Consider the following 72,089-nt stretch of genomic DNA (forward strand, 5'->3'; position numbering starts at 1 on the left):
AAGAGCTGTCTAATTATAATACTGTATAATATAATTGAGGTTGACATATAGGTGACAACAGTGATCTATTCTACCTTTACTTCTCCTATATGGTCTATGACTAATCTGTGTACCACGAGATACAGTATTGTCCTGCACAGACACAGCTGACTTGCCCTGACTAGTATCATCTTGCACAGATACAGTAGACTTGCTCTGAATACTATGGACCTGTACTGACACAACAGAATCACACTGACTGTCTGATACTGATGTGCAGACTTTTGTTTTTTGCTGCCTTGGTGTGTCCCTGACTCTATCTTTCATTGGGTCATTCAAAAGCTGAAAAGGAGGGAAAATACCTTAAAATTAACTTGCAAATTATCTGGCTAATTCAAGAGTTTCTATTTTTAACACCTAGAATACCTACTGAATATAGATCATCAATCATATAAGCTATGAAGTAAACATGTATGTAACTCTCATCAAAGATGTGTAAAATAATTTGGGCATGAGCACCTTCCTGCATTAAAGGTACAAAGTCGCTCATTTTTTTTTTACATTTTTGGTAATTTTAATTTCTTACAGAAAGTTATGTTGCCTTTAACGCATATTCCAGAGTTGGACTGGGGCCAATCTGTTTAAAATCAGATACGGTAATGTCTATACTTAGGCGGTATTCAGCAGAATACCGCCAAAGTATATACGTCGCCGTACTCTATATCTGATTTTCATCAGATTGGGCTCACTGCCTGGGCCAATATTGTGTACGTCTCATAACTTATGATAGCAATCAACTTATTTAAAAAAAAAACAAAACTAAAGGCAGAAGTGAAATAGATTGTTGTGTATTTTGTAGCCGCAATAATTGTAGCCTGCTTTTCCCTCAACAACAATGTTATGTGTATGGGACCACCTTTCTAGCTACACATGTACACTGACAACATCGGCGAGGAAAGCTGTGGGCTGCAGAACTGCAGCATCCTGTGATATGGACCATTTTGACGGTGTGACCGCGGGAGTCAAACATTAGGGAAGGAACCAAACCACAATTAAAACGGCCCCTACATTTGCTGGAGCTGCACAGTAAGTGAGGCTACCCACAATGCTCCATGATCTGTACACACGGAGATCGCTTGCTGAACTGAAGCAAATTTCATCTGTACACAGAACAGCTCGGTCCATATTTCAAAATTCTTGCTACATAGTTCTGATAATCATAATCTTCTGATTTCTCACTGTGAATAATGAGATCAACCCCTTTTCCTTGACGATGCTGTGTGTGTGGTCGGAAAAGTGTTTACAAAGATTGTGAAACACGCAAGCAACAGAAATTGTATCTAAAATGTCGGTAACTGGTGTTTGTGTCATGTCTACAATGTACTGGATGTCCTGTCTGTGCACAATGTACCAGTGGGCCTAATGGGTTTTGGGCGACACGTGCACAAACTGCAAATGGGGCATGTTGTAAAATAACTCTGAGTGCTATAATTGTTCCCATCAAAATTTAAATGCAACATTTTGAAAATTTTATGAACTTTTATGAAATCTTTTTGATATTTTTTTTTACAAATGAACATCGCATTTCTTTGACTGAATTTTTTTATCAAAATTTTGACCAAAAATTTGAAAAAAAAATTTCAGTGGTGACAAAAATTGACTTTGGCGCTCTGAGGGTTATAAAACAACTTATCCAACGGGCGACGGAACTCTATTTTTCACTTGCCCACACAAAAATTCCACTTGTATCGGGCGTCCGGTGATAGGAATTTTCGAGCCATGCATTTTAGAATTTAGATGTCAGGCATTGTTATTTCTAAAAGGGAGCAGAGGGGAATTGTAGCTTCGGAGAAATTCAGATCTGCATCGTGGACTGACGTACTGGCGTCCACAGGCACGTAAACCTTCGCTGCGCAAGCCAATGCCAGTACCTGTCTTCCAGGTTCAGCCAGCTTCACGTAGCCGTGCCTCCGGATCCGTGTCGCTGTCACTCAAAAAAAGCGAATTTATTCGACTACTGTGCCGAGACATGACTTTTAATTGTACAAGACCAGGATACTTTCATTCTCTCTCAGTCATACGCTCGAAAGTATAAGCATTACTCGACACACAGTCTCTATCAGTAACATACGTAGCGAACTTACAGTGCCTGCGACTCAGACCAACGATAGGGTGACCGGACAATTTTTAAAACTGACATCTTTTGTCAAAATCTTGATGACACCTGTTGAGAGTGTTGGTATAAAGTCCAAATTCTTTCCCTGAGAATATTGTGATGAGGAATAATGAGACAGTGTGACCAAAAATCAGACCCAATATGGTTAAAATGGCTCAAAAATGACTAACTGTACAATAATGAGTCCGATGAAAGGTGCATTTATCGTTTCCAAATTATTTCTGTGAGAATATTGTATAGGTTGATATGTCCACTGAAAGAAAATGGCAGATTGTCCTCACGCTGAACTTTGTGTTTCCAGTATCATGGATACAGGCCATTGTTTCCGGTCAATGACAGGTGCGCACGGGTGAAAAAGCACGTTGTTCGAATACAGCACTATTGCGAACCTTACTTCCTGCTTTGGGAAAACCGTAAGCGCTAATTTGCTCTGCATAGCTGGGTCTTTTTAGAACACAGAACAAGTAGAAACATATCTAAGGTACAATTTGCCCACATGGCCATTCCTTCCCTTCTTGGAAAACGATGCCAAAAGTCATAGACGTTTCATAGTAAAAAATTCGTCAGCAGTTTCTCGGAAGAAAAAAGACGTTTTGGAGAAATTTTTGCACTCATTTTCACCTCCTAGTCTTCACAACATTCACTGTGAAATACAACTATTTCCGTTCACGCGATCTCTCAGAGCGGCCGTTCGCGTGCGAGTAGACAACTTCCAAGATGGCGTCCCTTCCGACGTTTGTTGACAAAGTGTGTTAGTAAACTTCAAGATTTTGTTGCCATTAACTTGTTCATAGACATAAATATGCACAACTGTTGCACAATTAAGATGAATTTGTACAACTTATCACTAACTGAGCCTTAGATTTCAAAATTCACTCTCAAAAAACTCGTGTCAGCCCCATTGTAGGGAATAGGAGGGTCTCTCGTCCGGTCACCCTACCAACGACTATAAACATAAACCACCGTCCCCCGGGCACCGTCCCTCCACCCACCGGTCTGGAAACTAAACTACGCCATAAAAGATGACAGAGTGTTATACCAGAAGTATGGGTTGTGTGGTATAGTCGGTAGAACAAGTGCAAACAAAGTCTAGCAAGTATATATAATAAATTCAATTACCCTGAATAGTGTCAATTTTTTGACAGCTGACCGCGGCCTTTTCGATGGTTGACATCCAACAACATCATCATCATCGGTACTTCGACTTGGAGTGTCGTTTAGTGACACATCGTCAGAGTCACGTCGTCTGCCTGTCGGAGATTCCCCTGAGGAAAAAGTACTTTCTGTCACCGCAGATTCGCTGGTTTGACCACATCTGATGGATGGAACAGCACCTCTTTTCAAGTCCGCTTGTCTCTTGAAGCCCATTTTTTGCTCACGTGTGAACACGTGAGCATATGTCGCAGCGATGTCTGTCTGTCTGTCTGTCTGTGTGTCTGTGTGTCTGTCTGTCTGTCTGTCTGTCTGTCTGTTGGTCCATTTTCTCAAAAACGGCTGAACGTATTTCAGTCAAATTTGGTAGACATCTTCAGAATTCAAATGGCTAGAACTGAAAAGGTTTTGGTGGGCGTGGCTTGGATATTAATGAAGTTATGAAAGTTTTAATTTTTCTGTTACGCCGCGTATGACAAGTGAAAACAATCGACTGTTTGAGGGCGCTGTGAAATGTGCTTGTCCAGGTTGGCTACAGCTGGATAGCACTGGTTTCAACCACGGTCCCTCCGTGTTTCAACCTCGTATTGAACATTAAAAATATGATATTTTATTACTCATTCAACTCACTATTCAAGATAAAATATCGTTTAGCAAATTAGCTTTATCCTTGGTAATTGATTGTTTCCCTCGCTGCTCGATCGCCAGAAATGAGTACATACGTTCTTAGCCCTGCGTACGATGCTGTGTGTTCCGCTACAGCTAATAGCCCCGCTCACCACAGCCCTGCAAAGACCCGTACGTAGAGTTGGTGACTTCAAATCCATTTTTGGACTTGACGTAAAAAGCCAAATAACTGCCGAAATTCAGCGTTCTTGGGCCCAAGTCGTATCCCTGCCTACCTCAGCTACTCGATCGCTTCCAAAAATGCCAGTCTTTTATTCTTTTTTCGTAAATAACCGTCGATGTCGGCAACTCTCTCGCTAGCCCTGCGTACGTACGCAGTGTACGCTGTGCATTCCCTGTGTGCGTTCCTAACACACAGCGTACACTGCGTACGTACGCAGGGCTAGCGAGAGAGTTGCCGACATCGACGGTTATTTACGAAAAAAGAATAAAAGACTGGCATTTTGGAAGCGATCGAGTAGCTGAGGTAGGCAGGGATACGACTTGGGCCCAAGAACGCTGAATTTCGGCAGTAATTTGGCTTTTTACGTCAAGTCAAAAAATGGATTTGAAGTCACCAACTCTACGTACGGGTCTTTGCAGGGCTGTGGTGAGCGGGGCTATTAGCTGCAGCGGAACACACAGCATCGTACGCAGGGCTAATACGTTCTCTACCTAGCCTCATGGCATGGAAGTGCTGATGAATAATAACTTTGGGTCAAAGGTATTGAAGTGTCCAATCAGGTTCGTGCACAGAGTCCAAGGCCATGACCTACTTCATGTACTTCTGCACTGTTTTGATTTTGCTTCGCCAAGAAACGTATTCGTCATTGTCCATAGAAGTATGTTTGCTCTCCTTTGAGGTTGTTTGTGAAACAAATTCCGGGATAGGCCTTGGAATGCATACGATCGGCATCGCGGCAGTGCATGTAGCTAGCCCTACGAGTATGGCGAGAGTGTCCGGCTTTGGCTATGCCGCCTCCCACCTCCGGTAGGCGGCGTAGCCCCCGGCGTAGCCAAAGCCGGACACTGTCGCCATACTCGTAGGGCTATGCATGTAGCGTACCATGCTTGTGTAACTGCCGAGCTCAACGTGCATTCACGGTTGATACTCGTGTACAATCATGATGTGTTCAATTCTGATGAAGATTCATAAGTCTTACTTTTGCAGTCTTTTTTCCGTACGATAATCCCGACAATACGTGTTACTGTTAGACGAGGTGGCCATTTTATGATAAGTTTCAATACTGCACAGCTACATAGCGTCACTATCGTGTGATCGAGGTACAGCGTTGTTGATCGAGGTACAGCGTTGTTGAACGGGATACAGAAACTCTGCAGAGGGCGAAACGATCGTGGACATGAACAGTCAATGTACTTCAGCACGTAGTCCGCAGATAGCGGATCGAGAAAATAAACGTGTCCCAGTAAATAACGGAATATTTATGTACATTAACTCGATATTAATCAAATTTCCAGCTCATCGCAAAAAAATGTATTGCAAAGATTAATTTGTCACTGACAAATACTGCACTGTATGGAAAAAACAGTCTGTAGAATTCTTGACCGCGGACATCCGGGAACTGGCGGATTTTTACGTCATTTTGCGTCACACTGCCGAGAGAACAAAATATTGAAGTGTGGATTTTTAAACATTTACAGCAGTATTGAAAGTTTCAACATCATGTCAATGATAAACACTAAGTTCTGTACTTTGTCACATAATTTCTGCATTGTTCATTGTCCTGTGAAGTCAAATCCCATTTCACCTCACTCGCGTGCGTGAGGTGAAAGTGACGTCACTCCGCGGTCAAGAATAGTTCAACTTCAAGTGGTATTACCCGAGACAAACACTTGTGTTGTCAATTTTGATTTCATTTCATAAACTTCATACTTCATCGAGTATCGTGTATTTCAGCCTTTGTGAAGCCATTTTATTGATATTTTCAATTTTTGTCTTGGCTTTGTTGTGGAACATGTTGAATCGTCTCCGTGGATATGTAGGCAAAAGTGTGACGGGGTCGAAGTGACTTGGGTACCTGGGGCCGACCAAAACCAGTGTGAATTACTGGGGTCAAAGCGGACAGCGGCCGGGATGACGTGTTCCCCAAGCGAGCTACCTTCAGAAGTCTGTTTCATCGCAAAAAACGTCAACTTTTAAAACCCGTCATTTATTTACTGATGTTATTCTCAGCATCACAAACATATACGCCTCTGCTATGTATCACAGCAAATAGTTATATTTGAGCGCCCCGTAAATGGGATCCTCGTTTTTTTGCGAACCCGGAAGTGTGTCTTGCTCAATGCATTTCCTACCCATAGCGAGGGAAACTGCCCGCGTTCCCATGCTCCCATGCACCCTTTTTCAATGCCAGTGCAACGCCATCTGTGCAAAATTTGTGGTGGTATGCTCCCGTGTGATGGAAAACCTCTCTTATTCTAACAATGACGTAGTTGACTTTGGACTTCGATTTCGTAAATGTGATGTCCATGCAGTGAGTTTGGGTTGGCGCGCTTATAATGCAATCTTCGCCCGCCTGCGGTCCGATATCCCGCATTTATTAGCGATATTTATCTGTTTTGACTTGACCAAAGTTGGCAAAACTTGCTATGTACATTAAAGATACTATGATACAAGATTATTGAAAGTCATTTGACATTTTTTTCAGCCAATTCCCAATATGCATATTTAATGAACCTTCCAAATTAGGGATATATACTGGCATTTACTTGATAAAATTTGGCGAAACATGCTGTGTACATTGATCATTATACCAGGTTATAACAGTATTGAAAGTCATTTTGCATTTTCATGTCAGCTAATTCATAATTTGCATAAATAGCTAACAAGCTTTCACGGTTTGGCATATAGAGCTTGAAGGACTTGACCAAAGGTAATTACACATGCTATATTGTGATACAATGACAGTACTCAAAGAAATTAATTATTTTTATTTCAGCTAATTACATATTTGAATACTTAATGACCTTTAGAATTGATCTGTGGTGAAATTCATTGTGTTGATCATAACACTTTAAATGTAGCAAAGCATGTAGCAAAGGTTCAAACTTGCACATAAATGCAATATTATGAAACACGTGAGCATTTTCAGTTCATATCTGGTCCATTGCTGATATCCCTCGAAATCGTCTGGCGCGACAAAATGGGCTCCGCAAACCGTACTATGCTCCGTGGCGTGTAGCCAATTTTTTCTGGTGAGCCGTACAAACCGTTCCCACTTTCCTTTCAAAGCTTTGTTTTTGGGGAACTTATGGGCACTAAACCCATTCCGGTTTGTGTTTTTGCAGCCCCCGACTACACACTTTTTAACCATGACGGACAACGTTGAAAACACACAACTTCTAGATACGGCCGTGCTATCGACACTGCACACTGCACTGATTGCCTCACGTGACGTCATGCCACGTGACCATTTCGCGGCCAATATGAATTCAGATTTTTTCCGAGGACCTGTATTTCGAGTGTTTTATGTATGGAATATAATATTATAGGAATGGATACACAAAATAATTTTTAATGATTTGGGTATTATGGAGTTTTTACTAAAAAACAGTATTAAGTTCAAATTAAACAAAATCAGGTAATATATGGACTTTAATTATTTCAGAACGGACTCGGTTTCTGAAACAGTTGATGTAAAGGTCAAGCTTAGAGTTTTGACCTTCTGGTGGTGTCTAAATTGAGGCTTTAGATTTACATGATGGGTTTTGTGGTAGCGTGGTTGTATGGCCTGATGATGATTCATTTGAATTCGGTTTATGGAAATATTCCTTAAGCCGGAGATGTCTTAAGAAGCTCTCGATGTCACGCAAAGTTCTGTTTTATCAAGTTGTTTGGTAGGGCAAAATTTAAGACCATGAGATAGCACAGATCTGTCTACTGATGATAATGAGAGCTTGACAGGTTCACAATATTGTCGAGTTGATGGCTACCAGGTTGATTGCGATGGTTATGTCCGGCAGTTTGAAGAAGGCTAGAGAATTTTTTATCCTTGGTCACCTTTAACTTGTATAGATGTTGGTGGTATGCATTATTTGTTGAACGTTTAATAGTTTCCAATTCGTTGACCGATATTGAAGGATGATTATTTAGGCGGTCAGTGAGGTCTGCAACTTGGCTGTTTAACTTCCCTTGTTTACTGTACAAAACACTGATCAGGTGGTTACGGATTTTCTCTGAAAATTTTCTACACAGTTTCTCTGAATAGGCTGTGTTATAAGTGTTCTTTAACGGGTTTTTGACAACCAGGCCTTTAGGTATGACGTTGTATTTACGGCATTTTGACAGGAACATGATGTCTGACTGTACCTGTGCAAGGTGCTTCTTTAGGTTGACAAAAGTCCACCTCATTCGGCTTACTACGGTGCTTGACATCTTGATAAAGTTTCAATAGAGCCGTGTTGATCTTGACTAAATCTTGTGAATATTGTTGAGGGTAGCACACTGTAGATCAACTTTTTTAGTATGACATAAGCTTTCGGAGACAACAGTCTACTTTATCAGATGTAGGCCTACTAGTGGAATGGACAAAGAAGCAAAAGGCCAAATGCATCGTGGGTAATGGACAATGCCTAAAGGAGGTGTCAATGTGAAACAAAGAGTTTGAGCAAAGGTGTAAAAACACTGTTGAATGAGGACAATGGTTGGAACAACTTGGGCAAAATACAGCCAAAATAGCTCTGAGTATACGCATACATATACACTATATATACACATATACACTATACTGTGCATAAACATATGCAAAGTAAGGAGGCTAATTCAGGCTGTGATATAGCAGGTTTTGGCGGGAAAGCAAGAAGTGTCTTTGACTTTTATTGGTCAGAGATGACCCACACGTCAAAAAGAATTAAAACTATGTGAAGACACAGGATCTTGGAAGGAACTGAAGAGATTACAATCTGTTTTCATTATAAAGGAATTAAGAAGTAGCTCTCTTTGTATAACGTTTCTCAACACTGACTGCACCATTGCACTCGTCAATTTATCTAAATTTTCAACGAAAGATAAGAGACACCCCCAATAACACTTTCCCACTTAGCCTCCCGCGTGTTTTGCTCCTTTTAATTAAAATTCTAACCTGTCACATATCCCAGTGAAATCCCTGTCATTATACCCATCCAAATTAAAATTACTATATGGTTTAATACTGATTATAGCGTGTGATTTTATATCTGTACAATCATTCTGTTGTCACTTTGTATTGTTTGTTTCACCTTTTCCAACCATAATGAGATAACCGATGTTAATCTAGCAGGATACATCAGGATTTGAAAGGTCTTTACTTGTTACTATGGCTATACTACTTTCAATTTTACAAATACATGTATTACTATTTACTTTTCTATGTGGTGGGGGTCAGTCAAAATTTTTGAGTTGGATAGGGGGTTACTTAAATCCGTCCTGGTAGGCAGGGGGTTACTCGAAACTTTGTGAGTTTCCAACGAAATTCCTCCGACAACTAGACCATATTAATGACGGCTCCCACAGTGCAATACCCTTGAACTGAATGCAAACAATTTTTTTTTTAACCATAATTATCAATGACGTTCCAGAGTGGCATAAGATAAATCTTATTCGCTCAGCCGATTTATGTATATTATCATACCAGCGAAGGTCGCGGACGCCTATCTGTATAGTTCCGACTACAGTGAAATATAATTCGTATTTTAACATGTTAGATGCGAGTTCATATCAGTTACATCTCAAAATAGAAGAATGGCAATTTTTACACGGCAATATTCTAGCGCATAGAAATACATGATACTTGCGGGTAAAAATAAAAAAGCTATAGCACATCAATATTAAGTCATGAAAACAGGAACAAAAACACTTAATAATTCAAGTTGATTTGTTAATAATTACATTTATTGTTCTGCTGTACAGAGTAAAATCCTAAAGTTATCAAAATATTTGAAGCAGCCATGCTGTTAGTAACGACTTATTTGGCTTGGCTATGCTCTAAATCTTAAAATCGAGGTAAACCTTAGCCTTATCCAACCTACACGGATACTACCATGACCTCTGTGACAGTGGTCGAAGAGGACCTCAGTTACGACATAAATTCTGACCTGCACTAGTGTATTTATTGAACACTGCATCTGTATGTCTATTTACTACCCGAAGTGAAGTCATCTTTCTTCTTCAACCTACATCATACATATAAATATCAACACATCGATGTCATTAGTGTTCCTTATTTAAACTGCACTTCCAGGGGTCATGAGGCCGCCCAAAACAGTCTTCGACATTCTGTTGAAAATACCCAACAAGACAAGCGAGTTGTGTTTTCAGGTCTTGGAGCAACCTATGTTATTATGTTTTGAGAAAAGGTCATTGAAAATAGAGCTTAGTGCTTTTGTAGTAAGCGAATGTCAATGGCTTTTGAAGTTCAGTCTCAGTGACGAGTGTGAACTGTGACTTAAATGTTGCTAATCAGTTTAAGGTCCAGTATGATACCACACATCCAGGGGATGAAAGTCACAGTTCATACTCATTGTTATGGAGTGACTTCGAAACCCACTGCTACATAACCTTTATACACCTTGTTCCGTTACTGTGTAGGGGTAGCCGGGTGAGAGTCCCGATGTTGAGACTGGGTAACATAGAACATAATTACGTCAAAGTTGTACATGTTAAAGAGACCACATTTTAAGCTTTTACAGAGGTAATGGATTATATGAGGATAAGAGTGATTTAAGCCTGGCATCGGCTGCACGTGAAGCTCATCTGTAATTTATGGCGCACGAAGACAATGCTCGAGATAGAATAATATTCATATTGGTATGAAAGTCCTACTTGATATTTGTGAGTGCGGAATGTTTTTGACATTTTGTCAGATTCTTTATTGTGTTTAATGAAATTTACGCAACTGCATTGATTATTTTGGACTTGTATACGTTTGATATTTCCATTTTTGTGTTCTGCAGACCCACTCTTGTACAGCATGTTTTCGTTCTTCAAAATATTCGGATTCATGTCTTATACATGATATTTATTGCTGAATTTATTGCTGAATTATGTCATGGTTTCAATCATTATTCAAATGACTAGAAAAAATGTCAAATATTCAATATGAAATAAATGAAACATTCCTTTTTCATTGTCAGTGACTGTATTGACAGCATTCGTTATTGACAACAAAAAAGTAAATTTCAGTACTTGTAATGGTAAATACAACCCTACTCTGGAAAAGAAATAAAAAAAAACACTACATACATTATTTGCTTTAAGGTTCCAAGACAAGAAATTTGACCTTTTTAATCTAACAATTCTCTAACAGTTAGTAAGATCAGAACGCCCGTGAAGTATACATTTTCTGAAAGCCTAGATACATGTATACGTGAACATTTGGTAACCACAGTGCCACCACTGTTTACATAACTGACACGTAAAAGGTAATTTGCATAACCTTTCAAAATCGGTTTTCCCTATGTTTTGTCCCAATACTTCAAAAAATCTGACTCAAACTTGCTGGAATGCAAGCTGTCAAAACACTCTTCCAAAGTGTGTCTCAGATTTTTTATATCTGCTTAGTTTTTTTGAGCACAATTTTAAAGAAATCAACTACGGTTAAATTTACTGCTCTGGAAGTTTTTCTGGCATAAAAACTGTTTAAGAAGGTTTTATAAAAATTCTGAGACACACTTTTGAAGACCCTTAGAACAGCTTGCACTCACAAAAATTTCACACATATCTCAAAGCATTGAAAAAACATAGGGAAAACCAATTTTTGAAAGGTTATGCAAATTACCTGTCACGTGATAGGTATGTAAATAATGGTGACACTACGGTAACAAAAATGTTTCCTATATCTAGGCTTTCTGAAAATTTATAATTTACGGGGCTTCTGAGCTAATTAAACACTAGAGCATTGTTAGTTTTACTGGTCATTTCTTGTCTTGGAACCTTAATAAGCAAGGATACCGTGAGTTATCAACTGCTTTTGTTCGAAGTTTATCGTAACAGCGTGTGGCCTAATGATACATCATATATATCATTGTGCACTGCGCGAAGAGTGAATCTACGACAAGAACGGAAACATTGTGGTTAGTCATTCCTCAGATCTCGCTTCCGCCTAAAAGATCAGCGACAGTAAATGGTGAACCTGTGATTTATTAGATGATATTTATTAGATTTACATATGCACTGTTTGATTTGATAAATCGTGGAAAGGGCCTATACTGCCGGTAACAGAATGACCATAAGAGCAACGTGGCGTTTTGAAAGACGCTGTGATCTTTCGACCTTCCGTAATAATTACTATAATACTACGATGCATGTCCATTGCGTTTAAATTGGTCGAGCTGTACCACGTGACTGCCTTCAAATGCACTGTAATGGTTTCTTTTCATGCTAATGAATTGAATAATATCGTAAACATAGTAACTTTATGGCTAAAACGGGCTCGGCAAGCCTCGCCGTTATTTTTTGATTTCCTCTCGCCCTTGCCATAAATATAGAAATAACGGGCGACGCGCTGACCCTTAACGTTTATTTATGGGCAAGTGCGAGAAGAAAGCCAAAAAATTCAAGGGCGAGGCTTGCCGAGCCCATTTATTTGGCCTTCCTCGAGCCAGCGCCCATAAATAAACGTTAATGGTCAGAGCGGAGACTGTTATTTCCATGATAATGTCAACGAATTGGAGAAACCGTCAAAATTGCGAAAAATGTTCTGAGCAAACGACAACTGGGCCCGAGATCTGAGCAATACGCTACACACTGTCGCGCGCGCTGTAAAATATTAGCAAATCCGAACATATTTTCAGAAAAAAGTGTATCTCAACTTGGTCCACAAGTGCTTCATTATATTATGTGATTGATTATGATTTACGTTTGAGCTGTAAAGTTACGATACTTTGAGTTGTCAATCTTATTATTCATATTCACGGGCATGTAAACAGACCATTACTGTGTATTTGTGGTCAGTCACGCAGTTCAACTCGATCAATCAAAATGCGACAGGAGGGGGATGGTAACATAATAAAGTATTAATGGTCAGCGCGTCGTCCGTTATATCTATAACTTGGAAAAGATGTTATATGCAGTCAGCAGTTGTTATGATGTTAGCTGGCATTACATTTACGTATGCGCTCCTTTTCTGCTGTTTCTTACTGAGCGGCCGGTAACTATGTCACCTTATGCCACTCAACCAAACAAACAAACGCGAACAGGAAGCAAGCTGGGTAGCGAGTGTTATACGCGCCCTATGCCTCAAAGGGCCACTTAACTTCATTACGATCTGAACGTTAGTAAATCTCATAGTAGACCCTGGACGGGATCTGTTTATTTCCGTTAAAACCCTTTACTCCCAGTGGTTAGATAAACTACTAACTGAAAATATGCACAATGAATTAAAGTTTTGTTGTAATTTGCCGACCTGTTACTCTTTAAAAGAATTTAAATTTAATCCTTGTAATTGTACTTTTGTCTAGTTCAATAAACAATTCAAGTAAGGAAATATTTCGCATCTTCTAAAGATGTTTTGGAAAAGAAAGGATGTTTCGGCTGCCTCTTTCATCATATACGCTCCTTTCTTGGCATAGATATTTACATATAACATGATGAGAAATTGCTCGGTCAATACTTAAGCCATACTGGCAATGAACAATATATGTCCACTTTAAGGCAATGTTGTTAATTCTGCATTCAACTGGTAAAGCCTGAGTACAGGTTCCTGATATCAATAGTGTAACAAGATATCCGACGGACGACAATGATTTGTGCCGTCAAATAGACTAATGCCGGTCGGTCAGAGACAAGTAATGTATGTCTATCTCTACCCAAACTTCCGGACAGTTATAGTGTTTCCTGTATAGTATTGAAATAGCAGTTGATTTTTAGTCTGGTTTTACATAATGTCCCTTCCCAACTACGGCTACCGTAATGATTTATTTGCATTATGAGGCAACTTGTTAAGACATGTTTAAAAAGCGCGCTTCGGGAGTTCCAGGTGAAGAGCTTTCTCGTGTAAGTGTTCAAAGCACTCAGTCGATAAGAAGGAAATTGTTACACACGAGTAATAATTTAGCCTATCTTATATGGCAAAATTGTGACAATCTCTTACTAAATTTTTGATCGAAACACTGAAATGTAAAAGTTACTCGGCGACCATGGAACGCCATGGAAAACTCACGTGTGTTTCACTGTACGGAAAAAAGGATATTTAGTTGAAGAAATTAACAAACAATACTCCCGATTTGCGTGCTGCTTTGGCGAGACCGAACGAGATTTCGATTGTTTAGCGAACACCTTCCTATGTCAAATCAGTTTATTCATAGATATACCCATACGAAGTATTCTGATACCATTACGAATCTTTGAATCTGACTCTGATACTGTCTTAGTGTCTGACCCTAATTTTTAAATGACGAAGAACATCTGTTTATGTTGTGGTACAGCGATCGCTAAAGCAGGTATCCAATGTGTTTTTGTTATTTCTGTTCACCCAAAGTCGCATTCTGTACTTTTAGCATGGAATTATGTAATATAATTAGTTTTGAAATATTCAAGATAGGTCTTTCCGATCATCTTTTGTTACATAAAGTAACGTGGTGAGTGTGAGCCGTTGTTGGACGGGGTCAGGGTGTTTCGTGCCTCACTTTCTATGATTTGTAGCCTTAGTAACTTGCAGTAATAGCGCCTAAGAATATGCCAACGGAACGCGTTTCAGAATATTTCCAAATCAAAACCTTGTGAGTTAAATTGTTTTGTTTTTCATTCAGCTTAAGCTTGTGTTCATGTTTGAATGAGAAAACAGTTGAAATATGATAAGAAATTACATACGTCTTTCACAACTTAATTCAGAGACGATCTTATTATTTTTTACTTGCTATATTTGTGAGAATAACCCACCGAGTATTTAGTGTGTTTGAATGAAAAAAGACTAGCCTCCATTCAAAGCAACTAACCATGGAGGTAAAAAAGATTACCTCCATGAATGTTACTGATAAAGATAAAATTGATCAGTATAGAAATAATGAAGAATGTGTGAGTTTGCGTTGGCCATTAATAGGTTATACTAAGATATCTTGTAAACTTTGTTTAAATATATTCTGCCTGTGCTCCTAAGCCTAGTTTGTATAGATTACTCCTAAAAAAGTTCAGACATTATTATTTTGAAAAATTTAAAATCAGTCCCCAGTACCCTCAAGGTATAAGTAAAAATTATACTACAAATGATAATAATAAAGAAACGAAAAAAATAAACACTAGTCTAGAATGATTCAACTGATGGTATTGTTTCCAGGCGCAAAAACTAAAGTTAATCCACAATTACACTAGAGTTCAAGGTGATTATACAATGGTGGTTGTCTGTAAGCACAGTCATGTAAAAAGACAAACCACGCTAGCTATCTTGGATTTTTTTTGTTAGTAAAACTGACAATAATTCCTAAAAGTACGTCCATACCGAAGAACGGTCTTCGAGCAGTAAAACTCAGTAAAGCATTTCAATGCATTATGGATGAAGACGCTATCAATGAAATTCCACACGTGTCATCACACTCAACAACACACTGTAGACATAATCACAATCACATGACATACAATCGTAACCAGGATTACACACATGTGTTTTATGCAAGATCAAGCAGAAATCAATCTGTTTTTGTACAAGTTGTAAATCTTAGGTAGAATTTACATTTTTCCAGAGACAAGATGTACCTCACTGAAAAAAAATACTCCATTTCCTTCCATAACTATTCACCATTGCCAGACTGAATTTAGTTTAATGAGTACCTAGTATTTGCTGAGCTTGCAAATTAAAACATCTTACAAATACACATTCAGCTTTATTTTGATGTATTATATGTCCAATGCCCTTCAAAAATCATACAGTCAAATGAGAATTTCCAATAAATTCAGTAGATTTATTTCTTCCCTGCATGTCAATAATGACTGGCAAGTTATATATACATGGAAATAAGGATTTGTTAAATTGACATAGTGGATCTTTAAAGGCTTTATCATTCTATAACTGAGTTTTTCACTGTCTAAAATAATCTGTTACTTGTAACAGTACCAGGTTTGGTTCTAATTATGCTTTCTCATTGTATACACAAGGACCTACTGTTGTTTTCTTCTCAAAGCTAACATTAAAAAAAAAAGAAAAATGAAACCTGTCAGAATTTTGTCGGGGTCACAAGAAAATACTTGTTTATGAATAATATTCTTGAATAGAGATCGGATTAAATTACAAAGTAGTTCATGGCATGTGAAATATATACTTTAATTATTAAAATGTTGACAAGCAATGAAAAATTACAAACTATATCATATGTATGTGAAAGGAAGGTAAAATCTTTACATGCATGTATGTCAAAGATATCCTTTAGTAATAGCATTTACAAAATCATTTACTATGGAGGCCACTGCAAACATGACATTGCAGAGTACTTTATACATTTTGAGACTTTGGAACAGAATAGCATGGGGAGTGTGGCTTATGATGTTCAGTGAATTCAAACGAATGCCTTACATAAAACTACAGCAGGATTTCATTTTACCTGTTTTCTATTGTATACGGCAATGTGTACTATTAATAGGCATGCTTGTTGAGATTGTGATGTACTAGTTTATGTAATATTGCAAACTGAACATACATAATCTCTCACAAACTGAGCTATTTTCAGTGGTCTTCTTTACATTCTGCATCACAACTTACATGAAATATCTAGATAGGAGACCTCTATTTTTTCAGAGAAGGTCATCTGAATGTGCCCCTAATTAAGGAAAGGCAAATCACTCCTTACAAAAGTGCAATGTGCTTTTAGAGTTTAACTGTATTTTTATTCCCTTAGTGATTTAAGGTATGGACCATCAGATTTTGTATTGACTTCATCAGAAGAAAGATAAAGTGACCTTTCTACAGAGAAATATATATTATGGCTCCATATTGCCACTGAAATTTAAATTTTGTATTTGCCTGTTATGACTTGTGGAGTGTTCTACTTTTTCATGGTAAAAAACCAAACAAAAACCAAATATAACGTTTTGATGTTTTATTTTTTCAAGTCATGTAAACTATGACGTGACATACATTTGTCATTTAATACTATCCATTGTGCAAAGGTCATGTAGCATCACTGATATATAACAATATACACACATATACTTATTCTGCACGTGTCAAGTACGTTAGGTATACACGTACATATACTAATAATATGCATAAGTACAGTGTACACTTGGTGTGCAAAGTATACTCTTGATCTTCATAAATATACTCTACGCATATGAACGTATTATAATGTTCCGTATACAAAGATATACGTTACGAATACAATTAACATTGTGTTCGATATACGTCAAAATACGTAAATAAGCTGAACATACATCAAGCATTTTGTTCATTGAATGACATTGCCTCTGAGTCAGTTTTTCACCTAGACAGGGTAATATGATGATTTACCCTCGGTTAACATGTTGGCATCACAAGCATTTTTGCAAGGGAGAATCCCATGAAGTCATGCCAGTCAAATCTCAGAGATATAAATACAACACAAACGGGATGGAATCCCTTAATATTCTGGCAAAAGGGGACAGTCGATCCCCTTCTGTAGCCATCATGGATGACACAGTGATTGCCTATAAGTGCTTGTCCTGCACTGAGTATGTATAAAGTAAGCTTCCACTGCTGTCTTTCACTCGAAAACTGATGAATTTTGGGGTATTAATATATGTGTGTGTTTTGGGGGATACCTAGCGGATTATTTTCACATTATGACAGGACTGTTTCATCCAATTACTGTTTTGAAATAGTTTTTATCTGCTGCAGGCAAAATAAAGTCATTAGCATAACAAAAACATTTAACTTAATGCATTTTAGATGCATTACAGATCTATAAGATTTAATATTGCTTAAACACATTCATGAAACTTCTTTTTCATGTATGTATTTGCACATGTTATTACTGGCGAAGCTTTATTGTTGTGTTAATATCATTCAAATTATTTAATTTCCCAAAAATTTGTCCAATCAAGAATCCTGCTAGGTTTGACATGCACATCATTGCGGTGGGTAACATGTATGTCTTCTCATTATACTGAATTGTGCAAGTGACAAAGCTCAATGGTAATGACCATATACAGAATAACAGAATAAGCCATGCTACATACACTGTACATGACATCTGCAAATGCATGATAACACTTGCTACAAAAAATACCTAAGAAATGTGTTAATGTCACGAAAGCCATAACGTGAGGTCATAAGGCATTATATGATTACATACATTTATTACAGGCAGTTTACAGAACACTTCAATGACAAAAAGCCTTTGAAGGAACTCCGCTTTGATCTTGTATAGTGACAAACAAACATAGAAGTGGGTTTGTACTTTCTGGATATGGTCATAGAGAGCGAAAATTCACTTCATGGCGGCCATCTTTGTTTTGAACCAAATTGCCATTGTGTAACGCATGTGAACTTGGTTAGCGTTTGTTTTTACTTACGTCCATTTGTTGTGTTATCTTAACGGTGATTCGTGAAATTTTATATAGATGCAATAGACAAGTACTTTTGCTTACATGTCTCATCTTTATATAAAAAATACAGATAGGTTAACCCCAATATAAGGAAAAAGTACTTAAAATTAAATGACGAAATCTACAATACCTTAATAAAGGTAAATTTACAGCAAGAGAATGATGCTTCGACGTGATTACATTTTATCTGTAGGATATTTTTTGCCATTTTAGGGAAGACATCAAAAGTTCAAAGTGAAAACTATATGTTGAAAGTTGATCAGAGGTTCCCATTATTTCCTTACTGTGATACTTACAATCATATATAAACATACTCAGGTCTTGTGATGTTGCAAAGACAACATTTTTCAAAAACACCTTCATTTCATTTAAAACACGTATGGGTGTGTAACTGTAAATGTAACAGCAATATCAAAGTATCAAATGTTCTCGATCGGGTTTGCCACAAAAGCAGTGAACTTGCAAAACCGCTCAAGATTTTCACTCAGTTATCGCTCGGGGAGAATTTGAAAGTAGAGGGGAGAACACGCAAGAGACCGAGAGGGCCGTGAGATGTCCACCCTCTCGCATTGAAACTTTTGAGAAATCGATATATGCAATGGTGCAATCTGAGAGGTGTTTCGTTTTTCAACAAGACAAACCGTTTGAAAATATCATTTGACATTGATATCTATAGGTCATGCTCTGCGTTATCAGTGTTTGAGGAGCAATAGTCAACAATCCAAAAATGACAATTCATTTTTACTTGGCAAAAACAGCTCTCAGATTACCAGAGATTGACGGGCAAGAATTTAAAGGAATGTTAAAATAAAACAAAAAAATAATCGTCAAAATCATAAAAAAATGTCGCTTAATTCTGCTCCCATTATTAGACACCGTACACAAATCTACCACTAATTCACGCTCAATGTCGCTGTGTAAAAGACGAATCGTGTCTAACGTAGCACTACAACATTTTACACACGATCTGAAATTTGGAAACTTCTAACCTCATCGATCGTCGGTGATAATGACGCAGAGACACCGTAAATTCATGAAGCGTATTCTATTCAGACGGTCAAATATTTTGTTGTGAAGTTTCCGTTGGCGTCACGAATCCCTACGCTGCAATATCGATTGCAATACAGGGGCTGACGTGAACATACGCGACTTAGCTTTGTTCCATCATTCAAATTGACCGTAGCCTTATTTCGATGTAAAACCAATGGCAGCTTTGCGAAGCCAATAACTAATGAAATTCTTTCGTTAAAATAATTTTGAACACGGCAATGACTGACAGACAAGCAAACGTTTCGGACCATTTCAAACGCATAGCAAAGACTGACAGTTAAGAAACACATCAGATATAATCAGGCGATCTTAGTTTCACATGGAATCACGTTGCTATCTTATTACGCACAGAATTTCATCTTTTAAAATTATTCCCAAAACGATGAGCTATTTTTGTCCCAATATTTGCTTCTCATGCCAAAATAAAACAAAGCTAATTGGCTTAGGGCTCGATTACTGTTAATATGAGTACTCTACCAAATGTCAAACCATTTTCAATCCGACATACATGTGATAACACAAACCACACCACTTTCTAGCATGCTGCTTGCATCCAGCGCCGCGACGCATTGCGTAATTGGGTCATTTGAAAATCTCATGTTTTTTGTAAAAGATAGTAAGGTATTACAGTGAGGGTAAATATTTGTTTATTTCAGTCATTATTCGTTTGCAACATTGAAATTTTACAGCCGGGGAAACTGCCTCGCTTTGCAATTCCTCAGGTTGGCAGCATATGTTGGAAAGCTTGATAGTTTCTACGATTATAAATAAACAAAAATAGGATATCGTTATATTGTTTCTGGCGGACAGATCTTTTTTGGATTACCCTCCCTTTCCCCAACTTTAAGAATTAAAGTTTTTATCCGACATCGCTCTTGTGAAGTTTTCCGTTAATCAAATCGATGTCAATAACAAATAAAACGTACCAAAATCTGTTAAATGTACAGTCTTGAACACTTCACCTAAAAGTACTAAGTACAGATTAACGTCAATACACTCAAAAGCTTATTGAAAAATAAAACTAAAATGAGTAAAAATGTCAACGGCCTACGCTTGTCAAACCAATGAAGGTTGTCACGGAGTAGACAAAATCAAGGTATTCTACATTTGTAATTATATAAAGTCATAGACCAGTTAATTTTTTAGGATTGCATTGTATTGCCATGGCTATTCTCAGTGCAGCTAAGTACCTGAGAGAGAGAGAGAGAGAGAGAGAGAGAGAGAGAGAGAGAGAGAGAGAGAGAGAGAGAGAGAGAGAGAGAGAGAGAGAGAGAGAGAGAGAGAGAGACAGACAGACAGACAGACAGACAGACAGAGACAGACAGAGACAGACAGACAGAGATTAAGGATAATCTACGAAGTGTTCTACTCAAATGATATGTATTCTATGCATTGAAATGTCGATAATAGAATGGTCCTGTGTGGAAATGCAGAAATAAGAAATTTACCTTTGCTTTCTATTTTTTAAGAAAAGTGATCAAAATATGCTAGATATATATTTCACAAGTTTACTTCTATGGCCGTCCCATCGTTGACTTCAACGCAAACCGTTTTACTAAATACAATATTATAGTATTTGATGTGTTTGGCATCTAGATCAATAATTGTTAATCTAGTCGGTTGAGTTAACTAAGAGGAATCTATCAGCTTGATTTTCGTTTTGATTGCCTTTAATACAGTAAAGGATGATCTTACATCAGTACTTTCCATGAGATTTTTAGTTTCTTCCGTAAGTTGTGGAAATGTTGATCGATCGCTTGGCTCTTTTCTCCAACAGGAAAGCATCATGTCGTATCTGTTGTACATAGGTGGTATGACATTTCAAACGATGTGATTCAGAGGACAATAGATAAATAAACTGTAGAGGCAGATTTAACATAATCCGAGATTGCACAACATTTACAACAATTTCAAAAGGTCTGATATTGCTGATGCGCACAAATCTTTAAATATCATTTGAGACTTTCCTTATTTGCTTCATCAACTATTATAAACGCTGTAAATTTGTCTTCCTCTCCTCGTGGGTTTTCTGTTTCTGTTTTCTTTCTTGTTTTTCAATGAAATAAAAATAATAATAACAATAAAAATAGAATATAAACGCCGACTTACATTTTGTCTGTGCAATGTGTTGGTTTCAGTAACCTAAATCCTCTTTTCAGACTGGTCATCACCTCGTTCCTATCCATTCCCTTAAATGGATCATCCCCTAGAGAGATATATTACAAATTGAATGGATGTATCAAATGGAGATTTCTTTCTTTACTAGTGACTGGACAAGTTATCAAGCACGTTAACAGACAAGCAGCGACAACTATAATGGTAAAAGGTGTGTCTCAATAGAAACATACAATTATGTTGTTTTTTTTTTTTGCAATCTGTGATTGTTGTTTGAGGCAAATGAGAATAAGTGTAAATTAGAGCATGTAAAATTATCTACTAAAAGGTTTACCAAATGTAATTATCTCCCAAAAAACAACACCGAACGACCAGACTTCTGTCTTGGAGTTAAACGTCCATCTTGATAATGTCTCCGGTGCCATCCATTGATAAGGTAATTGATCCTAAAGAAAAAAATAGTGACAGAAACGCGGTTAGACTAAAATAACACAGCAAAGGTAGACAACACAACAAAAGCGAAGGACAAAAAGCACAACAACAACAGAAACATATTCGTCACTGCGAATGTCATTGGTGATTCATCTTATGGTAACTCACCTTTTTCGCCAAGTCTTGCATTTTGCTGCCATAAATCAAATCAGTGGCATAGCTAAAATTTGATATTTTGCACACATTTCCATTGAAGACCAACACATTTTGTGCCAATAGGTTCCTGTGCGTTACCTGGGATAGAGAATAAAATGTATATAATCGACTTGATTTCCTGAAATGTGGGCTTCAGTTATTTCATAGTTTTATCCCAAATGTATTCCACTGCTACTTGAAAATGTCATTTCTTTTCTTTTAACATCAATACAAATTGTCGGGCTGAAAAGTCAAAGTTTATGCAGGATGGTAAGATGCCTGATTTGCGAGAACTTTCATACGATAGAGTGTGTACATCTAGCAAAATGCTAGAATGAAACTATGAAGTGCATATGTGTACAAGAATTTTATTTTGGTATTTCACTTTAGGCTTATTTAACTATAATCCATATTTATGATAACGTTTCCTTCGTCCACATGTTAAGGGCAATCTAAGACGGGGTTTGATGAAATTGACATCATTGGAAAACACGTCAAAAATGCCGTAGATCACTTCTTCATCGGTTTATAGGGCAAATGTGAATAGAGAAGAGAAGTTTAAGTTAAATAATAATAACAATAATACTGTAACATTATATTTAGTAATCCGTGTTGACGTATATGATATTGGGGAGTACTTCTGAGTATAGCCGACACTTAGTCGTATTGAAAATGCTACAAAATAAATGTCTAAGGGAGATAGAAAGCAAACGTTTTAAGAAAAGTAGAGTTGTCAGCAAATAATTAAGCTTACCCCAATTGATGTAAGGTGATTCATACCAGACGCAATGTCATGAATAAATGACAAGATTTCCTTCTGCAGTGCATTGGAATCATGGGATAGTAACCTCTTGCGGTGTGCTGTAAGGTAGCTCTTCAGATCTCCTTTTTGGGCATATTCCGTGATCAAATATGCAGGCTCTGAAGATATGAGACAAATATCATAACGATTTTGCCAATGAAAGTAGTAAAAGTAGCATTTTTAGCATAATTGTGAAGTGTTCGATTTTGAAGTGAAAACAACTGGTAAGAAATATGGTTTTCCTCATTGATAAAACATTAAATTTAATACAGGTGTTGACGTCACACTTGTAGTGGTGGTCTTCACCATAAATGTAAATTGAGGCATAGGTGATTCATCTTTATTCCTGACATTAGGCGTAGGTATTGTAACAAATATTATTATCGCACATACTCATTCACTCACTCACTCAGGTAAACTTAGTATATGATTAAATGAAGACTAAGATAAAATTATGTAGTAAATTCAGTAAACTACTAGTAATAACATAGAAAATGACGAAACCTCAGTTGAAGCTTACCAATTCCGCTGCTATACGTCAACAAAGCGATAATATTTTCATGCGCTGGTATAGATTTCATCACATCTATTTCTCTATCGAAAGCGGATAACTTATCTGCATCACCTGGTCAAATAAAAGAGAGAGAGAGAGAGAGAGAGAGAGAGAGAGAGAGAGAGAGAGAGAGAGAGAGAGAGAGAGAGAGAGAGAGATAAAAATCAGTATTATCCCATTATTGAACAGGCTACCATGTTGTCAAAGCAAATGGCTTTCTTAATTAAGCTCATAGTTAACACTATAATCAATTGAACAAAGAAATACTCACCGTTAAATACCTTAATTGCGATGCGCTTGTGGCATTCAGGTTGATTTTTAAGGTGTGCTTTTGCTAAAAGAATTTCACAAAGTTCTCCTTTGTAAATTGATTCTATTATTTGAACATCATAATTGCGGAAGTTCAGGTTCTCCAATTTAGGTTTTGACACTTTCTCATGATTGTCAACGTCTGTTGCTTCGGATCCGAGTTGATCTTTTGCTACCTAAAATAGCAAAACAAACCGGTATGTTTAAGATGTCATCATCCAAATTCAAATTATGTTTGGTATGATGTTGTGTCTTTCCTGTCATTGTTGCTAATTTGTTTTTAAATGTGTTGTATCTGAGTATACATAAAAAAACAAAACATTTCAGGTACGTTTTAAGTTACATAAAATATGACATGTGCATCCATTTGAATTCATAGATGACTGGGCTTTGGAAAATTGGATGTATGTGACAATTTCACGAATTTTTTATGTTTGACCAAATATTGCTGACAAGCAAAAGATTAACGCACTTGAGTTAGTGCCGAAAGGACACTTCTAAATGTGGGACGACCTCGTTGTTGTTTCCTCCAACATGGCAACATAATGTTATAACTGAGAGAGAGAGAGAGAGAGAGAGAGAGAGAGAGAGAGAGAGAGAGAGAGAGAGAGAGAGAGGGGGGGGAGAGAGAGAGAGAGAGACAGAGAGGAGAGAGACAGAGACAGAGACAGACAGAGAGAGACAGAGAGAGAGAGAGAGAGAGAGAGAGAGAGAGAGAGAGAGAGAGAGAGAGAGAGAGAGTGAGAGAGAGAGAGAGAATTTAAAGATTAAAGATGCAAGTTGCTAGTGTAGTTAATACATTGCTAGTTCTAAAACTGTGAATAACACCCTGCATTATAAGAATATATTACTTTGAGGGAAGGAAGGCATACCAGTGTAATAGGTAGACAATAGTGTTTCTATAATAGCGTCTTACACGTGGCTATTGCAATTTATATTAAGAATTACGTATGAATATCTTTCTTGTGCAATACTATCACTTTAATTTCAACAAGAGATATAGATAGAAATAACATATATTTAACTTACATGTCCTCTCTGCAGTTGTCTGGTCTCAATAGTCGATAACCCTGCTCCAGCCTCTCAATCACATCAGTTTGTGTAAAGCCATAGTAGGGCATTTTACCTGAATGTTAGATGCGTTCAGTTGTTAAATATAACTATTCGTGTCTTGATATTAAGATCAAGAATAAGGATGGTTGACTATGACAGAACAAGACAAAATTAGTTGTACCAACGTGAGTTATTACTGTACTGTCGTTTTTAAATGTTGTCTACACTTGGTTCAATTTGTGAAATGTGAATGATTTATTGCGGTGAACGCTATGATTTGTGTTCCGTTTTCATATGAAGCGCGTGAGTGCGGTGAATGCATTGATTGGGGTGATTTAAAGCTATACATGGGAATATCTCCTGGAATCACAGACTTGGTTTTCTTGCACTATCTGCATAGCTATAACTTATTGACGGGGTGACGTTTGTATTTACTGATCAATTATTTATAGGATGACATCATCGTATTTGGCATATTAGGAGGAGTTTCCTCTCGATCCCCAAAGACATGTGCATGAAACTCGCATGGCGTAGTTGATAAAATTTCGGGTGCGATCACCCCACAAAAATCAGTACGACCTATGTTCATCACCGAGTACTTAGTTGAACCAGCCATTCAATACGCAGGTCATATCAACTTTCTGGTCGCTGATCTACACAGCTTTCAGTTCTCTTTCGCTCAACTTCGGGGCTTGCTCTTTCAATAGAGCAAAATGTAGGGGGATGTCAATCAGTACAGATTAAGCCTCTTCTTTTACGTGTCTGAAGCGAAAATCAGAACAACGTTCGGAGACTTCGTACGTCAGTGTTTTACTGCTGCCAGTTGGTGTGCAGACGAACACATATTGTCCCTAAATATAAGTCTCGACAATTTTTCTCATGATTTGCGATCGTAAACCGATCAGTTTTAAAACGCTGTTGATGTATGAACTTTATGTCATGGCATTACTAAGCGTGTAACGTACTTAATGTCGAAGTTGCGTTCTCCTTATTGGCGAGAATAACCGGGAAAGGTCTGTCAATCATTATGTATTTGCTTTACGTCACAGGGCACACAGTCAGTCTAGCCACCGGTAATGTGCAAGGAGTCTGAGTAAGCGACTCCGGCAGTACCTAACTCATTACTGCGCAGACTCAAAGGTAACTAGTTCAATCGCTAGGAAAATGTGGCCTTGACTGTCAAATTCAAAATACGTTCATAGGAGAGATACAAGATTAACTATTAAATTGATTTTTTTTTGTATCCACGAAATTGAACCAAATCTTAATTTTGTCCAGAACTGTTTGATAAAAATGTTGCTGCTCTTTTTTATCGTGTTCTCCAATCAACCCTGAAACAATAGAGGGCATTTCAATTTGTCTCGATATCGTTCTCTTACTATGGATACAATCGATATCGTTAAAAACAGAAAGAAAGATACTATTGAATTCGTTTGAAGAACTACTACACCTTTTGGCATCCTCATGGACAGAGGTCACTGTGTATATCTTCAATAGGTAACACAAAGACTAAATTTGGGTTGTAAACACAAGCTATTTAGGAATAGTGTGTTGAAATGAGCTGATGTAGTTATCATACAAAATCACTCTTGTTAGATTATGATTAAACCAAAGAATGACCAAGCAGAAGACACTATAATTAAACACAATTTAACGTAAACATGGTTAAATAAGCAGAATAGCCACCACAGATTTAATTACATAACAAATAATCTTGCGAATAAAACCATATTACCACTGTGAAGGAACATCACAAATTGAAAAGTTGTAAAAAGTGTAACTATAACACTTATGTCAAAATGAAAACGGTAACGGTTTACGCACCACACTGCATTGAACGCCGACATCCATGGTAACCTTTGATTTAAATCACATTCCAGTGACTCTCACAGGAAAGGGGTAATTCGGCCACCGATAGGCGCAGTCAAAGCATCAATATTTGCCAGGGTCAAAAGTATAGTATATTATAAATTACTAAGTTTTCTCTGAGGGGTTAAATGAAGCTGTTGTAGAGGCTACCCATAAAAGTCACTGAAAGAGTTGCAGTGACACCAAAGATATCAAATTTATTTTCTTTATCTAACATTGGAGGTATAACAGCGAGAACAAAGGATTTGTTGAATGTCTTTAATCGCAAGCGCGCCAGTTTCTGTGAAAGGGGAAACGTTAGAATGATGTACAAAACACCGACATATGTGTTTAAAAATGCAATAAACTACCTTTACGCAGGCTGTAGTGCCGTTTACATTTTATCTAAGGTTCTAACCGTCTGGCAGATTAAATGTGGCAAGGAAATGCTTGCTAAAAGTTTTAGAATATGTTGTTACAAAGTGAAATTGATACTGCGGATGATATTTGTGTTTCGTTTGCTCACCTAAATTGAAGGTTTCCCACATGACTACACCAAAGGACCATACATCTGTCTTGGAATTGAACTTGTTCTGGCTGAGAGATTCAAGAGCTAACCACGGATATGCATCTGTAAACTAAAATAAGACAAATAAGAAAATATCAAAAGCCGTGCACATCGCACTTCTTCGCTAAATACAATTTCATTCTGATATTTTACATATCAAGGAAGTCAAAATTAGTGAAGGGATACATTACATTGCTTGTCTCTTCAGCGAATTGATGATTATCCATGACAGTCGAAGAGTAGATAAAGTTGGAGATTTTGCAAACCATACCATGGCATAGATTAACATGATTGGCTGATAGATATCGATGTGTTAGCTGCGAAGAAATTAAAAAAATGCTGTGCAGGTTCCTTCTTGCAAGAACGAGCATGTTATTGATAAATAAGATTTTGTAGTTTACCAAACAGTGATATATATATATATATATATATATATATATATATATATATATATATATATATATATATATATATATTGATAAATAAATTGATATCGTATAACATATATATATATATATATATATATATATATATATATATATATATATATATATATATATATATATATATATATATATATAATGATAAATGAATTTATATCGTATTAAAAGAACTTGAAAATATTCCGATCTGCAGATTCATTTCTTTTCTTCAACGTTTATGACAAATTGACTAGTTATGCCGAAATAAGACAGATTTTGGTAAATTTATACACATATCTGTATATCGATACACGCTTGCTTGATGACCTCTGTTTGTGTTTTGTTATGTAAGTCTGGCAATTACCTACAAAAATCCCAAGAAAATCGCCATAATTCACGGATATGTATTTTCCTCGACAACGTTAGAAAAACCCCCCCTTCTATAATCCGTCTTCTTAAACAGGGAAAATTTATGTAATAATGACTTATAATGAAAGCGTTACCCTTTATTAAGCTATACAGGAATCGTAAAGAATTTTATGCTTTAACAGAGAGCTTGCCTTTTTGGACGTCAAATATTCCATTCCCCTGGCAATGTCGCTACAAAATGTTAAAAGTTGTTTTTCGAATGAAGTCAATTCTAAACAAACGATTTTCTCCTTATTTTTGAGTAAGAAATCTTTGAGAGTTCCATAATGGGCTCGCTCACTTATCAAGTATGGTGGATCTAAAATAGAAGAAGATATTATTGTCAAAATCATAAAACACAAGACAAAAACAACAGAAAAAAGGTCTGTATCGAAAATATTTATTCAGATACAAGATGCACATTTTTATCTAACTTTTGAAAGAAAATATGATTGCAGGAAAAAAAGGCGTTGAGCGGGTGACAGGGTCTATACCATTATGTGATGTGCATGTTAAATACAACCAACATAAAATGTGTGTGATGCACTTTTTCCCATTAACTAACAGGTCATGCAGCAAATACACCTATATGTCAGTTTTCTGAATGTAACAAGTAAATAAATATATAGCTCACCAGTATTAGTACAGCAGCCAAGAAGTGAGATAATATTTTTATGCGTAGACAGTGATCGCATCAGTGATATTTCGCCCAGGAGAAAAACCTTTGAGACATATCTTCCTGAGAGAGAGAGACAGAGAGAGAGACAGAGAGACAGAGACAGACAGACAGACAGACAGACAGACGGACAGATAAAGACATAAATACAGACAGACAGAGACAGATACAGGGACAAAGAGACACAGACAGACAGAGATTGTGTGTTAAGTCTTACACATTTTGTACACTTTGTGACCTCTGTTTGTGTTTTGTTTTGTTGTTTTGTTATCTCGATATCCGGCGTTTACTAAATGCATTTTATTGTGTTAAATGTGGAATTACCTGCTGGCGATTTAACTATAACTCTCGTTGAACCATCAATGCCGCCGATAAACCAAGCTTCCCCTTCATGTTGTTGATAGAGATTACAGGAAAAGATCAAGTTTTTCTTGTGTATTCTATCACGGTCAACTTCGACTATTTTCTGTCCTGGCACGACATATTCGTGATGCAGAGTTTCATCGAAGCCTGGTTCAACATAAGGACCTTCTTTCAACAACGTCTGTAAAATAATAAACTGAATAAATCAACCCTAAGTACATAATAGAGTCATGTCTCTTGAAATTTGTTTTTCATTTGGTTAATGCTCTATGGTAAGAACACTAATTGAGTAGACGTGTTAACATTGATGTTTTGTCTATCTTTGCACATTATAAGGTATATATTATTTCAACGAATTGTAATTACACTGCTTTCAAAGTGTGGACATAATCAAGATTTCTTCTCAAGACATGATACTAAGTAGATGTACATTTTAATTACTAGTCGCTCTTTTCTATGTGTTACCATCTTTCAGGCCCATTACACCATGACCCTGCCATGATCCCAACCTATGCTTTATTCATTGTGAAATAGTAACCAAGATGAGCGTCATTTTAAAAAGGCAGCTAGGTTTTTTCATCAGTTATTTTTTTTTTGCTAACAATTAACTCGATTTCGTCATTCTGCAACACTTGATATTGAGTGTACTGTTTAGTGTAAATACATCAGTGTTGAGAAAAGTTTAAGGCTTTAAAATAGCTGTAGTTACCAAACTAATCTTTGATTGGCACAAATTGTAAGCGGTCAATAAGTTGATGCCATTGCTCTCTTTGATAAACACTATAACATTAATTGAACAAATTGTAATGACTATTATAATTCATACGTTATTTGGCTAGTGTAAAGAAATACCACAGTCACTAAAGCACATCATGACTAAATTTTATAAGTGTGTGTTAAGTTCTGTTTCGTTTTTTCTGCTTTGGTTTGTTTTTATGGCCATTCTGTTTTACACCTTAAAATTCATTATAAGTTGCATTTTGCACATAATAATGCTAGTGCATCTCCAAAAGGATACGCTAAAGAAGCTCCCGAACAACATTGTTATTATCTACAAAACCCTGAATGTAGTTATTGCCACGTATGGTGATAACGGTAATGCAACCTGGAAAATATTTGAAGATGCTGCGTCATCGTAATCATCCATGTTTGTGTCACTCTCTTTATCATCCTCGCTGTCACTTAGTGATTCACTGTTTTCTTCTCTGATTTCTTCGCATGGTTGAGGAGAACGGCTTTGATGTTCTGAAAGTACAAAATGTATGCGTAATGATATTTTAAAGGAATGTTATTTGCATAAGTACACCGAAACATACTGGCTATTATCAGTCATACATCGGGCCTGCGCATCGATGAAGTACACTCTATTGTACATTGAAATTCTCAAAACATAATACCTGTTGAGGTTATCTGGGTGCTTTCAAGAGTCTCCGTATTCGCTCTGAAAACAAATCCTGAAAAAGTGAGATAGAGTAAATTTAAATTAATCAAGAAATAATTATATGTAAAATCATGAGTGTTTTATTCTTGTTACCTTTAGCTTTGAAGTATTTGCGATATATGTGATTGATATATCTTTATTATATTGAGTGAAGAAGAAAATAAAAACAACGGTTTTCTTATAATAGTACTTAATGTGACTTTATCGTTATGTATATGATACGTTGGATATTTTTGAAATTGTAAGCTTACCTGTAGGTAAAGTAGTACTTTTCATCCCACTCTGCCTTCGGTCTGCAGATTTAAGTGATCAACATGTGATTAACATAAGTCAAAGAACACTAGCATATCGCGCATTTCATTGTAAGGATCGAATAGGTGTGCTGTCGGGGCAGGGGATAGTTGAATGAATAGTAGAATTATGTTTTTCAGAAATGTAAATATTTGCAAATGTTTATGGTTGAAAGTGTGTACTACTCATACTGTCTAACTATGATAGAAAGTGAATTCAGATTAGTGGCAGCTTTCTCGACTGATTCGAGCTTGACAAGTGAAAACTAAAACAAAACCATTATTGAATTGAAATATATTATTGCATCGCTATCAATGATATTGTTCTGTAAAGCAGTTTACAAAATTTTGTGCAATGAAGGATTAACGTTATCATAACTTCTGGTGATTCGAAACTGTATAATTTTTATTTTCAATGTCCGTTTATCTGCAAATATCCGCAAATATCTGTTTACGTTCTTCCTGAAGAAAATATAATATTACAAAATGAGACAAAACAATGACGCAGTATTTTTAACCTTGCTGTTAATTTCGTTTAAAAAGTTTTACCAACCACACCTGCCAAATATGCAACTATCGCTTTTTTGTGAAAGGTAGCTTTTCCAAAAGTTGTATTGCTTAACTGCATATATAGTTTTTTTGCGAAAGGCAAAGAGAGAATCCTGCGGTTTTGCTTCACTCACTTTAAGACTAACCGACAAATCTCGTACATATGTGTGACACCAACTCCACTTTAACGAAACTTTCTATAGCTATTTTTGCATATATGTGTGAAAGATGTTTCAAGAGCATTGTTTATTCTAGCCATATCAGCAATAAGGTCGTTGACGATCATGCATTCGATTAATATATGCAAAATTATTGGACGGATTTATTCTTATCACGTATGCAATCGGTACGAAGTGACCTTTCGGTCCCGAAGATAATAGGTTATACCTAAGCATCCATTATGGGAGCAGGTACATAATATTAATCATTCTCTAAAATTGAGGCTTTACAGTCACTTAACTTATCTTAAGTATCACATAAAGATAAATTTTAAATGCGGACTTTTCAGTAAATACATGTACATAAAATTATTGTCAATTTATTCTTATTCTATGAATAAAGACAAATTTTCTCATTATGATTAACCTACCTCGTCTCTTTCGTCTTACTTTATACAGCACCAGCAGCAGGACAGCAATCACTGCAATGATCAACACTGAAGCAATAGTGCTTGTTGTAATCAATGCTGTTTGGCCAATGCCTCGAGGCACATCGTCTGTCGAGATTACATAAATTTTAAGTACGTTTAGAATAAGCTGAGATCAATAAGCAAAGAGATGAATATATGTGATTTTATGAAGTAGAAATATAATATATCTTGGAAAATGTAAGGGAGACAAATGTCACGTACTTGCAAGGCAAATAACCGAAGAATACAGAAATAAATTTCTAAAAAGGGTTGTCCAGAGGAAAAATTTCAGCAGGTCTTAGACGGGACATATTGCCTGACAAACGTTTGATTTGTTTGGTTTTGTTTTTTATTCCATTGTCCTTTCATGAGCATAAAAGAGGCACATGAGTATGATATTCGAAGACGTACTAATGGCACATCTGTGTTTACTTTCATACGATAGTTTCAATGACCTAGGGACCTCACAGAATAGAGACGGAGATAAAAACCGACAGCAATAATTGTGGATGGAAAATATACAATTCACTATGCGCAATGGCTACAAGAACAGTTGCATAATAAGTGAAGACGGTTAGGCAGATTCACATGATAAGAAAGGGTTGAAACGGACACAGAAACCAAGTCACGCATAACAAAAATATGCAAAACTAAATTTGATATTACCGTAAGAATAGAAAAGACTGATTAAATACAAATTATAAGCCAGGTAAACTTACCTATGTTTCCTGCAGCTGCTGAAGTGTTTACGCCAAATATGGTCATAGTTGTAAAACTATTTGCCACTGATGTTACGCAGTTCAGTCGCCATCAGCATAGTATCACACAACTAGCTTTACTGTTGAAATAGTAAACAGTGGCAATTTACTACATATCAATAAGATCCATGCCATATTTTCGAGTCTTTGAATGTGCACATAATAACATAATGACTTCTGACGCAAGAGAAAAAGAACGGCCGTTAGCTGGAAGGATGCCATGTAATAGTCTAATAAAAAACTAGCGTAATCGTGGTGTTCTTGGCCATTACAATCTTCACGAAAATTAAGACAACAACAATCTGACATTCGACCCAAAATTATCAAAAGTCAATCAACAGCACTTTGTGAGCGTAATGATAGGTTTAGTTGGTCTAGTTTCTCACTTGTCATGAACAAACAAGATCGTAAAAGTTTACCTACTTTGTATGGAAACTGCATGTAGTTTTATGGACAGAAAAATGTTACAATTGTTATCAAATGACGCACAACCAATCGGGTTAAATAACTGATCCCTTACGTGCAGAGGTGTGGTTGGTTATTGTTAAAACATTGAACTCTGAACTCAACTGTGTCTCTACGATACCAGAATATACTCCATGACGGCAAATGTAACTGGTGAGTTAGAATTCATTTCATATTTCATTTTAAGGCTTATTTAAATTCATTTTAAATACAATAGCATCTTGCGTAAATTTTCACTTGTTCACGGTCTTACTCCTCCACCAACTTTAAGGGGATAGTGGGCCATTTTGCAGTACACGGAGAATGGCGCTCTTATGTTGACTTGAAGGACTGACAAAATGGCCGCTTGTCTTTCATATTTTTAATAAAGAAATGGTAAAGAAACACATGGAATATGAGCTCACTTGTCACTTACCTGATCTCCCGTCTTAGAATGGCACAAATATAAAACGGCACAATAATCCACATTTCCGTACTGCTATAACTACTACCTTAAGAAGGGACATAAATGACATATCTCACTCATTAAATTCACAGACCAGGACAGACAGTGACAGACCAGGAACCAAAAATCAAATGCTTGCGTGTCTGTAGTCGGGAAAAAATGTAGAATAGACAGTAATAATCATAGGTCATCTTTGATCCTTTCGTTGGCATTCGATTATTCACATTCCTGTATTCTCTTATAATTTCATATAAGTATCCAATACCGTATTTTAACAGTTGTTCTTGGCCTTTTCATTGAATAATGAAATCAGATTAAATCACAATCTAATCACAGAAAGGATATAAAGATATTTCCATACAAAATATCATTTTCTAAATAATTCGAATCCTTGGAAAAGTTCAATCAAGGCAATACCTTTTAACTTTAGAAGACAGTTGGAGTCTTAACTAATAATTAATTATGTATTGATATAGTTGGCAAGCGTTTTATTGAATGCAAACTAATACGTTAACGTCTCTTCTAAGATCGCAGACTGACGAAATGTGTCGCACGTTTTATCACAATTAAAAAGCTAAATGTTGTGAGGTCGTTCCATTCCTTGGTTATTCGATATGGATGTGAGGCCCACATTCAGGACAACAACAAGAGGTAACCTTTGAGTTAGTCCATAGTTACATGTGTGCCACCCGACCACAACTGACAAATATTTAGAGGCTTAAAACATATTTGAAAGCCACATTTAATGTCATATGCCCATCTAGAACATGGCGTCTATATTTATATATTGGTTCACCAACTTCGAATCCTCACCATGCAAAAAGAAATGAGACTTGGTTGCTTTCATTTAAAAAAATGTACCATAGTGTATTCTTTTTACTGTTTTGAAAGAGTAACCATAACTACGACCTCATGTTTGTATAGCATCGCGAAAGTACTAGCGTGGTCACATTCCGCATTTTGCATATAACATATATCATTATGATAGTCGGTAATGGGTGAGATTGACTAGCACCATGTTAGTTGTTCAGAGATTGCCAAGAAATGACTGTTTACATTCTTACGTCATTGTTGTACATGTTAGTATAAATTAATCGGAAGTGCACCTTGTCAACATAATCTAACATCAAGAAGAAAATACATGATATGTGTCCTTTCTGACGGCTTTTATCATATCTTATAATGCCTTTATCAGCACTTCCATTTGTAAGGGTTTCTTGAATCAAATTCTGTTTGCAGTTTTTTCGAAGACTCGCGGACCATCAACTTCAGATTCCAACGACAATGGTCGGAGTAACGTTGATACTATTGTTGTGGTACTGTTTGTGACATTTATACTGTTGATAGTTTTCGTCCTGATGGCGGCACTCATTGTGATTAATTTCAAGAAGAAAAGAAAAAGTTAGTGACGTTACTTGATAATGCGATATTTTATCATATTTGTTAAGTGTTATTTGAGTTTGTCCCACTTCGATAATATAAATCTGGTGACATAACGAGATATGTTTCCTCTGTTCACGTTATCCTTGATGTTAAACACCAAATAGTAATTCAACTAGAAATTCTGATTGCGGCTAACATTATTGTACATCAGTTGTACATTATTTTCGTTTATTTCATTGACTGATAACTGTTTCTTCAACAGGGTCGAAGACAAGACGCAGGGGGTAAGTCTAAAATCGCTTTGCTTGAAAACCTAATGAGGGGTATAAATCTCTTAAATAAGTCCGATTAATTATTTTTCACTGAAACTTAATGTCGCTTTTTTACTCTTTTAGGCAAAGGGAACACTCAATGACCCAAGTTGAAGGTAAGATATCTGTCCTATAATCATTTTAGTTATCTTATACAATTTATCATCATCGAATTACATTAAAATTGTGTAGAGTGGATGTGCCCAGATTGCAATATCAACATATTCTTGTTGTATTTCCAAGAAATACCAATGACAACAACACAAACAAACGAACACAGAGCCATCAGTTTACAGCGAGAGACAAGGCTTTATGCAATCCCTGATAAAACAAGGAAAAAAGACAACGGAAAAGGTATGGTATTGTTACTTAGATATAGTGCTGTACATATCATTTGTAATTTTTCGTTTCTCGGAATAGATTTTTTATATACTGGTGTTGTGTTAGCTGTAAATTTTGTTAAATTAGAAAAGATTATCCCATAATTTAATAACCTATTGTCTTCCCAAATGAGATCGAGTTATATTTTTGTTTCTTTCCATCTCTATCTGTCTGTTTGTATGTCTCTCTCTTTCTCTCAATAGGAAAGTATGCTTTCAGACTCTATGAAAATGTCCCTCTATCTTGTGATTCGAGGGCTACGAAAGCATATGCGGGTTTGTATCAATACATTTTTTCTTTCACTTTTTAAAACATTACATATTATCATTAATTATAATCTCCACTGCAATATTCGAATTTCTGTATTGGTAATGTTAATTTACAAAAGAATGAATGTTATAGCAATATGTTAATGACTATTTAATCATTATAGTTGTCATCACATTCTTTTCTCTTGTTTTTTTTTAATGTAAGTTATTATTATTATTATTATTATTATTATTATTATTATTATTATTATTATTATTATTATTTATTTCATTGATTTGTTTACATTGTTTTTGAGATTTTTGTTATTAGACAGTCACCCTTACATTTTACTTTCTCCTCTGTAGGAGGACCACCCCCAGATAGAAGAAAAACGTGTTTTGACGGGGATAAAAAGTCTTTCGGGTCGTCAGATGTTCATCATGCCCAGACTTTTACGACGGCTTTTGTAGAGAGCATAACTGAGGGAACAAGAAATAATCGGTTGAACGTGAAACCAACAACAGCACATGAATCGGTGTGTCTTAGCAGCTCCAGATTAGAGAATGGCGAAAATCCGTATGAATTGCTTCAAGAAAGGAGACTAAGTTTGCGGTCAGAAACAGACGTTGAAGAAAGGTGAAAAAAAAGGTTTTACGGCAAATGATCAACGCCAGCAAATGTTGACCTGCCGAGAGGCCAACTCGAGCATCACCATGGAGGAAAAGTTGCCTCGTCCCAGGGGAGACATTTTGATGACCTTTCCTGCACTGAAATATTAAGGAAACAGGCGGAGACAACTACCCTACTGCGGAACTTTGAAACAGCTAACATGGTTAACATAGTTCAGACGGTCTGCAGATGGACTAGCCATTTTATGGATCTGGCAATTTATTTATGTTTGCCGAATCTTACCACAACAGGTTAATGGCATGATCTGTGCACAGTGTTACCCGAGTGTCACATTTTTATCGAAAGCAACTAATGGCGGCATAATTGCGATTTTTATCGTTCCTGCATGTCCAAAAGCAGACAAAGTATGCGATGTGAATCGTAATCAGACATGGAATATTTATGGGTGCATGTATTTTAGCAGCTTTACAAAAGGAAGTACAGTTGACGAACTGTGCCATGTTTGGAAAAAGTTAAATGTCATTTACCCACGTTTTAGGTTTACACATTTTAAGCCTGTGCACACGAGCGAAATAAGCTGAGCAAAATTTCATTCGAGGGTGTTTGCTAAGCTAGTTTACACTCGTTATCGAGCGAGTTCTCGTGAGATTTTGTCCCAGCAAGCAGTTGAGCAAAATATCTAACGTGTTTGATATTTTTGCCTCATGAGCCATGTCCTTACCATGTGTGCCATAGAAAGTGATTTTCCTCGCGTCTTTTTAACTAAAGCGCGTGATCGCGAGTGGAGATCAGATGACATTGCAAAATGACCGCCCGTAGGCTGGCCCATAGCATTGAAAAGGCCGTCACTTGTGGTTCGACACATGGCGAATGCCTCCGAAAAACATGACAAAAGAGATATATTGGTCTATCTTTCTATTGCGTAGAGCGGCCTTCGCCGAGTATTGAACCACAAGCGACTGCGTTTCCAATGCTTCAGGCGAGGCTACGGGTGTTCATTTTGCACTGTCATATGATCTCAACTCGCGATTAGTAAAAAAAAACGTGACGAAAACCACCTTCTACGGCGTACACAGTGAGGAATTTGCCTCGCGACCCAAAAAATATTGAAAACGTTGGATATTTTGCTCAACTGCTCGCGAGGACCAAAACTCACGAAAAATTGCCCGCACACGAGAGTAAACTGAGTAAACAGCCTTGAATGGAATTTTGCTCAGCTAAGTTTTCTCACTGAATGCGCCTTCTGTTTAAATTCAACCGTCAAAACAATTTTCTCTGTTATTACCAATGACCTCTTCAGAATCATGAGATATAATTCGTGAATATTGGGGAATTTTACGAAGAGGGCTTTGTCTTGAAGACATTATCGTTAGACCAAACTTATCTTTCATATTGCAGTGCTACTTGCATCTGTCTGCCTAGCTTTTTTGACACAAACTACTATGTATACGGCGATAAAGAACGGTGTCAGCGAACCGAACACCGTTACAGTGTATCTTGTTCAGCAGACGTCGCCCCGTGACTCTGTTTTTAATAAAACATGTTCAGTAAAACAGAGAGGTCACGAGAGTTATCACCGAATGTTTGGACAACTGAAAATACCGGTGCCATGGTACATATTCTTATCGAAATAGTCCCTGTACGTGCCTTTGTCGCAATTTGGCGCTCTCAATAAAAAGCGACGCCACAGCTTTACTCTCTTGTTGTCAATCTGAAGAGGATACTCTCTTAAATATCTAAGTGCACATGACAACTTTTCCCCACACAGACTTAGACGGGGTGGCTGAGACCAATCTTGATTGAAATTGGTCTCAGCCACCCCGTCTATTAAAATTCATGAGTTTACTTTTCTTGTGTACGTACATACTTATATCAGATGGAAATCTGAGGATTTGCGATTACATCAGGTTGACAACCCCCCACACAAGAGCAATGAATGTAAAAAGTGTGAAAGAGGCTCCCACCTAACTATCCAAAATGTTTTTGTGTCGAGTTTGTGTTTGATTCGTTTCAAAAATGTGTTCCTACATTCTTATCCGATTGTTTGTGTTAATAAAAATGTTTGTTTCGCCTCAGATATTTGTAGGGAAGTTTGGATCAGTGTGTACGGTAATGTTTTGTTTGTGTGGGGAAAGCTTATGGCGAGACGCAGCCGGACCTATTGTGTTACAGAGTTGATAGAGTGGCCCTTTGACGCTTGCGTTTCGAAACCCGAGAGTGGTTTCTCATCAGTCGCAGTGTAGATTCTTTCCTTAGTTTGTGTTTGTGAAAAATTATTTTAATGCATTTTAGTGGTCTTGCTCTTCGAGTAGCGAGGCAAGTATATTAATTTTGGGTCTCGTTGTGAGTCCGTTTGGTGGTTCAGTTTGTTTGTTCTATGTTTCTTTACTTCAGTAAATTTTGTTTTGAATAGTGTGTCTTTTAGAATTTTGCCGAGGTTTGTGTATTTTTAGGCAATAAGTACCACTGCGGGGTACGGATTTTATGTTTTCTGGATCAAGATACTTACAAGTATCATGATCGATGTGTTTGTTCTCGTACATTTTGTTTAATAGTTCGTGTACTTTGTTTACTGTTTGTTCTGTGTCGTCACTGGCTAGTTGTGTATAATACTTAGTGTTGCGTAATTGCCTTTCGCATTCGTGTACGTAATCTTTTGTGTTGACAAAGACAAAACCCGACCCTTGTCGAAGGGTTTTTATGGTAATTGGTCTACTGTTTGCAAGCTGGTTTATCGCGATTCCTTTGGCACGCGACATGTTTTTTTTCCTTGTTTGAAAGGGTATCTCTAGAAGTGCAAGTTTAGCAGCTTCAGATAGCTTTCAGGTTTTTGTATTTTTTGCTGTTCGTGGAGTCCAATTTGACTTTTCTTTGAATTGGTGTTGTTGCGATTGTTCGTGTCTCATGATGTCTCCGGTGTTTGGCTTAATTGCTAATGAAACTTTTAATGTTAATTGTTTTCCAAGTCAACTATTCAAGCATTTTAAGAGGGGTGATCAAAAAGGCCAGAACAGCCAATTTTGACCAACCGGGTTCAAGAACCCGGGAAATGTGCGATAGATGTGTTTATGACATAAACATTACGAACAGTAGGATTAAGATAGGTATGAATAATCCAAACTGCCCAGTTTCTGTGTGGGGAAAAGTTGGAATGAAGAATTTGTGAATTATAACAGCTCTCAATGATAATATATATTCTGATCTATATTTCTGTCAGCCCCGAGAATTGGCTTGTATAATCTTGTCTTCTCTTATGTGGTGATGACTACCATGTGGAAACAGCTCATTGCGTGTAAATATTCATTCCAAACGTTCTGTATTTCGCACACGGCCTCGATTCGTTAATAATAAATGATCTTAATATGCCGCAGCAAAGGCTCAGGTCATTCGACTCAGACTGTGTCTTTTGACCTCAGAAGGAACTGTTGAAATGCCCATGATACAGCGTAAGATCTGTAGCCTCGTACGATTATCAATTTGAATCAGAGTGGCTCTTTCGTGAGAAAATTACCGAAAGACATGTTTATTGTTTAACGAATTATCGTTGTGAAGCAAGCTACTTTATCTCTTCCGGTGGTGAAGAGGTCAAACCGTCAATTGGGCTTTAGTGAATGGACATTCTGTATAAATTCAGCTGTCCAAACAAGTTATTGTGTTGTCTTCAATGTCTTTCAGGTATTTCCGTTGCCAAACATCCGTTACTAAACCAGGGGTCACACTCACATGCCCTAGCCATACAGATCAAAAGCCTGCTGTAGAGCTTTTAAAGGTCACCGCTTTGTTTGTATTTACAAGAGTAAACACTCGATCTATTTAGGCGTCCGGTACTTATCTCCCTCTGAAAGCAGATAGATTATTCTCATTGAACGGCCATGACACTTGATGCCAATCATCTATGCCAGTAAACATGTGATCTTCTTTGATAACTCGACATCCGTTGTAAGGTTAACTGACCACCTGATGAAGAGTGCATTTAACTTATGTGAGTCGTTTTTGACGTACTGATGTCTGCAAGGACAATATTCGGTGTTGCAATTTTCCTTAGTTCCGTCTCATTTAGTTTTCAGTAAAAGACACTGTAAAACTAGGCTGTCAAGCTTTTTTTAAGAGAATATGTCTTTTAATAAATCACCACGATCAAATTATACCATAATGCATGTGTTATTTTGTGCCAGTGAACGGAATCGAGTTCATTTGGGCAAATTACAAAAAAAGGCCTAGACAAATATTTACAGCTACTACTGGACTGCTAACATCATGTTTATCGTAGGCCTAGTGGCCTGAGGTCGTTGGGCCTCTAAATTTCCCAAACACTCAATCCGCATCACTATACGTCTATCGTTTAATCTGCTGGATTAACTAACAGTATGTCTTGCGCGCCATCGCAACTTCTCGATGTAAACAGTTGTACGACTATTGACAAAACGCTGAAAGGGCATGGTCCCATGGATTTAGCAGTCACAATTAAGTGCGAAGTCGGTCTCTCTTGTTGGACCGTAAAGTCTTGGATTTTATCCGTCGGATTTGATACCTGCAGGAACCTTGAATGGACTAATTCCTCTCTGTGAGGTAAGTACCCTTCACAAACATTATCAGAGTGACACAATGGTCTCCTCGAGATGTGTTCCAGGCGATCTTTACACTCTGGTTGTACAATGCCTCGTCTGATCATGCCCAATATCGTCGACAGCTATCGCAACACCAGATCATGTGCAAAAGAATTGTCCTTATTTAAACCACTTGCCAAACTCTTTAAAAGTCTAAATTACCGATGTTGATGTTAGGTATTGGTGTTGCACTGTCATGTATTCGCAGATAAAAGGGACATGTGACTGCCGTTGACCAATTCGAGCGAAGAACTAATAACAGTTAGGTGCATGTTACTACTTTCCAATTACTTTGGAACAACCTATAGTTGCCGGGAAGACGTAATTGCTAAAATTCGTAGGCAGATAAGCGAGCTGTGACTAGAACAAATTTAACCTCGCACACAACAAAGAAACTTGCATTCGGGCAAAATGTGACTCAAACTTAAAATTCTTTCAATTTGGTATAAAACTTGGACATTTACACATGCGATGACTCAACCAAAATTGATAAAACAACTAGAAATAATTATGTATCAAGCGTGGTGCCATTGTTTTTGCTGTATTTGCTTTAATTAAATAACATGTGCATATTCATCTTGGCTTGTCCTGTGATATTCGCAAACTGCAAATCTGATAAAAGAGACGTTTCAAAGTTGTTTTCACTGATAATGTTATATTTAGATTATAAATTAATTACCTCTTGACTTTGCACTTTTTCATAAATAAATTGACCAAAATGTCTAAGTATTGCATGAAAATCGCTTAAACCACATGAGAGTTTCCAAATTCGTCTCAAAGACGAAATGCATACTATGCTGTCACAAGGGCTCTGTCGGGTCATAGCTTACATTCGTGTTGGCGCAATCCACTGCGTCGAAAACTTTGTCTGACAAAGTTCATATAAGTTTCCTTTACGAAGCGATTCTTTGTCTACATAATATCTCAATATTCAAGTTCAATTCAATTAAGCAAGAAAATTGTGGGATATTTTCTTAAATTGAGTTATTCGCATATGTCGTTGTGGAGGCATGTGGCTGCTAAAATAATACACACAACAACAAAAATGATGTTACATAGCTTGTAGACTCTCCACAGTCGCTATGCCTTGTTTTGTGCGCGCCCACGATGGGCCTGCATTCGAAGGCTACGCTGTGCAGCTGTGAGCACGCGCTGCCAGACACAGCGACTGTCCGTTCTTGCAAGTATATGAATATTCATAAGGGTAGTGACGTCAAAAGAAAAACTATCTGACTGGGCGGAGAGAATATATACCAGTAGCTGGTAGACCTATATACGCTGTATGTTTTTATTTTTCATTTTTAATTTTATTTGGCTATGCTACCTGTCATTTTCGTTTTGATTAAAGGATGTGTGGAGTTCTATAAAGTACCCGGATCAGGCAGAAATCCGACCGGTCGCTTGCAAGAACGTCCAGACCCTGGGATTCGCGTCGCGTCTCTGAAGGGCGCGCGCGTGTTCCAACAGGGAAGAACGCGAATCGCAGGGTCTCTGCCAGACTACATAGCTTGTTGCGAAAAGTGCACGGTAGGCAGAATATTCTGAAATGTTATCTGCCTCGCTAAAAACAAAACAGCATCATACACAACATTACTTTAAGTTCGGCCATTTCCCATTTTCCCGTACATACAATTGATCAAAACACGATATACTAGTGCTACTAATGGCCATATTCCTTAAAATTGTCAAATTTGTTTAAAAAGATATATTTGACTCTCACTTTCAACACTTTGCCAAAACTGATCAAGTCCCACCTATTGATTATTAATTTTAGTGTTTGTACTTCTCGCTCACATTGAAGTTTTACCATCGTAATGTTAACTTTTTTTCTCAAAGCGGGAACGCTGTAAAGGAAAATATTCATGTTTGGTCAAATATATTACATTAGCGACATTTATTCTTATCTTAAGCGAAGGAGGGACGTTGCTATGTGAATAACGATTTCATTGTTTTCTTCAATGAATGTGGCGATAACACTGTGTTTGGCAAAAATATACATTAACTTATGACCCCGTCATTAATAAATAATGCTAGTTTACACTTCGTCTGACCTTTAGTGATAGGAATTAAATATTAAACGATACATCCAGTCAGGCAAAGTATTAAAGGGGGCGCTATACGCAAATTTAATTCGGTCATATTGCGTGAGGTCTTTTCAGATTATTGTATTCCCTCTGCAAAAATTTGTGACCAAATTTAACCCGTTCAGGTATACGTTTTATGGAAAATGTATTGATGTAGCATCATGGCATGGCGTAACACTAATGTGCATGTTGAGCATGTTGAGCCTACTTGCAGTTCTAGATAAGACTTTACAAAAAAAAAACATTTGTGGGCGTATCGAAACTACAAGCGTTTAATGTTTCGAAAACATGACGTCAGCACTCTGTAAATAAAAATGGTAGTAAGTACCCAAAATAGAAAAACGAAATTTTCTTCATGTGGTTCGTGCTTATAATTCTGGCCATGCTCGACAACACGAAATTCGTTATAAAAATGCAGGGTTTGAAAATGCTATCAACTTCTTTTTGTGATATTTAGATCGGCTCAACTTCCTAAGAATTTAAGAAATTTCGTTCAATATTACATAATAGTTGCTTAACAGCTCCACAATTTGTACCCAAGTTTGTGGTTTACCAGTAATTTAAGATAAATGCATGTCATTATCGTATGCATTTTTTAAAAATATGACCGGTATAAACAGTCCCGTGAAGTCATTATGTGAACTGTCTATATTTTCTCTGCCACTAACTAGCACCAAACTCAATTCGGCACATTTTCTGAATCTATATGAGAAAGTCTTTTTCGATCGAATAACAATGACACGTAGTATATCAGGGTCATTTTCTCATATTTTGGGGCATATATACCAAATCTTAAGCTTGCGAAAAGTGTAAGGGCAATTTCCATTGTGCCTGACTCAAAAGTCAGAAATTTGATACATTTTTTGTTCCTCAATAACACTTACACAAAAAATAATACTTTTTGTATTGAACTTGGTCTGATTGAAGTTATCTTCAATAATTATCCTTGAGTATTTTTTGTATGTTTGATGAAGACAACATCCCCGATGTTGAACAATTCTTTCATTTTTTAAAATGTCTGCCTTATCATTACATTATTTCAATAATTACTCCCATCCGACTACCACATTTCATCCATTCCATGTTGAAAATATGCCCATGCCGTTTTATCTTGTACAACCTGTTGTTTATGAGTCATAGCTTGCATATAGTGATATCGAAAACTAAGTTGTAAAATAAATACTATTTACTACTGTGTTTAAAAAAGTCCTATGGAGCATTAAAACCTCTGCACGGCGAGACTTGCTGATAATGTTATCTCTAACTTTCAGCAACCGTAAACATGTTTGGTTTACGCTGTCCATTAATTACGTCGACAATGGACCACGTATTTGTATATGAAAGCGCAACAACTACATTAAAGTTTAAAAAAAAATGAAAACGACTTGATGGATTAATTAAGTATTATACATACCATATAAGGAAAGAGAAAAGTTGAGCTTGCTTGAAAGTACGTTTCTAATGACGTTTATATTTTCATGCTGTTGGCTGAACGGAGACGTTACATTGGACAGGGATGAATAAGTGACATTTATGTCATTTTTTATAGGATGAATACTGGTTTTTTTTCTATTTTAACAAGGATGAGTCGAATATATTGTTAACGTATCTTCTGTATATATAATTTGCTTTACAGTTTAAATATTGTAGAAAACTGAGCATTGGTTATTTTCGCAAAATCCAAGATGGCTTCCAAATCAAACGACCTATCCAAATGCCTTTCACCAACTTAAAATAGCTTACACTACGGCTGATAAGTGTACAATTTTCAGATCAATCAGTGTGTTGGTTTTGGAGAAGAATATTTTTTCAAAATGGGATTAAATGGGTATTTCTCGAAAATCCAATTTGACGGCCAAGGTCACGTGACCGACGCGATTTTTATTTGCAACTTCTTAGGACATAATGCTGTGCTTGTTATACAAATATGTTCGAAACGACTAGACCCCTAGATCATCAGGAGAAGTCATTCAATATGGCCACAAGTCACGTGACCATCGAAATTTTTATACCCCGTTGCACGAGCAATCGTAGGTTCCTATTACCCCTGCCACTTTGAGAAGTTTACGTTGAGCAGTTTTCGAGTTTTAGGTGAGGGAAATAGTTATGGAAGAACATGAAGAGAAAGAAGAAGAATATTAATCGTCTACAAAAACAATAGGGGCAAAGCCCAAAGGCTTGAGCCCCTAACAATACAGCCAGGCAAAGCGTTATAGGGGCGCTATACACAATTGCTCATTCGTCAATATTTAGTCTGTCTATCGTGGGAGGTCTCGTAAATTTATAAGTTTATCTCTGTCATGGTTCACCAGGATATATAAACCGTTCACTTACACTTTCGGTTTTTATCTCGATGTGTTATTGATGCAGCATTATGACAGGACTTAACATGTATGTGCCTGACCGTTCTAGATAAGACTTCACACACAAAAAAATCCTTCAGGGGCGTATCGAAACTACTTGACTTCGCAAATGTTTCGAAAACATGGCGTCAGCTCATTTTGAATGGTAGTTAGTACCTAAAAATAGAACACGTGAATAACTAAGCATGTTATCCATTTGCGAAGTCTCGTTCTTTCAAATGTTGCCCGATTCAGTGTCACCAATATTAACGGCCACCTGTATTATAACAGATTGATACAAAAAGAGAGAAACCAAAAAATTAACCAACATGCAAGGTAGTCAATATTTTTCAATTAATTGACACAGAATTTAAAAGATAATCATATTATACGACTTAAACTAAAGGCGCATTACCACTCTTCTCCCAGATTTCATTCGGTTAATCAACAAACTCCTAAAGGGTTAGCAGAAGCCAGACATTACCGTAGCAGATACCTTCAAGACTGTATGCTGTAAGGCTGGCATATTCTTGATATAGCCCTAAATTAGCATAATGCCAATAAGAAAATGTCATATGTTGGAAAACATTCAATTTGTGTAGTTTTGTCATTACTAGAATTTTCTCTCACGCGTTCCTATATGTGTTGACAGATAACAAATATGCATGTCAGACGACTAACATTTTCACTCAAATGTCTTACATGAATGTTATTCATTTGAATAAGAATCTACACTAATAAATAATAAGTGTTTTATGGCAATTAATTCAGAATGAAAAATAAGTACATCTTCTTCCACTGTTTTCTCTTTAATGGCAGAGAGAAAATATCTTCGGGAAGGCAAATGCTGGCTGCTTACCACGTGTATGGTTCGTGTTTGCAATTATTTATTAAGAATGCTGGAAGTCAATTCCTGCTCGATGCCACTAGATTTGGTCCTAAACTAACTTGTGTTAATCGGATTAACGCTAGTGAATACTATAATAAATTGATTTAGCGATATACAAGACTTTCTTACCGTCTTCACAATTCTTTTCAAATTTTGAGAATTGAGCGAATGCAAGTAGTGCAGATACATGCAGGCATTATATTATGCAATATTTCTTCAAATATATAACAAATATTTGCATGAACAATATATATATATATATATATATATATATATATATATATATATATATATATATATATATATATATATGTGTGTGTGTGTGTGTGTGTGTGTGTGTGTGTGTGTGTGTGTGTGTGTGTGTGTGTGTGTGTGTGTGTGTCCATATTTTGCATGCCACTAAGTAACTGGCACAAATCTAAAGATGAAATTAATTTTAACCAATGTAGAGGTTTTCTCTAGTGTACATTTTCAGAGTTATCTCAAATATTCTTAACGACATATTCATTTTAATCTAACGTTTGAATCTAGAGCTATTTTATTGTGCCTTAGTCACGTTACTTTATACAATTTGCATGAAAGCCAAATTTTCTATTTGAACTGATTCTATTTTCTGATGGCAACGGTGAACATTTTCATCGAGCAAGCCGTGAGTCGGGTTCGTGTGTCGATTGAATTCTGGCAGTTACAAGTATGTACGATACAACACATATGTTCGCATGCTGTGAAACATAACAATTTAATGTGACTTCGCATGTCTGGTGACTGTACTTATAAGATTTCACGAAGAAGGATTCAAATTCCTCCGTATTCGTTTCAACCTTCTATAACGCTTTGCAAAGGAAGTGCACTAGCGGCCCACATTCTGACCTCCTTCCCTTTCAAAAGTCAAAGCATAGCTACGAATTGTGAACACTGATGTCACATAAGCGGCCAGATCGAAGATCATGACCTTTGACAGTCACTGGAGAGCCATGTTGGACCTAAGACGATGATTTATTCACAGTCATGAAGTGACAGCACAATTAAATGTTATTTTTAGCTCAGAGTAACAACTGTGAACTGTGGTGGGCTTTTCAATTCTTTTTATCAATAGCAACATGTCTTTCCCCTTAAAAGATACTGATAGTTTTTTTTTACAAATTATTTTCCTTGTTTATATGAAATATACTTAGTGAAAATCCCTTGAGTCTCTTTGGTTTATTACCTTCGCCCAACACCTTATTTTTTTCTGTTGTTTTGACTAAATGATCATAAGATGCGCACATTGAAACATTTATAACTTGCAAAGTGTTTGATGTACTTTTTCTCTCTACTATAGCTAGTTTGATTTTGACCCAACAAACACTTTGTAGTGACAGAAACATATGCATGATATTAAACACGGACTCATTAATGATAGCTTTTAGGAATTGACCGCTATTAGAATTTTTAAAAAAATCAAATTATGAATGAATACTATGTCTATGAACGTTATGTCTTAACTGCATTCATCATTAATCAATCTTTTTTGTTATATAATAAATGTCAGTTTTCAATTGACAAAGTCAAGGGTAGCCGACTTGTATACCGTGACAAATTGCAAACATCATTTGTTTAAAAATCGAAATGCTGTTAGAACTGTTGCTGAAGAGAAAGACATAAACTCTGTTTCAATGCGTTTTGAAAAACCCAGTAAATTCTCAACCTCTCTGAAGGCTGTCATATTTTGTCAAGGAAAAGAAACTCCTTTGTGGCCTCTGTTAGCCTACGTTTTCTGTGATCATTTTTGGATGAGTCATTGTAATAAACTAACAGGCCGATTCAATAATTGCTACGTGAAATTGGTGCAGTTTGAGACAACAAATCCTACAAATCATTATGTTGTCATTGAAACGGTGTCAATTTCGTCAAGGGGAAAATTAAGACGTATTATGGAAGAACAGTCCTAATAGGATACGTGCAAGATAAGACACAATATCCCAATGGTCACAAAAGATTAGAGACGAGCGATAGACATAGCTGCCTCTACACTTATATCTACTCACTCTGTTTAACGAGTATTGACCATGTTGGAATTTAACGTTAGCCTCTGTTGAGGAGGAGAAGTGATGCCACTATGAGGCAGTCCGGAGACTAGCTAAAACTTTGTAAACGAAAATTTAATTGGTGAAAATGATTTGCCTTAAACATCAGAGGATGAACGTCATTCTCGATAGACACCCATATTTGTGTCACTTAATGTTAGCACTATACAATTTTCTCACATTTGCGGATAGAGGTTTTATATGCAATGTCTATCTTTGACATGTCTATGAACGGACTCTCAAAGGTAATAACCCTTCCATTGCTAGTATTCGCCATTTAAGACAACCAGTTACTTGCACTTTCTTGTGCTGTTAACGAGATTTCATTAGTGTCTTCCTGAAATGATTGCATCGTGATATTTGTTTCATTTTGCTCAACGTGGGGATGCTTTAACGCAAAAAAAAAATGAAAAGCATATCAGGTCAATTATGTCAAATTACCAACAAATCTTTGCTATTTGAGTCAAATTCCATAAGCATAGAAACAAAAGGGAGATTTTTATTACACGTATATGTGTTTGCAAAAGACAGACATCGATTTATGACACCGTCATGAAAAATTATTGCTAGTTTACTCCTATTTTGACCTTTATAACGATAGTAGTTAAATATCAAGGAGTATAGCCATATAGTGTAATATATAGGGGGCGCTATGTACAATTTATAATGCGTTCACTTTTAGTCCGTCTTTTCCTCGCTTTCCTCTATTGTGATTTACCACGACATATACACAATTATGCTTTGTCTTTATTTATGATGCTATTGATGAAGCATTATGGCATGACTTAACATATAAGTACCTCATTAATCTTCTGGCAGTTTAGATAAGACTTTAGAAAACCTTCGTGGGCGTATCAAAACTAAAAGAGTTTGCGAATGTTTCGAAAGCATGAAAACATTGCGTCAGCATTTTCCAAAGAGTGACAGTAAGCACCTGTAAATAGACTGCTTGAAGGACAAAGCAGGTTATCCTTTTTGCACAGTATCGTTACCTGATTTTTTTTGCCGTTTCAATGTCACCAATGTAGACGGCCACCTGTATTATAACTGACTAATACAAAGGGAAGAAACTAAAAAATAACCAACATGAAAGGCAACCAGATGTGACTTGCGAATTTAACTAAAAGGGGGATTTGCATCATCCCAGATTAATCAACAAACAACATAAGGATTTAGCAAAAACCAAACATCACCGTAATAGATACAACCTCTATGACTGTATGCTGTGACGCGCACATATTCATGAAGTTTCCAGATAGCATTCTGCGGAGATGTTTTAAGTCTTTACGAAGCTTACATAGTACTCTCCTAAGCGCAATACATTGTTAAGAAATATAGACATACCTTTAATTACCATCATGCCAATAAGAAAATGCCATATTTTTAATACATGCAATCCGTGAAACTTTTTTCAGTGCTATAATCTTATCCCATACGTTCCTATATGTGTTAACTATCAGACAATTATCTTGCATTTATTGCATTCATATTATCAAGACTATACACTAATGAAATAAAGAGTGATTTGTTACAATGAATTCAGAATTAAGAATAAGTACATCTTCTTCCACCGCTTTCTCTGTACTCGACAATGAGAAACTATCTTATGGAAGCCTAATGTTGTCTGCTTGCCGCGTCTATGGTTCTTGTCTGTTTTTAAATAATTATGCTAGTCAGTTCCTTTTCGATATTACTAGATTCGTTCTTAATCTAATTCGGATGAATCGGATTACCACTAGTCACAAAAAAATAAAAAAAATCGATTAGTAATACACCATACTTCTCTACCATCTTCACGATTCTATTCAAATTTTGCGACTTGCAAAAGCAATGAGTAAAGATAGATGCATGGCATCATCTTATCGCATATTTCTTCAAACATATATGACCAAAATAACCACGTCCATGGAATAATCATGTGAACATGTCTATATTTTCTCTCGCACTATGTCACTAGAACCAATCTACATTTTGTATTTTGCCTGGAGAAACATAAAGTTCTTTTCATCGATAAAGAATTGTTTGAACCTGACCACATGTCCTTCAAGTAATCGGCCTTTACATACGAATTAACCTCTGTAAACAATGTCTCCTCAGATTAAGTACATAACTGCTAACATTGTTAAACCAGAAATATAGAAATATGTGACACGGATCGAAGATCATTACCCTTATTAGACCTAAGATGATGATGATTTATTCACAGTCATGACGTGACAACATAATCAAATGTTATTAGCTTAGAGTAACAATAGTGGTGGGTTTTTCTTTCTTTGTTTATCCGCAATGCAATATCCTATTTCCTTTAAAATACTGATATGTTTATGAGACATTGTTCTTCTTTATTTATATTAAAATATACATCGTAAAGAGCCCCTTGGCCATCTTTTCCTTATTGCGTTCGCCCAGCAGGTTGAGTTTTTTTCTTTTGTTTTGACTAATTGAGCCACAATATTATCACCATTGTAACGGAAGCATATGTGTATTGTTGTCAGGTTTAATGTGGAGCTTGGTATCTTATGCAATATCAAAAGAACATAACATAGTCTACATATTTAACAATCTAGACATTTAACAGACATTAAAGCTTCAAAACCCCCATCAAAACGCAAGGCATACAGAAATGGTATTCGGGAATAGTTTATCATGCAATAATCCATCCAAATGATATACAACTATCAGCTGTGATTATTAAAACATTGCGCACTGCATGAAAACCCGATAATTCAGATAAATTCACATTAATGAGTTGCCTGTATTATAGTGTAATACACGTGAATTCACATAAATCCACACGAATACAGGCTTTCTGAATACAAAAAATGAATTCTTGACTGTATTCATCTGTATATGCACTCTTCAGCTATAATACAGGCAATAATCCATATAATACAGTAAGTATTATAGGGTTTTCATGCAGTGGCGGGCTTTGTAATGTACACAGTTTTTTGTTGTTTTTTTGTTGTTGTTGTTTTTTGTTTACTATCGCGCTCTACAAGTTTGATATTAATCGAAAATACACGTTCCAGTGACAGGACAATGTGTATGATATTGAACACTGAATCATTAATAAAGGCCCTTAGGAATATTTGGTCGATATTACAATAAAAACATTTAAAAACTAAAATGAACATCATCTTATGCATTACATGCATCTGTCATTAAAAATCATTTCGTACTTTTCTTCCAAAATTCGGGTTTTAATTATCTGATTCAGGGGTAACCAACTTGTACACTTTGACTCTGAATTGCAAACATCATTCATTTCGAAATCCCATTGCTATTGAAGTTGTTTCTGACGAGGAAGGCATAATCACGTTTGTTTTTTTTCAAATTTCGTTGGTTCCTGTGGAAAAACTCAATAGAGGCCCAACCTCTCAGGAAGCGGAATGTTTGTCATGGAATAGAAACCCTACTGTGGCCTCTGTTCACCAAAGTAGTGTACATTGTATATTCATGATTCTGAGATGAAACGTGTCTGATTAACAAAACAGACTAGCGCAACACGTGCTTCGGAAAATTGGTTAAATCTAAAATAATATATCATACAAATCAGTATTGTGTTAAATAGAATGGTGTGTAGATCGTCGAGGGAAAATGAATGAAGAAATTCCGTGGAAGAACTGCCGTAACAGGATAATGATACTCATAATAAAATGCAATATGTCAAAGGTCACGAATGATTAATGGCGACAAAGCGATATAACTGTCTCTCAACCTTTAGCTGCTCACTTTGTTGATGTAATCAACATAACGACTCGCGACGATGTTGAATTTTAACATTTTAGTCTCTGCTCCGGCGGACAAGTAATGCCGATATTTGAAAGAGAAAATTATGTGATCGAAACTTTAATCAATGGGAAGTATCTTAGTCTAGACTGACACCCATTAACGACCTTTTCATCGATTAACGTTGGAAATTTTCAGTTATTACGTATTTGCGAAGAGGAGTTTAATATGTAACATATTTTTAACTATCTATGAGTCCTGGGGTAATTAGAAAATGACTAGCCTACGTATGCTAAGTTCACCATTTTAACAGCTATTCATCAACTCTATTTGTGCACAAAGTTAACGAAATTTTGTTAGTGTTTTCATATTTTACTATTGTTTTTAACGATGAAAATCATAAGATTAAATGGACACCAAACGTACGTCACAAGTGCGTCACAATAATTCTCCCGTTATCAAATAACATCATTAACATAATTAATTCGAGATTTTCAGTGTATCTAAATGTCTACACTACTGTTATTCGCAAATGGTTAGAAAGTATGGAATAGATACAATACATTAGAAGGCACATATAATTGTACAGCACTTACAAGTTTCCATGTGTCCATAGCTGTTTTGAATCAATCCATTTCTTTAATCAATTAAATTTCACGGGCCGGTACAGTGCGATATATTTAATGTGCAATCATCATTTGCTAAGAAAATTGCACTGCTATGAGAACTTTGGACGAGTCGAGTTGTACTATAAGGTAGACTGCAAACATCATTCATCTACAATGCGAATTGTAAGTGTTTAATGAATTGAAGATGTTTTTATTTTGTCATGGTGTATTAATATAATCATGTCAAGGAAGGACAGCAGTAACAGGAGTTGATAAAGATTAAATGCAATATGTCGAAAGTAACAGAAGATTAATAACGAAAGGGCGACATAACCACCTCTAACCCATGTAGCTACTTAACTTTGCTGATGTTATCGACATAACGACTCACTACAATATTTACAATGTTGAACATTAACGTTTGGTCTCAGCTACAACCGATAAATCGCTATGATACCGCTATGTGCCAAGCTCTTCTATTTGGTTGTAAATAAAAAAAATGTCACTTAAGTAAACACTATGCCTTGAACATCAGAGGATTTACGTCACTATAGACAGACACCCATTAGTTGCCTTCACGTAAATCTATGTCGCAGGTTTGCAAATGTTTGGTATATAAAGATAGGGGCCCAATATGTTATGCCTATTCTAACACGTATATTCGTGGGGCATTCCCACAACATAATCTAACCTCCTTCTGCTAGGATTTTCCATTAAAATACTAGTTCACTGATATTTTTGCGAGCAATCGTATGGAGCTTTAATATTTTGTTTGCTGTTTGTTTTAATTTATTTAAAACAATACAAAAGATACCAGACTTGCATCACAAGCATATAATTAACTCGACAAATATTTAAGCCTGACATTTTAAAAGTAAAAGTAATGCCCGATTTCGAGTGCATCTGAATACGTACACTTCTGTATACGCTGTTATGTCATGTCTTTCGAGTTGAACGTAGGCTTAGAATAAGACTGTTTAAAGTGGGATCTTGACATGTTGTCGTCCTTGTCGCCAGCTTTGTTTGTTGTTATGCGTTCCGGGTAGATTTTTGAAACTCTGCTTGCATCTGAATGACTGTAACATACCATTTTGTGTTACTTGTGCTTTGATAAATGTGGCCTAGTACTAGATTTGTTTCCCTATCCTCAATTTGCCCATAACTAAAGCATGCTGTCTTAATAAAAGTATAACTTAATGTCTTACGTTTGCGAGATAGGTGTAGTAAGATTACAATAAATCTCAAGTTATTTATTATTGACTACTGCTGGTTTATCTGAGAACTAAATATACATATTGAGCCTTTTTTCAACTGCTATTCCTCAATTAAAAGAGAAACATAATCTTTAGGAAGTCACAACGGTGTCCTGATAATTATATAACATTATATTAAAATATTAAAAAATTAAAGGTCTTGACAAGCACGAATTTTTGCCCGGCTATACTTATCCTCCTAATTTAGCCTAATGCAATCAAAACTGCTGTCCTAGTTTGCAAGAAATACAACAATTATGTAGTCGAGATAGTAAAATAAATATTACTTTTTGTCGTGATGTTTTCAATTTTCAACGAAACTAAATTATCACACTTCGTTGCATTGTATTAATAATGATATCTTAAACCTCCAACAGTCGTAGACAATAATACGTAAAATTTTATTTCCTATCCACCGATAGAGATAAAAAATAACTGACGAAAATGTATTAAATAGCGGGCATGAATTTAATTTAAGCCACATAAAAATTTAACAGAGAGGATTGCAAGTCAAGGTATCCCAAATCAAAATGGCTGATGAGTGAACTCTTGTCGTGTGGCAACTGACGCCATTGTACAGCTTGTTGAGACAGATTAATGATATGTATTGTACACGAACTCTACTCCAAATTGACAGACCTGGTGTCGTCGTAGGAGGCAAATCACTCTTCAATTGTTCCGGCATCACCGATATTCAATCTTTTTCTTTACCAAAGTACAAAGTTGGAGTCTATTATTTAATTTTCATTTAAAAAGGGAATGATCCAAATGCAGTCTATCTATCAGCAATGTTTATATACGCGAGAGCAGTGTTTTGCTCTATGGTGCTCAATTTTGAAACCACACAGTATGTTCTGGAGAATATGTACGTTTCCAGCTTGATTTGAAAGTTTCCAAGTGAGTGTAAGTTTCCAAAGTCGAGTGTAAGAGCGTTCTTGGTCTAGATGCAGCGTATGGAAGCCATCGGTTACGGCCACCATAGGTGATGAGTTTGTTTGTTGTACACATTTAACGTTTCTTGGTTGAAGACGGAGATAGGGCTTGAGGTAATCACATATGTATAGAGTCTGGTTGTGAATAGCCTTGAAAGTTAACACCATAAATTTGTAATTACTCCTGCGATAGTTGATTACAAGTTGAGATGGATGGAAACTTGGGTGATCGGCCTAAATTTTCTGGTGCGTGTGATAGTATTCTTGCTGAGGTCGTTGTAACATGCCTATTTTGTTATCTGGGAGTTCATATAGAAGTGAATTACAATAGTCAAGTTAAGCTGTCAAAGTTACATGTTGAGGTAGCCTCGTTGTTTTGTTTTCTTCGCTATACGAGGCTACCTCAGCATGATTTGTCATGCTGAGGTAAACTCGTATTGATCAAATCCGGCGGAGATGGCTGTATATTGATTTGGAAGTGAACTTAATCTGTCGACTGTGTGAGTATTGTCAAAGACCTTGCCGATATTGAGATCAGATGAGATGGGTGCGATTGGAATACAACTCATGTTGCCAATTTAACTGGATCAGGTGCAGAGTCGAGCTTGGGGCAAAACAGGACTACTGTTTTATTCAAGATGAGCTGGAGTTTATTGTGAGTCATCCATTCTTTGATGTCACGAATACATGTTTCGACCGAGGACATGGCTACAGGAGAGTCGCGATGGGAAAGTGAGAGATATAGCTGGTTGTCGTCTGCATACTTATGGAAGTTATCATCATAATCGTGAATAAAATTTCCCAATAGCAATGTAGATGGTGAACAAAAGAGTGCTAAGGACAGAGCCCTGTGAAACTCCAAAACTGAGTTCTGATGGTTCATCGATGACATAGTTTACTTTAATAGTTGACTAGTCCCTTAACATGTAGTATGAATTGGACCACTTTCGACAAACACTGTAGATACCAAGATGGGAGAGTCTGTAAAGTAGTATCTTGTTATCAGTAGTAACGAACGCAGACGAGAGAGTAAGGGGAATGAGAAGATCATGATTGCCAATAATAAATAATCAATAGACTTAATTGTAGATAATACCCTTGAAATATAGGGAAAAAATAAATTAGATGTATTTCTTTGATCATGAGCGTATTGAATAAAAAATGATATTATTTTAAATAAAGGCGACATGTACATTATTTTTTTCTTAGGACGTTTTTAAGCTATTCTAGAATGACACTCCACTCTCATCAAAATAAAAGGAAATTATTACCGTTATTTAATATTTTGTAAAACCTAACCAACATATTACATTTTGTACTGTCATAAATATCCGTTTGAAAAATTACCAAAATGATATTATGAGAATAAGAACTGGGATGATCAAAAACAGTACTGTCGAAATTTTGGAATGTTGATCAATGTGTTTTGTAAGCAGGTGGTATGTCAATAGGCGATGTTTACAGCCAAAGATCCCGTTGATCAGTTGATCAGAGGTTATAACCTGTCGCATATGAAGGAGTACCACGTCAGAACTTTGCTAATAATTTACTCACAGTACTGACGTTACTAGCATAATACTTGTAAATATTTTTTCAAGAATTCTTAGAAACCAAAATGATGAATGGGCTTCAAACGATGGATTCAATTATATTTAACGGAGTGGCAGTCTGGTTAAAATGATTGACACGCTGTCGTTCTGACCCTTGAATATATTCTTAGGGAACCTCTGACCACACTCGTTTTTGTCAAGATAACTGTTTTCACTAGTTACAGCTTCTGAATTTAGTGAATGCCGTATTTACAGCTTCTGAATTTAATGACTGCTGTCGTAACTCCGATACATCCTTCTCGGAGTTACACGGAAGACAAACACTGTATAGGAACAACCGAAAAGGAAGCGGGATGCCTCGACAGATAATTAAAGAAAAAGATAGCTGTCAGAGGGGTGCTTAATAAAATTCTTGATCAACTTGTTTTGCTTAGTTAGAACACCTACAATTGCATCTCTATATAAAAACGTTCTTGTATGGCACTTTTTAACTCGGGAAATTCTGAAATATATTTAAAAGGTTGATTTAATTTCTTGGCAGTTCAAAAATTAGAGCTCTTTTTTCTCTTGTATGTTATAGTGTTGATTTCAAGACAATCTTGCGTCATTTCGTTGGATGCATGAATGCAATTTTGGTTATCAAGTTATCTTTTTGGTTCCAAGGGTATTGGCATCAGAATTCGTCTGTATTTTGAATAGTCAACAGTCAAATTAAACTTTCCTTGAAAAACATGACAATGAGGTGTTTTTCCAATGGCATCAAAATAATCAATTGGTACTTGATTTCATGTTAAAACATTACTTTCTTTAATTAACCACTTCCACCGGCAGTTCTGATCTTATGAGTCCAAAGTAGTTATGATGTAACACATTGAGATGTTGCGAGAAGTGAAATAGCATCATGACAATTTGAATATCATGATATCGCAGAGTTAGACTGAACGTAAGAATATATACGCTTTCTTTATTTCAATCATTTTACCCCATTCTTTGTCATTCTATTATTGTCGTGTTCTTTATAGTTTTGTTATTTCTAAACAGCAATTTAGATAGGAAATCGTCTTCATCCTTTGTATAGCTTTTCAGGGAAATATGTTGCTTTTAATAATAACATTCTTAAAAAATCTGAAATATTTGGGTATGAACACTCTTCCTCTAGTTGCCATATTTCCGGTATTCTATATTTGAAGTTTGTCATTTAATTTTAATTTATTTCAAAACATTCAATTTCTGTGCTCTATCATGTCCTTTATGCACGCCGAGGAAGTTTTCGTTTGATTGTTTGTTTATTTGTTCGTTTACACACACAAGAAATTGGCATCGTTAACAATTACCTGAACTTTTTATGAAGTAAACCAAAATCATTCCATTATTTATAGCCTGAACACAAACCAGCGAAACTATCTGCCATGTTCGAAACGGGCATATTTCTGTATGTACGTACGCGTGTCCGAGAAGAATGATCCCTAAAATGTTGAGACTTTAAAATAGCAGATGCTGGACTTTCAATCGATACAAGTGTGTGCACAAGTTTCCGTTCAATATTGTAATTTTTTTTTTTTCAATTTGAAACGAAGTTGAGTTTCGGTTATACATACAGTGTATGTTCTGTTGTATCTGATAGTTGTCTGGTATTTCCATAGTAATCTGTCCAAAGATAAAATCATGAAGGGAATGCTTACACTCGGGCCGCAATACATCTGCTTTGCAATTTTGTCAGCAGTTTATTGGCATAGGCCATTAATTATTTTTCTCGTCGACAAGTTTTTGTTGTTGTTGTTGTTGTGTTGTTGTTGTTGTTGTTGTTGTTGTTTGTTTTGTTTTGTTTTTTGGGGGGTTGCGACGAGAGACAATATATATATTGCCTTTTGTTTTGAAAATAGACATATTGTAAAGAGGTGGATTAATTTTCATTGGGGATCTCAAGTTTCCTCAGAGTGCAAAACAAATCAATGTGTAAATCCGTGACTGTTTGAAGTTTTCCTTCACTGGGCGAAATTTTTAGTGTCCCAAACATGTCTTGTTTTGTCACAAAGTAATCATACGTTTCTCTCCTGATCGGTTGATATAGGTGTGTTTTCATTGAAGAAAAATACTTAGAACTAACTTTTTTTCTAAAAATGTTTTGGTAGTTAAGTTTATACAGGTCCCTATAAAAGCCTAGTCCATACAGTGCGAATACAGATTGACCATTGTCGCTTACTGATACCATCTATTAGGGAATGGAATGAATAAATATCCGGACTATGAAAATGTTTACAATTTAGTTACAGTGCCGTAAGGAAGAAATGTGAGGATTGAGTTTCTTTCATACGTAAAATACTCCGTCACATGATAGAAAGAGTCATACATGTCTTTCGTCCTCAGCTCTTTGTATCTATACTCAGATAAATTAGATAAATTTAGGTAGACTTCATTTCGAATACGAAATTGTTCTGTCAAACAAAACGGCCTGCAATTCGTGAAATACTACATAATTTTGAAGAAATATATTACCTAGTAGAGATACAATTAGATATGTCACGTGTCACCTAAGATTGCTTTGCTAACGATTTAGTTTGCACTCAGACATCCTGAATTTAGTCCTACGCACCGGCCGTCAATTATGTTATTTTTAAACTCACCACCAGGAACTAAAGATAACGTTGTTGTGAACTTCATAGCGTCTAACATTTTATAGGGTAATACGGTACCAAACATTATTTTGCCAGACTAAGAAATTAACAAATATGTTATTACAATAAGTAAAGTTGCAAGTTTTTTTCTCTGTCACTTATGTTTACATACTGGTTTAATTGATCTTGCTGTGAAAATCCCGTGTGGGCCCCAACGAGTAAATTGCTATATTGACCTATGATGCGTGTTTCGATTGTGTTCATTGCAAATATCACAGAAGAGTGAACTTCTTGCGAGCAGAATTGCTATCAAATCGACTATAGTATATCATATACAGACGAATATGTTTAATTTATAATATCCAGGATATATCTCCACAGTGCACTGTGTTTTTTTAATTATATGACTCAGTAAACTATCAAACTAGTATAACAATGTGAACTATGCAAATACATTTTCGTGCTTATATAGCTTAAGCCTCTCCCATTCTCGAGCTGAATTGACAGGGCTTATTATAAGAAGTACTTGTAAGGTATTTAAGTTTTGTTTTTATTTTGCTCTGTCGGGTTAATCGACTAACTATTGAAGGACAGTGTGCAAATAATTAGATATGTTCACATAGCTAACATACTACCTATGCAAGTCGTCACTGACTTCATTAAATTAGCCATATCAAATAATTGAGAATAGTGCTCTCCTCCACTTTTACTCATGACATCAACCTCATACAATCCTAATATACAGGGCTGCTAGTTAAGGTTACCTTAATCGACGGGGTTAATGACTGAATTTAATCGTTTTCGTTTGGCAGCTGACAATATGTTACAGCGGGTTGAGACATATTATGATATTTATTGTAGTTTTGCCCTCTTATATAATTTATCAGGGAATGGAAGGCCCACAGAAAATGTTTAAAATTTCGTTTCAAGGCAGTAGGAAAGCAATGTGAAAACACAGTTCCTTGTATTCGAGAACACTCCGTCAAGCAAAAGAAAAGCCAAACTCAAAATTTCTGTTTCTCACTTATATTTATTTATACTTCAATAATTGCTCCAAAAAGTTGGCATTTAGGCAGACCTAATTTATTTTACCATATTGTAATGTCAAACACAATTGCTTTCAGCTCGCCGAAGGCGACTTAATTTTGAAGCTCAAAAATTGCAAGAAATGGATATGACCTAGAATAATACACAAAGAAATGTCAAAGTTCACGATAGAGTGATACACTGCCGAGTAAGGCTGCACTTTGACATATGCTCAAACGCAGGTACCACCCATTCACTGTGTAGTTTTTAATACCATCAACCTGTAAATTAAGACAACATTGACATAAACAATGGCAGTGTATTCCCTTCTATCAATTAACAAGGTTCAAAGCATTATTTAATTAGCCTAAGAAAGCTGATAAAAGTGTTATATAAGACAGTAACACTTGTTGTATCTCTCAATTTTCACATATTCAGTCTGATACAATAGGACTTGCTGTAAAAAATAACAAAAATAACCGTGTTGAAAATTGATGCATGTTTCGATTGATGTTTGTAATAATATCAAAGAAGGCTGAATTTCAGACTATAAAAATATATATGTTTAATTTGTAATCTTCAAGATATGTCGATTCATAACGCACTGAAATTTTTACTCAGTCTATGAAAGCTGTCAAGTCAAACTAATATGACGATATTTTTACAGTGATACAGCATAAGCGATTCCCAATGTTGAGTATTCAGAGGGTTGCAAGCGAACAGTAAAGCGTTGACAAGTATTATGCAAATAATTAAATACAAGCATATTTTCCAACGCACAGTGCATTTCCAGGAGACGCAAATTAAATATCGACTTGAAACATGTTACACTATGGAGGTCGCTTGTAAATAGTGTTGCTATTGATATAAGAGAAGTCCCATTTATTTAACACATTAGTATTTTTACCAAGATAAAATTGAACTGTCATGACGAATGACACTGTCATATTAAAACTATGTGTTGTTGTTATTGTTGTTGTTGTTGGTGATGGTGTTGTTGATGATGGTGTTGTTGTTGTTGTTGTTTTGCGGCCCTGAATGATTTTAAAAACTTCTCTTGTATCCAAATGACCCTCGTCACAATCGAAATTTTGTTACTTGCGTTTTGATGAATCTCTCATGGTCCTAATATTAGCCCGAATTTGCTTACAGTCATGTAATTCAACATGTCGTCTTACCAAATATATCACTTAATTTCCAACATTTTTAATGCTAAAATGAGTTATTCGTGACTCTTCCTAGTTAGTTTCAGAGCACAATCTTATTTTCCCTTCTCCAATAACTACTCTTCAATTGAAAAACAAAATAAATTCTTTATAAAGTTTATATTGCGTCAAAACGATTAAATATTATATTTGTCTTCAGTTTCAAATCATTAAGCAGCTACTTTTCAACCAAGTGTCTACTGCCAAATATTATATACAACATTAAATGGTGTGGAGCTAAAAAAGAAAACGTTTCCGGCTATACTAACATATCTCGTGAATCTTTATATCTGATTCAACCCGTTTTGCGAGAAATATCATGATTATGTGGTCGAGGTCGTAAAGTGAATATTACCGTAATTTATACCTTGGGATGATAGCTCTGCTGGTTAACAGAATTGTCCCCTTGGCTGTCTTTTGCCCAGTAAAGTGATGCTTTCATTGCTTCGATGAGGTTGTGTGAGCAATGTGTGACTGTCAGTGTTAGTACTAATATGAACTCTACAACCTGTGAAAAGGTCAGAGTCAGAAAAATTGTAAAACCGTAAAGTTCGGTTATTGAACTACACCTTTACTGAGAGTGGGGATTTGGCCGATCAGCTCTGTCTGTTTCGTGTCTCCTAGGTGACTTGATACCGTTTTTTTGTGAGTTTGAACCTGATCGGAAACGCCGTATTTTGTCCTGCTGCACAATTTCCCATCGAAAATAAATTATCGGACATGCAGTGCATTTTCATAACCTATCTTTAACGTTAAACGGTCGTAGACAACAATATGTCACATTTAATTTTCATTTTATCCGGAAGGATATAAATATAGTTAATTAAAATAAATTAAGTAGCCAGCGTGAGTTTGATTTTAACCTCGTACAATCTTAAAAGATAAGGTTTCTATTTTTTGTTACCTGAATCGACGCGGTGAAAGATTGAATTTCATTGTTTTCGTTCGGCAGCTGTTACAGCGGGTTGAGACAGACTAATAATATTTATCGGGTTTCTCATCTCTGATTTTTTAATCTTTTTAAACAAAGGTACAAAAAGGAGTCTCCTATATAGATATTTCCTTTTTGGTTCAGAAAGAATCTTTGAAATGCAGGTCATAATCACTCAAGCATTAAATCAATTACTCAGCAAAATTTATAAAGCGCCAAAATTTAAAAAAACGATTTTTACTCTATGACGTTTAATTGCTAAACAACACGGTACATTCTTGAGAATCTGAGCATGTTCAGTTATCTTTTGATAGTTTCCAAGTGATGGGATTCTCCTATTTCGAGTGGTGGTGCGTTCTTTAGTTTAGGTGCAGCTTATGAAAGGAAATCCCATTGCATCAAGTATAAGCTGAACCTCCCAAATTAATTCCAAGCGTGTTTATCTACACAAATAACAGTACAGTGTAATTGATGTTTTGCTGGGTTATTTTTTACTTAGACAGAACACCTACAACATGCATCGCTACATTAAAATGTTGTTGTATGCCATGCTTTACCTCGGAAAATATTGAAATATATTTCAAAAATGGTTTAACTTCTTAGCAGTTCAAAAATTAGAACTCGATTTTCTCTTGCAAGTTATAGTGTTGTCTTCAAAGACAATCTTGCGTCATTTCGGTGGATGCATGAATACAATTTTGATTATCAAGTAATCTTGTTGACTACCCGGGTATTGGCATTCCAATAAATTTACATGTTAAATAATTAACCTTCACATTAACTTTTTCTTGAAAATCTTGACAATGAAGTGATATTCCATAGGCATTAAGGTAATTACTTGGTACTTGATTTTATGCTAAATCCTTTTTCTCTTATAATTACATAATTCCACAGGCAGTTATGATCTTATGACTCCAAAGCAGTTGTGATTTTACACCTTGAGATGTTTGAGAAAGAAAATTGCTTCATAACAGTTGGATTAAAAATACAGTCTCCCATGTTTTTCAATAAACTGATATCAAAGAGTTAGACTGAACGTAAGACAATATTAAACTGTGTTTATTTCTGTATGTTCAATCATTTTCACCCCTTCTTTGTCATTCTATTATTGCTGTATTCAATATAGTTTTTTATTCCTCAATAGCAATTCAGATAGCAAATTGTTTACTCCATTGGTGAACTTTTCAGGTAGGTGTGACTTTAATATAAACATTCTAAAAATTCCAAATTATTTTGTTATGAACACCCTTCTTCAATTCGTCAGACTTCCGATGTTCCATATTTGAAGTTTATGATTAAATTGTCTTTTTTTCATAAATTCAAGTTCTCTTTTTGTGCTCTATCATGACCAATATGCATGCCGAGTTAATTTTCGTTTGCTTGTTTTATTTTGTTTTGTTTTTTTTTTGTTAACACAGACAAAAGAAATGGATAGCGTTAAAATTATCTGAACGTTTATGTAGTACAGATACAAAATTTCATTTGTACCATTATTTTCATTTACAAGCATGAGCACTAATCAGTTAATTTATGTGCTTCCCAAGAAACCAGAATTTTTGTTTTCTTTATGTACCTGTTCGGGAAGAGTGATCCCGTAAAATGAGTCGTTCTATAAACAATGTTGGACTTTCAATCGATACAACTGTGTGCGTAAGCTTCCATTCAATACCGTCATTTGTAAAATCTGATAATTGTCTTAAATTTATTTCATGAGTATTCCTTCCAAGGTAAAACGTTTGGTTGATGAATAGGAGTACATACACTCGGGCCGTCATACCTCTGCTTGCAATTTTGTCTGCTGTTTCTACCATTGGAATAGGCCATCATTTATAATTATCATGGATTTGCTATTTTGCTTCGAGAGGAGAGAAAAAATGTCTTGCCTTTTTGTCTTAAATTTATTTCATTAGTATTCCTTCCAAAGGTAAAAACGTTTGGTTGATGAATAGGAGTACATACACTCGGGCCGTCATACCTCTGCTTGCAATTTTGTCTGCTGTTTCTACCATTGGAATAGGCCATCATTTATAATTATCATGGATTTGCTATTTTGCTTCGAGAGGAGAGAAGAAATGTCTTGCCTTTTTGTATTTCAAAGTGAACATGTTATAGAAGGCTATTTTTTGCAATGAGGATCTCAAGTTTATCAAAAGTGCAAAACAAAGTCATTTTGTAAAATTTTCCGTCGAGCATTTACGAAGTTTCTCTCCTGATTGCATCGATATAGGTATTTTTTTTTGTTCAGAAAAAATACTAAGAACTAACTTCTTTTCTATCAATGTTTTGGTTGTCACTCACTGATATCATCTATTAGGGAATTAAATGAATAAATATTCGGACTATGAAAATGTTTACAATTTAGTTACAGTGCCTTAAGGAAGTAATGTGAGGATTTAGTTTCTTTATACGTAAAATACTCCGTCATCACATGATAAAAAGAACTGTACATGGCCTTTCGTCCTAACCGTTTTGTATTTATATTCAGATGAATTAAAAATTTTACTCTAAAAAGTACTTGGGTTAAGGCAGACTTGATTTCGAATATAAATTGTTTATGTCAAACAAAATGGCCTGCAATTCGTTAAATACGACAGAATGTTGATGCCGGAAATTCGAGAACCAGGATATGACCTAGCAGATATACAGTTTGAGATGTCACAGGTCACATTAGATTTATTTACTGTCTATTTAGTCTGCACCCTGACACCCTGAACTTAATCCCACTCACCGCTCGCTTTTATTTTATCGTGTTATTTTTAAACTGTCAACCAGGATCTCAAGATAGCGTTTATGTCAAATTTGTAGCGTCTAACCTGTGATATTTCAATACGGTTTCAAACATTATTTTCCATACTAAAACATTAACAAATGTGTTATAACAATGAGCATAAATTCACATATATTTTTTTTCTATATCTTAACGTTTACATAATGCTCAAATTGATCTTGCTGTGAAAACCTCATATAGGCCTCAACAGATAAATTACCAAGTTGATTCATAATGCATGTTTCGATTGGTGTTCAAAGTAAATTTCACAGGAGGGTGAGCTTCTTGCAGGCAATTTTGCTAGAAAACTGACTTTAGTACACGATATAAAGACAAATATGCTTAACTTGATATCTTCAGGACATACCTCCCTAAAAACCATATGACCAGTACAAAAATGTGAATTTAGTATTATATTTTTTTTCTTATTTAGCTTAAGCCAATTCAAGCAAAAGTGTAATTATGAAGTACTTAAGTTTTCTTCTACTGTGTCGAGCCTATTAGAGTAACCATTAAAAAACATTAAACAAATAATTATATATGTTCATGTATCTAACGTGCAATGTACATTTCATGGAAATACAACCCAAACAAGCGACATGGCCACAGCCGTTTTGGAAGTGGTTTGTCGACAATGTGGCTGTCGATCGTAAACAAGTCCTGACTTCACTAAATTGGTCATATAAAATACTGGGAAACAGTGCGACCTGCTCAATTTTTACCATGTCAAATATATCTCAATGCATTATGGTACTGCCATGCTAAATCTTTGTTGTTGTTGTATTTTTGTTGTTGTTGTTGCCGTTGTTGTTGTTGTTGTTGTCGTCGTCGTCCTGTTGTTGTTTGATTTTAGCCCACATATTATTGTCAGCTTTTGCATTTGAAAAAAACAGTAGTCGGTCCATTAAAATTCAATCTATTTTAATTAATCTGCGATCTTTACAAAAGTATATCCCAGTTCAAGTAACAAAAAAAACATTGTAAGACACATAACAATTAACAGCTGCCGTATTTAAAAGTTTGATATTTCACTTCAACTAGTCTGCCACAGGAGCAGGTCTTTCGAGGTTGTCGACAGAGAGTATTTTTGGGTCATATTTTTAATGATATTAATAATCAAAAGAGGTTTGACATTTTCTTTTATTCAGTCAACTAGCGTTAAAATGATGCTAACGCAATTTTTCTTAAAATTCACGATTTTTTTTTTGATATTGAAACAATATTTTGCCTACCATGTGCAAATGTTTGTTAGAATTGCAATGTTGTGAAAACGTAAACACTTAATCTTGGCGCACGGCAGTCTCGTATTCATTGTCATAAAAATATGGCAAATATTAACATTTTTATGAAAATATGTGAAGCTTCCAATCCATTTTTATTCACTTAAAGGCTAGCACTTTTCTAATTTCCCATTTTCTTTCAGTCTTATTCAATATCATGTAAAAGATCTGACCTACTGAGAACATTACTTTCTTGTTTACCATATTCAGCATGGATTAGAGAAAATATTTCATGATAAAATGGAAAAACATCAAAACTTGTTGATACCTATTCGAATTGTAAATTTTTTAGGTGCAACAGCAAAAATATTTGGTGAATTTGAAATAGAAAAATAAAACAAATTCAATACTAGCTTCGGTAATTTCTGAAAAATCATGGAAGTTCATTAAATAATTTGTTGTCAGCAACGTTTACAAATTTACAATAGAAACAACATCTGAGCTTCCGTTTACATAACGATTTGCTCAATATTGGTGCATTATTTTAGCTCAGCTAAACGTAGGTTTTAGTCAAGGAAAGAGGTTCATAAAAAGCAGCACTGATTATATTCGACGCTTTCACCTTTCTGTAAACAGTAAACGGAGCGGTTCGATCGGTGGCTAATTTTGCATTTGACAAATGAAAGGGGTAATATGTTCACTTATCTCACTCTAACTGGCTAGTGTACGTATCAGCTTTACCATATTTTTCGTAATCTTACGAGCTGAGCTAAACCTCAGCTGTAGGTTTATTTCTCTCTCGCCTTAGATTTTCTGTCCTCAGGTGATCTATAGTTGAATAGTCTGAACGTGCACCCAGTCCCTTTGCACTCTTCTTTGACGGTTGGATTTTCTTGGTTAAGTCGAGATCAGCATAAACCAAATTTTCTACATTCGGTTCGACCTGAGAGAGAGAGAGAGAGAGAGAGAGAGAGAGAGAGAGAGAGAGAGAGAGAGAGAGAGAGAGAGAGAGAGAGAGAGAGAGAGAGGAGAGAGAGAGAGGGGGGGTCTTAATTCACCTAATTGTAGTGCAAGTCTCATAAATTGCAAACACTAACGGACTTGAATATTGCACATCTCAAATTCGTATCAGATAAATAAAAAAGAAAATGAAGTGGGATATACACTTTTAAACTACTGATGGTTTTTAGTTGGTATTTTTATACATTCTGTCGTACGTAAAAGCTTAAAGGTTTGACACATTTATTATACAATACCTGTTTTCTTACACCACTTGACGCTTCTTCTGACCTATCAACATTGTCGTTCCTCTCGAGGTTTTCATAATCCCGTACTTTTGCAGGTCTATTACTTCGTTTGTCGTCTCGGACAGGGTCGTGCCGTATAGTCGGTGAGTTTATTCTCGCGATGTCTTCTTCTTTCGAATTTGCACGAATGTTGCCCGGATTAGGACGTGTGTTTTCGTATTGAGGTTCGTACTCCTTGGTGGAAGCGGCTCATTCAGTAGTTCGTAAGAACCATCATCAAGGTCCGTAGTGGATGAATCCGACGATTCGTCAGGCCAGATACGACTTGCTTGGAAGCTACGATCTCGTCCTGTAGAAAAATAATAACATGACACGAGTGCAGTTTACGGACTCTAATCAATGTCTTTATCATTAACATCTTCAACAATGGCCGGACCGAAACAAATTCCCCAATAAAATGTGAAATACAGCACCTGAATTTTACCTACCCTGCAGGTTGTCATTGGATAGAAATGGAGGTTCCTTTTCATCATTTCCACCTGTTTCTACCCTCTTGTAATACTGAATATTTTCACGGTCAGACGCTAACAAAATAAACAGTGACGTAGTAGTCAGTATACAGCATTAATTCTTGTCGGAAAGTTAACGCGGGACTACTCATTGCCTGGTTCGCATGTTTGTGCTTGTTGGCATTGACTGTGTAGTACTCAGTTGGTAAATTTGTTCAGACTAAGATAAAATTGATAAAAACACGACAGTTCCTTTAGTTTTGTAACTACAAGCTCAGTAGCGTGGGTCTAAACCCTTCGCTCTAGTCAGTGGTCAACAAAACCTTAATGTTGTCTTGGTTGCTGCAATGCAGAATTTTTTGTTAAAGCGGAAATATGAATGTACTTGCGCATTTGAGAAAAATATATACCTATGTAAGAAAAGCGTGTAAGATAAATGATGTTCTGATAATTATGCAAATTTAATGATTTCGGTCAAAAACATCTTTTTCGGTGGCACACTGTCGGTCGTTTATATTTTGAAGGATTATATATCATTCTGTATATTTAAACAATGACAGGACAGGTTTACATATGTTTGCTGTCACGTCTATTCACATTATATTAACAGTTTACGATATTAAAGCCTACAATATTTTTTTCTTGGTTGTGCTCGAAAACAGTACCACGCTATAGTTACCTGTATGTTTCTGTTTCCTTGCTTTATTGGGAGTGCTATAAAGTGCACTCGGTCTACAAAAGTATTTCGAATCACCAGTGTCAGATTCATGTGTTCCTATTTACATCAAATGTAAGAAGAATAGTGTTTATTATGACAGTTTAGATATTAATACGTAAACGAGTGCTTAAAATCAAACGACTACTTTTTTTAATTCGTCGACAGCCTTCAAATAAATTTAATTTGCTGAACGTTGAATGCTTGAGTGAACTGTGACAGTAACACGAACGCGCTCTGAATTGAACATTCCTGAACATAGTTTTGGATTGCTTCATCGTCGTTGCTAAATCAAAATTTCAGCGTGCTACTCCATTGTAACTCGACTTCTTGCTCGTGAACTTGGATATACTCTTCAGCTTTTGCAGAAGTTATAATGGGCAAAAAGTTGTTTAATGACTCACTCATAATCGGCTGACTTCTTTCTGCCATTGGTATAAATTCGTCAAGTCTGTCGGATAAATGAAATAAATTTACCGGGATGACAGAGTACATAATTATTATTAGTGTGTGTTTCCGTCTTGGGTACGTTGCTGAGAGTAATATTTATGACATAAAATAAAGTTTGCATCATCGGAGTAAAGGCTTATATCAGTCGAATAGTTAGCACAACAAAATATTCATTTTTTAGATGTCGACAGACACACAGAAATTATTCATGGTGGAAAGTAAGGTCATTTTGTAAATTTTCATTGCAGTGAATAACAACTTACACGTCAGTTCTTTGGAGCGTTCCTATCAAGTATGAAACAAAAAATAACATACTATGAGTTCACTCCTAATAAGTTCAATCCAGGTAACCTGTTGTGACATTTCTTTCTATGTGGAAGTATACAGAGGAACTGAAAATCAACTTCAGGGCAAACAAGTATCTACAGTTTGTTTCATTGTGTCCCAATTGGCGTTTTAAGAGTTGTTTTTTATCGCATCGTTCCAGGTGAATCTGAAAATAGCAAATCCTTCAAGTAATTGAGAAAAATTTGGTTAGTTATCAATGCTTTTATCATTCATAATCCCTAAATCATGCGAAAGCTTCAACAAAGTTGAGTTCATGAAGAACTTGCTTTCACGCGCTGTCACACAACACACAAAACTTTGTCGAATCAATGAATAGATCGCCTAACTGGGCCTCGGGGACAATAATGTCCACCGGCATAGGTATCGTAAACTCAGGGTACAAACATACTACTGCATTTGCAAAAGCAAAGTGCAGTATCTCCTACCTTACAATTGTTCCGACATTATTCAAACCTGCTTCATATGTATCATTGAAAAACTGTATGTCTCATCGTAATATTCAGGGGAATCTACTTTATTATTTACACTTACTCGATTTCTGTGTAGACTTCCAGTGATTCCTAATACAGAGCACAGCTAGGATGACCACCATAGCTAATAGGGCGATGATAATAACGCAGAGTATGACAGCAATATTAACACCGTCGCTCCTGGGCTCCCGGGCTTTCTCTGTGAATGATTCAGTGTGTTGGGTATATTTCGGAGATGTCTCCGCGATATGCTTTTCTGTACGACAAGGACCAGGATCGCTCAAGAAAGTTTATTGAAATTCGACATTGGATTAAGCATATGAAGCAGTTCAAAAGGGAAAGGGTCACGATGGTTGCTCAAATTTGATTTTAATATCCGAATTGCAACCAAGTGTAAATGTGGTGGAACTTATAAAACTGGAAGAGGTGCAAAGTTTAATACAAAACGTGAAGTCACTTCCGTGATAAAACGTAAGATAAACTAGTTCAATTGTACAACTAACTAAGTATCGATTTAAATTGACTGATACAAAAACCAAAACATAAAAAAATTATGTTATACATTGCAAAACAAAAGGCATGGATATATTTCGGGACTGAAAATTCAAATAATCTTTTTGTAGCAAGAATACAAAAATAATTGAACTATACGATATGTAAAATGTAAGTCTAAATATTCGTAAAATTAATGAAAAATTAATATTAATATTAATGAACAAAGATGTTTACGTAATGATCTTAATAATTCGGATATGATTTCTCATTAAGGGAACTGAAGCCAAACTATTGCCTTTTGGTTTTGTTCTATTTGGCAGCACGTACTAGTTTGTACATAGGATTATTTCTACAACGTTGTTTGTTTTTAGTTTTATGTTTTTTTTTTCATATTTCTATTCTGTTTGAGAAACTGCTGACCAATTTTCGGTGTAAACAGTCAACAAAGCGCCTTCACCTAATTCGAGGGTCCATTTGACAGTTTTTCTCACCTGAAATGTCTGTTACCTATTAGTAATACACAACAAAAGAAAATCCATTGATGGTATTGTTTTACTCATAATATGTTAAATTTAAAATCTATCTTCTCACTACATTAGTAAATAATTTCACTCAAGTCAATACACAGCTTGAATAAAACGCGAAATTCAAAATCCATGTTATTAGAAGATCAGGATTAGATGTTTGTCCGACCTGTGAAGACACTATTGAAATATATAATCATGTGATTCAATCCACATGCACAATATTTAACGGAAGTGATAGTTTACCAATTACGAACATCGGCGATGGTTGTACCGAGACAATACTCAATATTTCGATCGATCGAGATGACGTAAATGTCGATGAAGTAACAGTATTTTGTTTAGCCGCTTTAAGACTGTTAGTAGGTGACAAATCTGAAATCGATAATAAGTAGCACAATAAGTATGACGGAGTACTGTACGTGAGTTTGCTCAAACTTCTGCCATGAAAAAAAGAAATATTGTTATTTGGCTGTTAAGCGTGGAATCGCTTTCTAAATACATATATTAAGTTACCAGGAAAGACAAGTTCCAATGATTGGTCATTATCCGTTCAAAGTTGAAATGAAAATTAAACAGTTATTTAAATTATTATTATGTTCATGGCTATTGCTTTCTCTTTATGGTTCTACCTTTATATACAACATACTAAGTAGCGAAGGGAGAACCGGGACAGGAACTTTCACGAAAAAGTTGCTCAA

General features: G+C 36.0%; 2 protein-coding genes across 2 annotated transcripts; one reads left to right on the forward strand and one right to left on the reverse strand.

The window, feature by feature from the left end:
* Window positions 1–29,202: 29,202 nt before the first annotated feature.
* On the reverse strand, window positions 29,203–31,063 carry LOC139127444 (uncharacterized). Its single transcript, XM_070693365.1, has 4 exons — window positions 30,969–31,063; window positions 30,674–30,730; window positions 30,382–30,521; window positions 29,203–29,457 (listed from the first exon to the last, which is right to left on the reverse strand). Exons 1-4 carry the CDS (start codon window positions 30,991–30,993, stop codon window positions 29,203–29,205), a joined length of 477 nt encoding a protein of 158 aa, XP_070549466.1. The 5' UTR covers window positions 30,994–31,063.
* A 3,321-nt stretch (window positions 31,064–34,384) lies between these two features.
* Window positions 34,385–40,951, forward strand: LOC139127516 (uncharacterized). The gene is made up of 8 exons (XM_070693423.1): window positions 34,385–34,503; window positions 35,092–35,253; window positions 35,498–35,519; window positions 35,631–35,662; window positions 35,790–35,900; window positions 36,131–36,202; window positions 36,542–38,546; window positions 39,953–40,951. Exons 1-7 carry the CDS (start codon window positions 34,467–34,469, stop codon window positions 36,814–36,816), a joined length of 711 nt encoding a protein of 236 aa, XP_070549524.1. The 5' UTR covers window positions 34,385–34,466; the 3' UTR covers window positions 36,817–38,546; window positions 39,953–40,951.
* Window positions 40,952–72,089: the final 31,138 nt, after the last annotated feature.

Source organism: Ptychodera flava, unplaced genomic scaffold (genome assembly GCF_041260155.1).
Source record: "Ptychodera flava strain L36383 unplaced genomic scaffold, AS_Pfla_20210202 Scaffold_32__1_contigs__length_2955704_pilon, whole genome shotgun sequence".
NCBI classification, from domain to species: Eukaryota; Metazoa; Hemichordata; class Enteropneusta; family Ptychoderidae; genus Ptychodera; species Ptychodera flava.

Bases quoted from the DNA above. Each gene is read 5' to 3' on its own strand.
- LOC139127444 (XM_070693365.1), bottom strand. From the start codon at position 30,993: ATGAAAAGTACTACTTTACCTACAG. The intron at 30,731-30,968 runs GTAAGCTTACAA...TCACTTTTTCAG, and splicing joins AAGTACTACTTTACCTACAG to GATTTGTTTTCAGAGCGAAT. The intron at 29,458-30,381 runs GTTGCATTACCG...ATTATTTTACAG, and splicing joins CATCTTCAAATATTTTCCAG to ACGTTGTTGAAAGAAGGTCC.
- LOC139127516 (XM_070693423.1), top strand. From the start codon at position 34,467: ATGGATGTGAGGCCCACATTCAGGACAACAACAAGAG. The intron at 35,520-35,630 runs GTAAGTCTAAAA...TTACTCTTTTAG, and splicing joins TCGAAGACAAGACGCAGGGG to GCAAAGGGAACACTCAATGA. The intron at 35,663-35,789 runs GTAAGATATCTG...TGTATTTCCAAG, and splicing joins CTCAATGACCCAAGTTGAAG to AAATACCAATGACAACAACA.